Source organism: Pelobates fuscus, chromosome 1, assembly GCF_036172605.1.
Source record: "Pelobates fuscus isolate aPelFus1 chromosome 1, aPelFus1.pri, whole genome shotgun sequence".
Classification (NCBI taxonomy): domain Eukaryota; kingdom Metazoa; phylum Chordata; class Amphibia; order Anura; family Pelobatidae; genus Pelobates; species Pelobates fuscus.
In genome coordinates, this window is record NC_086317.1 from 356,882,013 (window position 1) to 356,954,101 (window position 72,089).

The window sequence follows — 72,089 nt, forward strand, 5'->3', positions numbered from 1 at the left end:
GGAGGCGGAGAGGAGGAGGAGAGCTCCCCGCCCAGCGCTGGAAAAAGGTACGTTTTTACCCCTTTCCAGAGCCGGGCGGGAGGGGGTCCCTGAGGGTGGGGGCACCCTCAGGGCACTCTAGTGCCAGGAAAACGAGTATGCTTTCCTGGCACTAGAGTGGTCCTTTAATTTATCCTCCCTTTGCATTGGCATGTCTCTGTTTGTTGTAGGAGGATGTCAGGGAAACATTTCCTTTGTTGTCTTTCTTTACACCGACATATGAGAGGAGCCTATTTCTCTGTCCATACAAAAGAGAATGGTAATGGTTAGGTTGTTTTCAACCTAAAATTTGTTTGTGAGGGTGTGTAGTAACCCATATTTTGTTCCTCTTTTTACAGATACCTGGTTTTAACGCACTAAGTGACCAAAGAAACGCAAATGGTGAACCAACTGTCAAGAAGAGTAAACTAGAAAAGTAGATGTCTTATTCAAAAGGCAACAGATCAATATGTGAACTCTTTTGTAAATGGTGTACTTTACGACAACAATTTTAATCTTATTTTATAGTTTTTTTTTTTTTTTTTTTATACATATTTTACCAAGCACACTGTGAAATATCATTTCTGTATCTGCTTCAGTGGTCTGGAGAAATCCAAATAAAGGGACAGTGTCCGAGTACACTGTTTTAATCTTCAGATAGAAGAGTTATGAATTTATTCATTCATTTAAAAAAAAAAAAAAAACAAGACACACATACCGTTTGTGTATATAATTAATACAATTACAAAAAAAATAGTTTTACTACAAACGGAAACTTTACTTCAAAAGCCTACACCAGGGATAGTCAACCTTTTAATACCTATCGCCCACTTTTGTATCTTTGATGGTAAAATGTCCTTACCGCCCACTATTGCCGCAGTAACTAATTTTATAGCGCAAGTGTGATTTTGTAATTTTTTATTATTTTTTTTTAGAAAGATTATTTTTAATATGTACTTAAATTTCTAAAAAAAATTCCTATTCTACTTTTTTTTTTCTATGTGTCTCTGTGAGATATGGTGTGTGTGAGAGAGTTGAAGTGTGTGTGAGGGAGGGGTGTAGTGTGCATGTGAGGGGGCAGTCTGTGTAAAGGGTCAGCTTGTGTGTGTGTGTGTGTGTGTGAGGGGCCAGTGTGTGTTTGTGTGTGAAGGGTACATAGGGTCTATGCTGTGTGTAGCTGAGTGAGATGTGAAAATCTATCTTAATGTCTCCCCCTCCCTTCTTCTTACCCTTTACCAGGGAGCGGGGACATAATGCTGCAAGCCATGGTGGTCCAATAGTGGCATGTTCACTTTAGCCTGCAGCTCTTTCAGAGAAACTGCTATGTTTACACTGCAGGGTTAATCCAGCCTCTAGTGGCTGTCTCATTGACAGCCGCTAGAGGCGCTTACGCGCTTCTCACTGTGATTTTCACAGTGAGAAGATGCCAGCGTCCAGAGGAAAGCATTGACAATGCTTTCCTATGGACGGACTGAATGCGCGCGGCTCTTGCCGCGCATGCACATTCAGCTGATGATGTCCAAAGGAGGAGGAGGAGGAGAGTCCCCAGCACCGAGGGAACCCGGCGCTGGAGAAAGGTAAGAGTTTAATCCCTTCCTCCAACTCCAGCCCTGAGGGTTGGAGCACCCTCAGGGCACTGTAGTGGTCCTTTAAGTATTCAAATCCTCACGTCATTCTACACGGTTTAGGATGTATTTATTTAAAGGAGTGAATTAAAAACACTCACAATTTGTAGATCTACAACGAGCGTATAATGAGAATGCTGCAGTGAGAGGCTGTTTGTAGTTGTCACGGTCCTACATTCCGGCCGGTAGATGTGAGTTAGTATAAGGTGCCGCGTGCGTTCCACTACAACTCGTTAGTTAGGCGGTTGATGCCGAAAGGAGTCCTAATGCGTTTCGTGAGTGCAATCTCACTTCATCAGAGGCTGGCATCAGTACGGAGCTTCTGAGTTTAAATAGCCGGCTGGATCTTTGCGGCTATGCATGAACTCTTTGTGATACAGATGAATATACATGTGCTTGTTGTATACGATTTTGGTACAAAATACACACCTTATACTCACTCACATCTACCGGCCAGAGTGTAGGACCGTGACAACCACAAACAGCCTCTCACCACAGCATTCTCATTATACGCTCGTTTGAGTATTTTAAATTCATTACTTTGAATACATCCTAAATAGTGAGCACTATGGTTCCTCTATCTTACGGTTTTGTAGAACGACATGAGGATTTCGATACTAAAGACCAATACAGTTCAAGGATATACTGTTAGTACTATATTAAGCAGCCTGTTCAGCAGACTAACCCCAGCTTCTCAAAGTCCAATATACTTCTGGAACCACAGACAGATCCCAAGTTGGGAAAGACAAAAGTCTTTCGGTTAGGAAAAAAAGACCAAGTCATTTGTTACAGAGGAAATATTCTATTTCAGCTGTCTAAAATAAAGACCAATGGGGCCTGATGGGATACACCCAAATTTATTAAAATACCATTAACTGATTTAACCAATCATTAACAGGAGTAGTCCCAGAAGATTGGAAATTAGTGAATGTTGTGCCAATTCACAAGAAAGGTAATAGGGAAGGGAGGAGTCGGGCAGCTATAGGCCAGTAAGCCTTACTTTCAGATAGGATTGTTAAATATCTAAAATCACATGGATTTCAAGATCAGAGACAACATGTGTTTACTTCAGGGAGCTCATGCCAAACTAATCTATTGATTTTTTTTTTTTATTGGGTAACTAAAACAATAGATCAGGATGGTACAGTAGACTTTGCTTACCTAGATATCAGTAAGGCTTTTCACACTGTTGCACATAGAAGGCTTATCAATAAACTGCAATATTTGAACTTTGATTCCAATATTGTTAAATGGGTTAGGCACTGGCTGAGTGACAGGCAACAGAGGGTTGTAGTCAATGGAGTATATTCGAAGTAAGGTCTTGTTACCAGTGGGGTATCTCAGGGATCTGTACTTGAACCCATTCTCTTCAATATTTTTATTAGTGATATTGCCGAAGGTCTTGATGGTAAGGTATGTATTTTTGGTGATGATCAGTGGCGGAACTACCGCGGGCGCAGGGGTCGCAGCTGCGACCGGGCCTGGCCACCCTGCAGACCACTGCGACCACAGGTCACGCCAGCTGAGTAATGCGGCCGCGGCCAGCGCGGTGTTACCGCCGGGGTCGCTTTGAAGGAGCCCATCACTGTTAGGGCCACCCGATGCTATATAATTCCAGGCGCCCCGGTCAGCACGACCAGGCCCCTCTCTGATGTCAGAGGCTGGGAGGAAGTGAATGCCCCGGTCACTTCCTTCCAGCAACCACTGGGAGCCCGCGCAGGAGGAAGGAAATAGAGTCAGAGTGGGCTCAGCCTGAGCCACCACTGGGGAAGGTGTCTGTGTCTTGCTGTGTGTATGTCTGTCAGTCTGTGTGTATGTATGTGTGTGTCTACATGTGTATCTGTTTGCAAGTGTGGGGTGAGGGGATAACATATGGGGTGTTGACGTACAGGGGGGGCCCCAGGACAATTTTCGCACCGGAGCCCCGTTGTTTCTAGTTATGCCTCTGCTGATGATACAAAGATTTGCAACAGGATTGATGTTCCAGGAGGGATAAGCCAAATGGCAAATTATTTAAGTAAACTATAAAAATGGTCAAAGCTTTGATAATTGACATTTAATGTGAATGAGTGCAAGATAATGTATCTTGTGTGTAAAAACCCAAGGACAGAGTGGTAGGCAGATAATGTAATAGAGCAGCAGGAAATGTTAGCAGAATGCTTGGTTTTATAGAAAGGTATTCGCAGTAGAAAGAAGGAAGTGCTCATGCCATTGTACAGAACACTGGTGAGACCTCACTTGGAGTATTGTACGCAGTGCTGGAGACCAAATCTCCAGAAGGATTTTGATACCTTAGAGAGAGTTCAGAGAAGGGCTACTAAACTGGTTCATGGATTGCAGAGTAAAACTTACCAGGAAAGGTTAAAGATGTTAACGTGTATTGCTTGGAGGAAAGACACAACAATGGGATATGATATAAATATTTAAATACATAAAAGGGAAGTAAAGGAGAGTATATTTAAAAGAAGAAAAACTACTGCAACAAGAGGACATAGTCTTAAATTAGAAGGGAGAAAGTTTCAAAATAATATCAGGAAATATTATTTTACTGAGAGTATAGTGGATGCATGGAATAACCTTCCAGCTGAAGTGGTAGAGGTCAACACAGTGGGAGTTTAAGCATGCGTGGGATAGGCATAAGACTATCCTAAAAATAAAATAAGGCCAGGGACCAATTATTATTATTTTTTAATTTATATAGCGCCAGCTGCCAGAAAATTTGGCAGACTAGATGGGCCAAATGGTTCTTAGCTGCCGTCACATTCTATGTTTCAAGCAATACTAAAGAGCTTTGGCATGAGGAGGACATTTTAAACCATAACATTCATGAATATCCTCTGAATAAGATTCCATCCTGGATCTAGGTCCAGAGGATGCTGGAACCACTAATATCTAGAAGACAGATAAGTTGACATATTGTGTAGTATTGAAATAAAGAGTCCAAAAGATAAACTTAAAGCAATAACCTGACATTTTGAGGATCTGAATCTTAAACCGATCCTCCTTTTCTATCAACTCCATTATCAAGCAAATGTCCCTAACAGACTCAGTAAGACCAATATATTATCTTAATTGTACATATCTGCAATGCTAAAGCTAAGAAATCAAGTTTCACAAAATGTAATGAACTATTTAAAAAAAAAAAAAAAAAATTTGACGGTGGTCTGTTCAGATTTCTAGACAAAACACAAAAGCAAGTGGAAGATTAGACCCCATGGTTAAATATGCCTTAAACTAGTTAGCATGAATTCCCCATAGATTTGCCTAAGGAAACATTATTGGTTGGGAGACCTGTTATTCTTTTTTTTTTTTTTTTTTTTAATTCTTTATTTTTGACAGTGCAATATGGAGTACACGAATTGTAGTGGCATATACAGATATGTTCAGTGATATACAATTAGTTAACATATAAGGTCACTTATACTGCACTGTTTTTTGTTTTTTTTTGGAAAGGCAAGGAAAACGTATAACAAATCAAATATGTCACAGCTTGCTTATCAGCCCTAGTCAGTCCCTGTCTTATATAGTAGGTGTTTGGTCATAAGGGTTGGTGAGAAAGATGTCTTGTGAGTTGTTGAGGCATGCAGAAATGTACACGTTGGGCAAGTGAGTTTAACCCCTTAAGGACAGATGACATGTCATGATTCCATTTTATTCCAGAAGTTTGGTCCTTAAGGCAGGCTGGATGGAAATTAGTTAAGTAGGGGAGGACAGGTTAAGAATAGGGTTTGACTAGTGTTATCCCCAGGGTGCATATGTGTTGTCAGTTCAGTGTGTCGTGGATGTCCCTGTCGGGAGTTACCTCCCTCCTGATACAGGCAGTAAGTCGCGAGCTGTGCCTCTCTGAGCTTTCGAGAGCAGGATGGTGGGGGAGGGGGGGGGGGGAAGAATTGCTTAGTGCACATTATGCCCCTGTCTAGAATTTCTAAGGGCCAGTGTACCAGAGGGGTTAGCCCTTTCGTGTAGGTTGGCCCCATCAGTCAGGGTATGTGAGATGTAATGGAAACAATATTAAAATGATTAACTGGGAGAAGAAGAAAAAACATCATTTTAAACGTAAGCGTCTTGGGAACAGAGGTAAAGTTAAAACCAGGTTCGTAAGTCATAAGTCCGGGGATTTACCGGTGGTGGTGTTCTAGAAAAAATGAGGGTGGTTTATCAGAGTGGAGCTCTCAGGTCAGTCTTCCTGGATCTGGGTGCCTTGCCGTGTGGGGGATGAAGTCTTCAAAGGCAGATAGGTCTATGTGTGTCAGTCCCGTGCCGGTCACTCTCTGCGGTCCCATGATGCCTATCTTGCGCATGTGGGCTTCCAGTTCCGCGTAGCTCCGTGGCTTGTAGGCGATGTTCATGTGGGTAAACAGAAGCTGCTTGGGTATGCCCCAGCGGTACGAGATTATTATTATTATTGCCATTTATATAGCGCCAACAGATTCCGTAGCGCTTTACAATATTATGAGAGGGGATTTAACTATACATAGAACAATTACAAATAAACTTACAGGAACAATAGGTTGAAGAGGACCCTGCTCAATCGAGCTTACATTCTATAGGAGGTGGGGTGTAAAACACATTAGGACAGGAATTTGCAATCAAATAAGGTGGGCTGCCCTTTAGGAGAGGGCAAGAGACAGGTATGTGAGGTAGGGGTTAGTCTTGGAGGCCATAAGCTTTCCTAAAGAGATGGGTTTTAAGGCACTTCTTAAAAGATGCAAGACTAGGGGATGTCTTTTGCTTGAAGGAGCTGCAGTAGCGGTCTCAGTGACCTGCGCCATGTAATAGTGTTGTAATAGTGTTGCGGGTGAGATCTGGAAACAGCGTCAGGGTTGAGCCCTCAAGTGTAGTGGGGTCTTCCCCCTTGTAGCCGTGAGCAGAAGGGCCATGTCGGACATCGATTGAAATCGAATGATGAGGTCAGCGGATGCGGTCGTCGTCTCTGTGGGTGGCTTTGGCAGGCGGAATAGGCCATCTAGTTTCGCTGCTTTGGCCTGCTTGGGTGGAAGCAATGTATTGAGCAACCTGCGGACATAGTGAGGTAAGTCGGTCAGATTGATCGAGTCCGGGATTCTGCGGATTTTAATGTTGTAGTGCCTTTTCTGGTCCTCTATGGCATACTCTGTCGGTGATAATTGACTGCATCTTTTGAATTTCTGCAATTTGGTTTTCCACCACGTTTAGCCTAGAGTCTTGGGTACTCATTGCGGCCTCTAGGAGCGTGATCCGTGAGGTGGCACTTTCAACAGCCGTTTTGAAGTGGGCCATGTCTGCTGCTATATTCGCCCTGAGTTCAGCAAGCATGTCTTTTAGCTGGGCGGCTGTTACCGGTTCGGCTAGGGTAGGATGTTTGGCTATGGGTTCTTTGAATGCATCATGGGGTAGCTCCTCTCCCATGTCGAGTGGGTTATCTCCCGAGGAGTAAGAGGATTCATCTCCCTCCAGCGCCATTTTGTCCCATGCGGCTCTTTGGGCACCCCGCAGGAGTTCGCCGATATCACGGCTTGTCGGGGTTCGATCGCTCTTGGGTTTTTTGTTTTTGCGTCCCATTCTCCTTTCCCCACCACTGATGAAGGGTATTGAGTTCGGAAATGTCAGTTTTCACGGTATTATTAGGCATTTAAGCGAGCTAGGCTCGGAGCTCGGGGAAAACGTGTCCGCTCTGTTCCGCAGTTGGCTCCGCCCCCCCCACCCCTGTTATTCTTTTTAAATTAAGTATATTGAAATTTCACTTCATCACTGCTCAGCTGGATTTTGAATCAGGCTCTGATTAAGGTTAGGTTGAGCAGCAGCAGTTGGTCAGATAATCAAGTCTGACCCAACATGGCTGCAGATTAGGGGAAATGTTAAATTCTCAAAACAATAAATAAGTCAATAAGACATTTAAAAATATAAAAATGTTCCAACAGTTGGTGGTTTATTTCATAGAATGTTATGCAGCGTGATGTCAGTTAGCTTACTTAGAATGCATATTAATATATTTAGTACTTGACACACATTCCTCTCTTCTAATTTAGAATATAAAAAAGTGCATTTTACACTAATCCATAATCTTAACAAAATGTCATTATCATCATGTATGTTAACCTCAGCACTGCAAAAATAAAGAATTGAAAAAAAATATATATCAAACTTTCATTAAATGTAAAACTATAAATAAAAAGTGGACATTTGATGACAATTGTCCTTTAAAAGCATGGTTAATAATTTGGTGAAAACAAAACAACAGTAAGTGGATGGGTGGAGTGAGTAATAAGTAAGTGCAGGCAAGCCTCTGTCTAAAGGCCACTCCTAACCTTTTTAAAGGATCACTATAGGGTCAGGAACACAAACATGTATTCATGACCATAAAGGGTTAAAACCACCATCTAGCCACCCTCATCCCCTCACTAAATATAGTAACATGTTACTTGTATTCAAGTCTGGAGCTGCTGGCTCTGTCCCAGTTTCCTTTTGACCTGCCCCCTGCCTGCTGACATCAGCAAAAGTGGTAGCCTGATCCAGTCACATTGCTTCCCCATAGGATTGGCAGAGACTGACAAAGAGGCAGATTAGGGGCAGAGCCAGCAGGATTCAAACACAGCCCTGGTCAATCAGAATCTCCTCAAAGAAATGAATTGAATCAATGAATCTCTATGAGGAAAGTTCAGTGTCTGCATGCAGACGGAGGAGACACTAAATGCTTGGATGCATTTTATGCAGCCATGACCCAGGAAGGATCTCTAACAGCCATCTGAGGAGTGGCCAGTGAAGTAATCACTAGGCTGTAATAACACTGCATTTTCTCTGAAAAGACAGTGTTTACAGCAAAAAGCCTGAAGGTAATGATTCTACTCACCAGAACAAATTCAATAAGCTGTAGTTGTTCTGGTGACTATAGTGTCCCTTTAAACATAAAGACACAATGTAGAGATAAAACCCTATACCAAATAACAGGGCGCCACAGTCACTATATTTGCCAGTTTTGTAGTCAGTATTCTCAACAAACGAGAGGGAGAAAAAACCAATTCGTAAAATAATGCACAGTTTATTATAATACATAGTATAAAAACATATTAAGCAATGTCACAAGAATGTGCAACAAATCGCAATAGAAAGCCTACATAGGCATAAAACCCTTTGGATAGCAGCTCACAGTAGCAAGAAATGTAGACCACCAGTCTGCATGAATGCAGAAAAAGGTTCCATCACCTATGCTTTCATAAAATGCAATATCAGTGCAATGCTGATTTAACCAGTCCCTGTTTAACTCCAGAACCTCTTCCAAGACAATTTAAAAGGTATGTAGACATCAGTGTGTTCAGGTGTACCACTCAGTGTGGGCCATATACCAAACTGAAGTGTTTTGTTTTTCCTAGAAAAGGTTATATTTAACATCCAGATAACTCATTTGAAGAAGTTTCCCAGCAAACCACTTCTAGAAAGTGTCAATATAGACATATCAGCAAAATAAAAAGTATGATGTTCCTTTTCACCTGATTTCCTTGTTCCAGATACCTCAAATAGCAATGAATCCTTACATCATCTTTTTATTTTGAACAGTTTTATCTAGCATTCATGTGTTTGCACCTAGGAGTTGGTACTGTCAGAAGATTGAAATGCATTAGGCTACTGACTGTTTAATTCCCCTTTATGTGTGAGCGTATATTTCTGAATGTTTGAAATTTGTACACGGATGCAGGAGTAATCAATGTAAATTTTGGTCAGCTTAGGGTTAGCCCAGCACTCTAAGCCAAATGTTGTTCGACTGTGTAAATAGTTTGGGCAGATGATGAAGAAATTAAACTTCCTAATCATGGCTCAAAATTTCCCTTTGCCATTGGTGAGTGGAAATGCAAGACCTTCCCAGTGCGTGCATGGATTCTCGATGGGATTTGTGAAGCCACTATTACTATACGCTTCTTCCAGTTATACATGTAGTCATGATCAGGTGATGAAGTGGTTTGTAGAATAGGCAACTCTGAAATCAAAATTCTTGCTTCCTTTGAAGTTAACTTTATTTGTAGATTTTCCCCCGGGCTGTTTAGGCATCATAATGAAGAGCAGATAGAGAGACAATACACATTTTACAATTCCTTGCCTGTAGCCACATGCTAGGAATTCTCATTTTCTAAAGAAGTAATATGGGGCAGGGTAGCTGCACATGCTTTTCCAATGGTCACATTGCAGTAAGCATTTAGTGTACAGCTCATGTCTGAGCTCTGTCCCAATGAAGACTACTCTGTGTGGCCTTTGGTGCTACATAAAACAATTTTTCAGACAAAATGTTTGCGATAAATCTGTAGCCTCCTTGCACCATTGTCAGAATAAGCTGGAGAGGTTAATGGACTTGGTACTCCCTTAATAAAAATTAAAAAATTCTGTAATCTATAATTTAAGAACGTATAAACTGTTCAGCGTTTCACAGGAATACAGTGTCCTGAAATTTTATTAAGTGTACAAAACTTACATTTTCACATTTTAAAAATTGTATTGCAGAAATTTGTACAATATCTAAAAAATATTTTCAAGTATGAATGAAAGATACAGACAGGGCTAATTACTAAAGCGGGAATTGTCAGGAATTAAATGTGAATTTCAAGTTTAAGGTCAAAGTAGCCAATCTGGAAGAATTATCCCAGTGAACTATGCTTCCAGTCCAGTGACTTTGATCTGAAATTTTACATTCACTGCTTTGAATTCCTGAATAATTCTCACTTTAGAAAATAACCCTGTGAATCTGTGGGATATGCAGAAATACATCTAGATAACAGTCACCAGGAGATAAAGCAGCATTTACAAAAGTAGTCTTGATAATTACTTTCAAAAGGGAGCATTATGGTTCCCAGTTACACACAGGTTTCAGTTTAGCATCTAACCCAGATTTTAAGAAATTGCACAAAACCTTAATAAAAATAGGCTGGGTATTGTGATTGTTCCTAGACACAGTCGTTTATGAACATTTCAAAATGTTTGGATATTCATTGCACAATGTGCAGGGTATATGTAATATAGTGGTAGCAGGGACTTACAGAGTGAGAGCAACATTGTTAACATTAAAAATAAAAATAAAAAACTTATTCCAATAGCCAGAGAACTAAAGGGTGGCCATCTGCTATCCCACATATATATTCAAGTATAGAAAACGGAACGTTTACCATTCCACCACAAAAAGAAAAAAAAATTCCCAAAAGCTTTGCCCTCCCCCAGAGTAAAACCAGAAGGCTACAACCCTTTAATAGTACCATATGACTCAAGATGTAAAGCAAATCTAGATTTCACTGGGATATTTCTTTATGTTGCCATAAGGCTCCATAATTTTTACATACCTGGTACAATTATTATTATAACCAAATCAACATTTTAAACCGCTTCCTGCATAGTACTATTAACATCGATAAATAAGGCACCGTTGTATTATGTTGGCTGGGCCGTACTACATTCTGCAGATCTGTTCTACCACTGAACAAGGTAAAGCTCTATTATAGAAAAGTAATTTTTTTTACACGTCATTTATTCTACATAAAACACAGTCCTTTTAGAGAAGATTAACAAAAACATTGTATTCTTTAGTCAGTAATGTACATTATAGAGATTGTCAATAAGCAGCCATGCTAATGCCAGGCTCTTGGCCAATCCATAGGTTTATTTTGATAACTTTAGAAAAGAGGGTAATTAAAAAAATAAATAAAATAAAAATAAAAAAAGAATAAGAAACTGCAGAGCGTGGGAGTCCAGCCATGATATTTCTCCTGAACATTTAGTTTGCTATATCAAATTCAGCAAATTTGATCAGGTTTATTCAAGATGAAACACTGATTCCTATTGAAAAGTCATCGTGAAGATCCATTCTACAACACTCCGAAAGGTTTCGACCACTTCAAATTGTATGTGTCACCACTATTCACATTTTTTTTCCCTTTCACCATAAAAATGTTCTTCTTTTCCTGAGATTTTTCAATTATTGCAAGTGATGAGAGGAGTGTTTTCCAGCAAGCATTTTTGGTGGGCTTGGCAGTCTTACTAGAAAAGAAAAGAAAATTAATGGATTAGGAAGACATTCCTGCTAATATAATAAATATGCACCTTCAACATAATTCATTAGAGGTAAGAGAGGGTAACAGGAGTCCCAAGAATTATTTGTATGTCAAGCAACACTCCACATACACCTAGGATAGTCTGGTTCCATTTTTTCGAATGTCTTTCCGTATAATTCAGATCCTCAGTTTCCACTCTCGTAGAGGTTAAACGATATCACTCTAGTGACCACATCTGAATATCAGGCACCCGTTCTCATATCCTTTCTGTGATTAGTGGTATTTTCTTTGCCAGAATAGTATACACATTGTCTTTATGATATTTCATTATCACAATGTGGTGAAATGCTGAGATTATTCTTTCCTACCTCTAATGCTTAAACTGCACTTTTCATTTCATTGTAACCAAAATTGCTGTTGTGTGGGGCATCTTTTCAAACACAAGTCAGGGATAGTAATCTAATTTTAGCAGGGCCCACTTCATCCAAGTCAAGCGTGTTTTGTTACAATTAAATGTGTCTAGATTCCTATTTTACAGCACTGCTGAATATGTTGGAGCTATATAAATAATTGGAATTATGCACATTTAACGTTGCCTGGACTATTCTTTAATATTAATGCAATGCTTTTCTAGGAGAAGCATTCGAATGATCAGTCGAGATACACTCTGTGCACGTCCTCAGTGTTTCCGTTTAAAAAACATTTGGAAGATGCACAGGAATAAATAGGAAGCTCGTACTAGGTGAAAAAAGAGAAAGATCATTAGCTGCAGAAGTCAGTTTTGAGTATTACAAAAATACAACTTACATCATTTCATTTTTTACTTGTTAACTCCCATTGCTGGCTTAGTGACTAAATCCCATAACTAAAATTTGAAACAGATTTTGGGACACAAAAAAAAGTGTACCTTTCTAAACTAAACATAAAATCCAGAAATGCTTGTGGCTCCACTCTGTGGTATACAGTAATAAAAAAAGCACAGTACAACATACCATTGCTATGTAATCTGTTGAATGTGTAGTCATTGGACATTTTCCATGTGCCTGCACTGACTGAATGTGGAACAAATTTACTAGGTTTTTGAGAGTACAGTTTCCATTCTGGAGATTTAGACTCTTGGGATCCATTATAACCTTTCAAGTCAGCAGCAGAAAACTCCTAGGTTTGAAAAAATAAACACAAATAAAAGAACTTGCTAAATGCAATCCTCAGAATGATAACATTTTAAATTCTCAAAGCGAACAAAGAATAAAGGGAAGGTTAAGATGCATGCGTTCTCAGACAATGTAGAGGATTCTACAGTCATACAACAGGAATGATGGCAGAGTCACGGGATAGGCATCACCTGCACACAGTGTATAGGGCTAAAGATGGACGAATTTAATGTTTATGTACCTCTACAATTATGTATCAAACTAAAAGTCCAGGCTTAATAAGTGTTGTCTCTTTCCAGGAAGCAGTTTTAAGACAACTGACTAATCATCCTGCCTATATTATATTACTCACAGGAAAGAATTCCTATACTACTCTACAGCAAAAAAATATTGAAAGCTACCCTGTATTTCTACACCACGACAGCAATGACTGAACTGAACTACAAAAGGTGTTTCAGTTGACTCAAAAAACGGTTTACCTATAGGTTTCAAAATGACAGCCTGGGTTGCAGCCGATTTAGACCACATGCCTGCCCCATGACCTGTTCTGCAAACCCCCCCCCCCCCTTTCTAACTTCGCTCAGACTTTCTGTGGCTGTCCAATAAAAAAAAAAAGTCTTTGCAAGGTAGGTGTCCTGAGCCATTGATGCCTCTTGAGTTTAGCTTCCCTGAGCTACACAACCAGGAAATAACAGGACCGGTTGTCTAATTGACAGTTGGGGGGTATAGCAAGGTGAGCTGATAAAGGAGTCAATTTATATTGAAAATTGCAGGTTTTGTAAAATGTAAAAAAAAAGAAAAAAAAAATTAAGTGCCTTAGGGGTCTGGAGTGTCCCTTTAATCAAGTAGCTCATCTTGGACGCTAATGTATTTTACTGGATCTCATGCAATCAAGGAGCATCATAGAAACAATCATTAAATGACAGTTCACATTCTTTAATTATCAATCAATAGCACCTACTCCATACATTGAAAGGTTACTTTTGTTACTGTATACCTATATGTAGTTGTAATGGGAATTTTATAACATGACAGGAGGCTTCGTATTTGCTTAAGTCTCTCTTTACTAGAACTCCACAGCAGCACAGAAAAAACAACCAATCAGAAAAAAGTTAGGTACTATAAAACTCTCTTCCCCATGCATCATTTCCTTTCTTTGCTGCTCCGCATCAGTACAGGTCAGAGTACCACTGCCTCCTGCTAATATTAGTTGGTGGCTTTGGGTTTTATTAGATTTTCAGTATTTTATATATTAATTATCTGGGGACTTGTTTGTGTGCCCCTTTGCCTATTGCTCTGGGGTTTGTGGGGAGTTTGTGTTCTCTGGTTTTCTATATACCTCCTCTGGGGATTCTTCCCCCTTTCTATCTCCTTTTGCACTTATCCCGTTTGGCTTTGCGGGTACTTTATTTCTCCGGTCGCGGGGTGCGGGGTTTTTGCTCTCCCGCCGACCAGAGCCTTTACACGTGTCCGCCAACCGCGACCGCCTCTATCCGCGAACTGTGTGTCCGCCGGGGGTGGAAGGAGCATTACCGATACCCCACCTGTGGTTTCTTCCCCTCCGGCCGCGGATACCACTCGCACCCGCCGACCGGAGCCTCGGCACGTGACTGCTTTCCGCGGCCGGTTCAATCTGCGGACCGCATGTCTCCGCCGGGGGAGGAGAGAGTAATTACGCTCCCCTCCTCCTCTCACCTCACCTCTGTGACAGAGGTACACCGGGAAGCCTTTAGAGGCGGAGGCAGGCTTCCTCTCCAGGGTGCTGGAAAGTATTTTTGCAGTATTTTATATGTTATAGATTTTAGAGATAAGTTCTTATGGGTTGACTTATAAGTATTAATATTTCTGTGTGTATTAAAGGGCTAGCACCAGCTTTATTGTATTTTATTTTTTCTTCAATTGACACAGACCTTACAATTAACAATTGCATATTTCTTTTATGATTTATTTTAAGATGGTAATCACTTGTTTGCTGGGGTATCCATGCTGATACTGGTTTAAATGGCATATTGTCATACGTTATGCACTTTAAGTCACAGGGGGTGAAGGCATATGCATAAGTAATTCTCTGGGGTGGATGCATACTTCTAGATCACCCAGTTTGTCAACCTCCTGCTCTGTACCCTGCGCGGTATAAAGTAGAGATATCCATACTCTTAAAGGACATATACTGCGTATAAATATTATTCCTGCCTTCAGATTAACTCTATGTTTATTGGATTCTGCATATGGTTATTCATTGGTGAACAGTTGTAGGTGTCCCACACACTGTATTACTCCATACTACATACGCCTGCTGCTAAGGGGTGCCTGTACCCTGCATGCACCATAACTACTGTATCACAGGCCTACATCAGGCCCATTATTGCACGGTGCCCCAAGAACTGTTCTGAAGCTGATTGGGAGCGCTTCCTTAACAAGGACCCTTGCCACTGAATGATACACCACCGATAGGTGACTTGGCCAGCTCGGTCTGCGCCATATTTGGCTGGCCTGCTATGTCTGTGCCCATTAACACGGCCGGCTATGTCTGTGCGAAAATAAATATATGGGGAAATATCACCAAGGCAATCCCAGTACCCACCAGTGACATGGAGATAGGCAGGTGTCCAGGCGAGCACCATTGCCATAATATCCAAGAGGACACCAGTATATGGCCATCTGAATATGGTGGGAAGGGTGAAGGCCCTAAACCTCATGCCTGAAGGACAAGGTTTCTATGAAGACCCCGGGCACACATCCACAGTTTACACCAGACCGGCGACGGCACATCTCCTAGGTGAAATTCGCACAGGCCAAGACCGTTACTCAGACACCTACAGGAGGACGCGTTTTTCCTGGTCTTTAGCAACTAATTCTCTATCTGCCTCCCGGCGTCCTTATAGATATTGGTAGCTGTTCCTACGTAAGGTTAGCTCCTGACACTGTTCAGTGGGGCTTACTTGTCTTGCCTTCCGACCTGCTATTGGCCTTCTATCTGAGATAGAATTTACGTATTTACTCTTATCTAAGTTTATTATTGTTTTTGTTTCGCGACTTCCTTTCGCTCGGGTCGTCGAGAGGCCTGACTTGACCTCCTCCGACCTCCTGGGCGCTCGTGGATTGCGGAGAACGTCTCTAGCTTTCCTCAGGCTACCAATGGTCATCCTGCACCGCGCGCGCACACCGGATCCGGGCGGTCAGTTGGTAGTTTTCCATCATTGTTTCCGGAGATTGCCCTCAGCCTTAGGCTGATATTAGTAATTGGTGTACCCCTGCAGTTGGTCACCCTGTGTCTCTGGTTTGGATCGCAAGAGGGTGCGGCCCTCCATCACCTCGATCCGAGAGTATTTTATTTTCAGGAACAGAGAGCGAACCCCTCTCATATACAGAACCGGACACTGATTTGTTATTAGAGGGCGCAGCCCTCCCTCAACCTCAGCCAGATACTGAGATGATTACAGAGGACATGTTTGGAGTGACACATTCTCATCGAGAGAACCGGTCACGGATGTAGACTCTACTGTTTGGTTATTAACGGGTGCGGCCCGCTCAGGCTATCAGCTGGATGCGATCACGGAATTCGATCACATTATTAGAGAAGGGGCTCTCTCATACACTCCCCGCTCTTCGGTGCCGTCCATTTGTTTATCACACAGGCTTGTACCTGTGCAAGACATCGATGACTGCATAGAGGGGCGTCCCTTCTGCATTCAATTAGATCTGACGACCGTGCTACTGGTTTCGTTATAGAGGACTGCCTGGTCATGCAAGATATACGTATTTAGACTGGATCCCTCTATTTTATCGCCTGTATGAATCAACTGGACCCGGACCACTGTACCACACGCGAGAAATACTCAGAGGTTTCACGGGGGGAGACTCCCACTTACTTACTTACACACACTCCTGAAGATGGGGCGGCTAACGGATGAACCTCGGGTATTACAAGAGTGCAGGTTTGGTTTATTCTACACCATATATAACAGGGAATTGCATTCTGTTTTGGATATCCAGTCCATTGCGAACAAACTGCGCAGACAGTTTCTCCCATATCAAGATGACATGAGATACGGGGACCTTCATGGAGCTAACGGGCACTGCCTTGCTCGGGTAACAAGACTAGGGAAGACCTACAACATGGTCTGAAGGTAAACCGTACGCATGGATCGCATGGTAGGACCGGATACCCCGATTGTCTTGAGTTCCCCGGTCATTACGATCTTGGGATAAGATGGCAGGACTGCCCCATCTCCTCGGAGCACATACCTGGTGAACAAGGTTCGGAGATGGTGGGCCCTCCGTCTATACTCGATACATCCCTCGCGGGAGCCGTTTTGTTTTGGATTCGCGCTAACCCACTTTTTCAACTACCGTCAAGGAGACCTACGAGACTCTATGGGGGTACCTGGTGTGTCCCGACTCCTACACAGACAGGGGTCACATCCTGCCGCTGGAGTACGGCTCGGGATGGTAGCAGACTCGGATAGGGATGCCGACATTCTCTAACAGGACACCACATGTTTCGGACGGCTGAAGCTAGACCCTTCTTTTTCGCTATATCTGCTCTCTGGAGTCACCTGTCATGAGCGAAGGAACTTCACGCCTTGCCTGCACATTGGAGAACACTAGGTGTTCGCGGGACTCCAGGCTAAGAAGGAAGGTATAGCTCTATAGGGGGACCTTGACTTTGATTATCAAACTCACATTCCTGGGTCCCTTGACCTAGGGTCTACCCTGGGAGTTACATGCCTGGACAGTCAGGGGTGCAGGGACCTAAGGGTCTCACTATATTATACCCTATCTTGTAGGTGACGTGTATACCAGGACCCCCTACGCAAATTTTGACAGGTCAGGCATGGAACAGGATCGTACTATGGGTGATCGTATTATCTCACTCTCTCACTACAGCACGTGAGGACTCTTTGTGGTTTACGGGCCCCAATCACCATTGGTTCCGTACATTTTCACTCTTAGGAGGACATATCTGGATGGACATCTCCACTCCGGTTTACGCTTCCCATCCCTTTGAATGTTTCTGGGATTCTCTATTCCCAGAATAGTCGACCACCGTTCCTCCACACAAGTTCAGTTTGGAACCCTGAATGGACGTCCTTTTGGGGTCTTTTCTCTACCGCAACCGAGGATTGCACAGTCCATTTGGAATATTGGAATCACTTAGGATACGGCTAGTTTGACCACACTCTTGTCTGCATGATAAATTTGTTCTCGATGAGACATCTCACCGGGTAAGCCAGGAGGTAACGAAAGATCCTACTCTGTTCTATTGCGATATTGGTAGTGGACTTAGGCGCATTCCTTGAGATTGGAGATCTACCTGCAAGACCGCATTGCCGGATGACCCGCCTTACAGATCAAGAGTTGAGACATGGTGGCAGTTTCTTCTTGCGGCCCTAAGTCCGCAAATGATGTTCGATATTTTACAACTTCAGGAATATGGCTGTTAGGTCAGCTTGTCAGCTCATGGCCCGACTGCTAAGAAACGGGTCGCACCACCACGTACAATGGATCCATCAGCGGATGGTGTTTTTTTTCCGTGTTTGAGATGCTTCGCCGGCTGGCATCTTCATTGATCCGTCTACTGTCGTTTATCGCAGTTGGAAAGTCCTATTGGGATTACTCTGATATCTCCTGGAATAGGTACCAGCGACACAAACAGCGTTGGATTGGTGAAATGAGCGTTAAAACAGCAAATATGAAGCCTCCTGTCATGTTATAAAATTGTAGATTATGCTAGCTTTAGTGTACCTATAATCTTAATTTTATTAATGACAGGAGGTGAGTATTTCCCACCCATTCTTATCCCTCCCTTGTTTTATGTTAATAGTTTAGATTAATCAGGTACGTATGCAACTCTGCTTGTTGTCTCTGCTACCTGTCACTTATTTCTTATGTCTGTTTTTTCATAAGTAGGGTTGGGATATCTACATATTAAGGGGATTTTTTGGTTGTTACACTGGGTGCCTACATGTTTTTTTCAGGGTACATTTCATTGGCTAACCATCCTTTTCAATTCTGTTTTTTTTCTCTTGTTTCAGTTTACAGTTCATCAGCGCTATCTGGTTTGGCAGTTCTTCCCGGATGGTGGACATTGTTGTATTGATTGCATCTAGGACTTAGTTTCTTCCCCTTTATATTTTCTGCCTTTTGTTCTGTTTTGAAAGAGGAAATGATGCATGGGGAAGAGAGTTTTATAGTACCTAACTTTTTTCTGATTGGTTGTTTTTCTGTGCTGCTGTGGAGTTCTAGTAAAGAGAGACTTAAGCAAATACTCGCCTCCTGTCATTAATAAAATTAAGATTATAGGTACACTAAAGCTAGCATAATCTCCAATTTCAAGAAAGGCTATGAAGGAGATGCTACCCTCTCTGGTATCAGCTTCTAGCATAGATAGGAAAAGCTTCTCATATACCAAGCAATGCTAAATTAAAATTAGCACATTATTATTCCATTAATTTAGGCCACTCACAAATATGAATCAATGTACATTTCATCACCAACAACTATTGCAAAATTAAACCATGAAGTTTTAATAAAACACTGTATTTGAATAGAGTTATGAACTCCTTACTTTACATGCTTCACTATGCTTGCTGACAAGATACGCTTTTCTTATCCGGGACTGTAATTAATGCGGACTTAAACTAGCAGTAAAGTGTTTCTTACAGCACATACAAGACTTCATATTGCCTGGAGTAACCCTTTAATAATAATAATAATAATAATAATAATAATAATAATAATAATAATAAAAAAATGACCAATTTAAAAGGGACACTATAGTCACCATAACAACTTTAGCTTACTGAAGCAGTAATGGTATATAGAACATGTCCCTGCAATGTCGCTGCTCAATTTTCTGCCAATTAGAAGCTTAATTGCTTTGTTTATGCAATCCCAGTCACACTTCTTAAACCACTTCATGTAAAGTGAAACCTTTATTGCAAATTTTGTTTAATTTAGAATTTCTCATCTCCTGCACTGTTAATAGCTTTCTAGACCCTGCAGGAGCCTACTGTATGTGATTACAGTTCACCTTGCAGAGAAGGAGATAAAATTAAGAACAATTAAGTTAACATCTGATTGAACATATAACCATTGTTTTCATGCAGGCTGTATGAGTCAAAGACAGTGGAGGTGTGTCTAGAGGTGTATAAACAGAAACAAGTGATTTAACTCCTAAACGGCAGAGAATTGAGAAGCAAGACTGCAGGGGCATTATCTAAACACATAAATTGCTTCATTATGCTAAAGTTGTTTTGACACCTATAAAATTCCTTTAAGGTCACATTACACAAACGTTCCAATGCTGGACACATTACATACCTTAACTTTACAATGTTGGGGTTGATGATGTTCATGAAAAGGAGTAGAGTTTTCTTTGGAGGTACTTTCAATTCCATCGATAATACTGGACCCATAGGTTTGTGTTGTGTAACCGCTGTCCACCTGTTCAAACAGTGCAAGTTTTAGAAAAACAGATATAAAGCAGAAAAACAAATAGACGAGACTACAGTTGGACAGATTTGCCTTTAATTCAATCATTGCAAACCCCAGATTCCCAAAACTTTGTAAGTGTTTCAGTGGTGCTCGCCATTTTGAAACAAACTAGAAAGTTAATTTGTATGTCTTTACTTTACATAAAAGAATACAGTTATAGAAGAGCTTTCTTTTCTGAAAATTTGGTTAATCACAGATTTAATCACCAAGTACAACTGAGCTTAACCTTCAAAACGGTCTACCCGCAACCCAATAGCCATTTATCGATTACTACCATCTTCTGGTGTAGGACTCTAAAACAGGATGGAAGTCATAGTCCCAGAGACTACAGTAAACGTAGATTTTATAAACTCAAAATAAAGAAGCAAAACTATCATGAATCACATTGCGCACACACAATACCTGGATGCTGCTGCTCTCACTTGGAATGACACTACTTTCAGCTAGAGGTGACATGCACATATGGGAACTTTCACCACTAAAGGTTATTCCATTCGTAAAGCTTGACATAGGTGTATTGTCTGTCACTCCAATGTCCTTGTCCCACATGGGGTCTTCATTTTCCACAGGATCAACCATTTCTACAGTGTCATTGTCTTTCAGCTCTTCACATGTTTGTGGACAACTTTGCAGTTCAGGGAGAACAGGGGGCATACTGTCCTGTACTAGTTGGGCATCAAATGGATAGTTCTCCAAGGTTTGAAAATGTAAATCCACATCCCTTTCTGGTGACAAAATGCTGGAAGGTGGAGAGTTTTCTTTGTCTTCCTCTTGATTGTCAAGGGTAAATGGAATCTGAAACAGGGAAGTTCGGTATTGAGAATTTCCTCTGCATGGTCTTGACCGGATTTGGAAAGGGTTTTTGATTGGAGAACATCCTTCAATGTAAGGGCTCCTGGCACAAGAATTAACCATGGATTTTGAAGCAGAAAGTGTTTCTGGTGAAGGAAAAGAAAGTCTTTTCTCCTCTGCATAAGACAAAAACATCTCAATTAGAAGAAATAAAAAAAGTAAAACACAAACAAACCAAACTCAAAGAAACACACTAATCAACGCACACCATCGCCCGGTTTAGTATTGAACCGTTTATAGGGACACTGTTGGCACCCAGGCCATTTCATCTTATTGAAGTGGTCTTAGATCGTCAATGTAAAACATTGCAGTTTTAGAGAATACAGTGCTAATTCTGCCTCTAATGGCTTTCTACCAGAGAGCCATTAGATGTTCTTCCTGGAGTGAAACGAGCTGGACATTCTCATGGTCTGCATGAGGACATGCAGCATTAGAGAAATTTCCATAGGAAAGCATTGAGGAAATGCTTTCCTATCGGGAAGGCCTTGTGTGTGTTGTGATTGCGCATTAGGTTCCCCCATTGGCTGACATTGGAAGAAATGGAGCGCGATTCAGCGCTAGAATCTAGTAAGAGAATAAAGGGTTATTTAACCCTTTGCAATGCTGTGGGGAACGCGAGGCAGAGAAACCTGCTAGTGTTATGAATACATCTTTGGTTTCATAGAAAATCGGGGCTTAATTGATAAGAGGAATCACCCCATCCCAAATAAAGCCAGTGGTATATAGCGATAGTCAGGTATATATAGCTTTAAAGGGCACTTGTCATGTCCAAAACGCCTTATGCTCATTAGATTGAGCATACGATTTTATCAATATATTGCTGGCAATTTTGCTAGAAAATGTTTAATACCTATTTAAAAAGGTTTTTTTATATTTTTTTCACAACTGTCAGCATACACAGAGAAATACCCATGAAGTAGCACTGGAACACAGGAAAAGTGAGTAACTTTATATTGAATACACCATATATCATCATGATATATCGTGAATTCAATGTATGTGGAAGCACGTTAAAGGACCACTATAGGCACCCAGACCACTTCAGCTCAATTAAGTGATCTGGGTGTCAAGTCCCCCTAGTTTTAACCCTGCAGCTAAAAACATAGCAGTTTCAGATAAACTGCTATGTTTACACTGCAGAGTTAACCCAGCTAGTGGCGGTCTCCCTGACAACAACTAGACGCAGATTCCGCGATCTAAACGGAGTAAATCACACTTATTTGACGCTGGACGTCCTCACGGAGTCCAGTGTCAAAAAAGATCCCCATAGGAAAACATTGAGTAATGCTTTCCAGTGGACGGGTTTAAATGCGCGTGCGCCTGTGGCAGCACATGCGCATTCGGCTCCACTAGGACGCTGACGTCAATGGAGGAGGAGGAGGTCGCTAGTGCCGAAGGAGCCTGGCATTGGATTAAAGTAAGCAAAAAAATATGGTTAACCATTTATTTGCTGCGGAACGAGGCCCTAGTCACCGTGTTCCTTTAAGTCATGTTTTTCCATTACAGGTACACTTTAAACATTTTACAGAGCAAGAAATCAAATAAGTGTACAATTATGCATTAAGACAAAGAAAATATGAATCATACCTGCCGTCTGAACAGCTATAGGAGAAAATGATGGCGACATAACTCTAGATGGAGTTTGTTCAAAGAAGGTTGGGCTGGTGTTACTCCCCAAACTATATGCTCTTTTACCACCATGGATTGGACTTGAAGAAAACTGACCCTTTAATTGGATAAATTAATGGGGGGAAAAAAAATTGATTAAAAGTTAGAAACTACATGAACATGGTTATCTGAAAATGATATGACCAAGTTACTTATGTGCAATGTATGGTGCTGGCCAACTATTTCACATTTAGCCGGTTAAAACTGGTATCATTTAACATAGATCATTTTGCTAAACCACACGGACAGTCTATGGAAAAGGATCCATATTTGATTTCAGTTGTGTTCACTAATTAATCTTACCGAACTTGGTGTCTGTGTGGGACTTCTGCAACGGACAGGAGACAAGTCTAACGAGCACAAAACACCAAGTGAAGCTGCTGGAACATCACATGATGTCTGGGGAGACGGTGGATATGAACTATCTGATAAACTCCCTTGGCCATCTAAAAACAACTTTCTCCTTAGAGATGCAGAGCTTAAATTTTCCTGGGATTGATCTGCATTTTCATCAACTCTAAAATATTCACCTTGAAAGAAAAGGAAAATCCAGTAATATATCCACTAAAGCTACACAATTCAAACTGAAATGTGTCTACAGAAACCCTTTCATGGTACACTTACCCAACACTTTCTCCAAATTAAAATCAATGGGTAAGGACAATTGCGTTTGACAACCAACTATGAAAGGAAAAAAAATAAAAATAAGATATATGCAGGCATTACTTATAATCAATCAACTATTTAGCCAATAAGCAGAACCTTGAGCTTTAAAAGCTCATAATATCAAATAACGATCATAGATAAGTGTGTGCAATAAATATATAGTATATAAATATTTATAATGTAAATTTATAGTGGGGTAATAATGCAGCACTGATTGGGAGATCTCTTACCAATCACCAAATACAATTTAGACAAGAAATTGGGAATTCAAAATGTAAACATTGTAAAATAAATAAAATGCAAACATATTTTCCTAGACAGTTGAGTTAGTAATGAGTAATTAATTCAAGTTTAATTTAGCCTGACTACATATTGGTTACATATTTCGAAGTCATCCTTTGGTTTTCCATATTGTGACAATGTTTTAGTATGTGTTATAATCCAAGCAAATAAAACCTTTTATTATTGTAATGCACAGTTTAAAGTTCCAGGAAAAAAAAAATTAGAGTAAACAAAGACAAATATGTAAATATTCCAATCAAATCACCTGTGATTCTTCCTGGCTGAATGGCTTGTACTCGCCCTACAGGGGATTCACTCCTAAGATCAACACCTAAAGGAACAGAAAAGATATACCATAATTAATAAAATTCTGCAAATAAAACAGCATTTCTTCATACACTAAAGTAAGTCACTAACACACAATTACAATATATATCTATTGCATATAAATAGTTGTGCAAGAGACTAAAGCAATAGCCAAATCTACTTGCCCTGACACAAATCATTTTTATCAAAAATATTGGGACCCCTGGACATTGACAGGGCTAATTGCTAATATCTGAATTTTCACAAATCGAATCTGAATGGAAAAATGGAGGTAAAAGTAGACAACTGTGAAGAATTCTGTAACTCTGCTCTAGTCACAATGCAGCAATTTATTGCCTCACTTTTGCCATTTAAATTTATTTTGCAAACATTCTAAGTTGTTTTAATTACCCTGAGTGTTCTGCCCTCTGCTCTCCCATAGCATCTCTTTTTTTCAGTGCCTGCAGACTGTGCGCACGCATTGTCTGTATGCAATTGTGATGGACTTCCTGACTAAAGTATACATACATACACAGACCCACGCACAAACACACATCCATTAATAGACACAAACTACTCAATTACTGACACCTACACACAGCACAGTCCCATTAAATATTTCAATTACTAGCAGCTGCCTGCATGTCATGTCTCTCCTCCATACCCAGAATTCCTGCCACGGGAATAAGATATCATACTGTATCCCAGCGGCCATCAGCATTGTGCATCGCAATGAGCAACTAGCTGCCGCCGTACTTTGCATCTTTGTGTAAACCACAGGCAGGCTGCAGCCATCCACAGAAAACTTTTACCGTGGTCCAGTCTGATCCCGCATCAGCTGGAGGTACATTTCCTGCCTGCCACCAATCCAACCAAGGATGCCCTGCAGCTTGCCCATGGCAAAGCTAAGAATTAAAAATAAAAAAAACGCACACACACACACACACACACACCTTCCTGCCCAGCACTGCATGTACTGGGCATCAGGTGATATACAATTCACACCCATGAATTAACACCTGTAATAGGAATCACTCCACCAACTTCAGACAGAACACTCATATTTCCAGGAGCAGCAGAATACCAGCACTCGTCATCAATGTATCAGGACAGACATTTTCAACTGAATATTCACTTTTTATCATGGCATGGCAAAGACTGGGTGTCCAATCCAACCAGTACCTGTCCTTCTGTTGTCTTTACCAAGATTTATATGGTGCTGGTATTTTGTTACATAATATTCAACAGCATAGCTCACTACACAGTACCCAAGCATGCTCTGACACTTTAATATAAATTATACAAATTAACTTACATGCTATGTGCCAGGACAGCCGGACACAATATAAATTCTAATATTTAAAATTAAATATAGCACATAACGCATAGTTAACTGTACATAAGTATTGGATGCGATAGTCCCTTAAGAGATTTTAATACACAAAAGCTTGTGTTTATAACCAATATCTAATTTCATTTATTATAAACATTAGCTTATGATTGTCCAACAGTCGTTTGTAACATGCTTACATTTGGTTGAATTAAACTGAGCAGCTTGCTTCCCTTCATGCTGAGTCCAAGGTGAAGGAACAATTGTTCTCTTAGTGAAAAACTGAAAAAACAAATCCACATCACATGTATTAGGAGGTATTCCTCAATGCTTAGATGGAATGTTTACTTGGGATAATAGAATTGATTTACCAGGACATGCAAATTTGTTGACCATCTTTGCATTTGGAGAAAACTGCCCTACATATCTTAAAGCCGTAGAGATATTTTATGACCATGATACTACTATATGTTCACCTTTTTGTTGTTGTAATTCTTTATTTTTGACATGCAGGTGAATACAACAGTGCCTGTATTGCCACAGTAGCATCAGCAGGCTCAATTTTTATGGTAATAGCAAACAGAATTATGGCATGATGGATTTGCACAAAGTTAATACGTAACCTTTTAACGGTTCGAGATCTAGGCATTTGCTCATTAAATGTCTGGTTAAGGTGGTACATTTCAAAACAATGCTTAGCATTGTTTAGAGTGGTGACCGTAAGTGTCTAGGTGTGTCTCTAAGGGTGAGGCAGCAAGTTAGGGTGCTACTGGTGCAGCTGTGGGTAGGGTATCATTGGACATGCCAATGTGATATGTTCACTTTCATAGTAAAAATAAGTCTACATTTTTTAGCTTCCCTTACATTTATTTACTAAAGGAATATCAGGAATGAAAAGTGAATTTCACATTTTAGGCCAAAATAGCTCAACTGGAGCCAAAGCAGACTTTGATATTTTGTTTTAAATTTAGCTATTTTGGGCTTAAATGTGAAATGCTCTTTAAATTCCTGAGAATTCTCACTTTAATAAATAACCCTGAGTGTGCTTAATTTAGAATTTCTTGTCTCCTCCTCTGTATATTGTCTGCTAGAACGTACAACAGCCTCCTGCTAAAGTTTAATTAACAGAGGAGGTAAGAACTTGTAAAGTAAAGCTGGTGAAAATGAACCTTTATTCATGGAGACTGTGAGAGTCACAGCCAGGGGACATATGGTTAGGGCTGCATAAACACACTGATTTAAAGCAGCTCTGTCATGGCCTGATCCATTTTTTTCAATGTCCTTCCAACTCTTCTAGTCCTTAGTGTCCATCAATGTTTGTTTTGTTTTTCTCTGGTGCCCAGTTTCCACCTTTTGTGTCCTTGATTGCGGCGCCAGACCTATTCCCCACTTTTTGACATTTTCAGGTTTCCCTCATTGCCTCCTTTGTCTTATGTATTTTACGAGAATATCAAAAATGAACAAAAGACAAGATGGCAGAGGAGAAATCAATTTAAGAAAGGCAAGTTTACTGTAACAGAGCCACTTCTACGCCTAAATGGCAGAGGACTGAGGAGTGAAACTGCATGGGCATGACATACACACCAAACATCCAAATATGCAAAATAATGGTTTACCTCTTCAATAGCTTTTTGCCTCCTTTCTTCTATGTCTTTATCAGTCCTAAAGAACATAAATATTGCATTTTATAAATCATGCATTAACTTTAAATGGCACAACATCCATTCCAAGCTTTAAGAAAGAGAAAATAATTAAAATATCTTCATTAGTTTATAAATATAAATCATTCAGGAAAATCTAATTTTCGGTCCACAACAGGGACCTTGGTAATGAAACAGTCATACATATAACTTTATTTTAATTTATATAGCTTTATTTTACACATTAATCAAAATTCAAATACTAAACCAATGTTAAGAAAAAAAAAAAAAAAAGAATAAAAAAAATCTACCTACACATTATTCTTCACATCATTAAAAGGAACACTTTAGAGTATATTTTAGTGCCCTTACCAATAATCCACAATTGCTAGGATTTTGAAGGATTAGTTTATCAACACATATACATCGGTCATCATACCAGAAAGAAAAAAGGCCCCAAAACAGTAATACTTACATTTGTCAGAGTGAAGAGACAGCATTTAAGCAGCTGTAGTGCTTTTAGAGCTTAAAGTGTACATTTTTAAAAGGACACTGCACTACCCAAAAAAAAAAAAAAGAACACTGTTTAGTATATATAACCCAAATGAAAACGTGCATTCCTTTAATTAACCATTTTTTTCATATGGGATATATGTAAAAACAACTTGCAAATGCAAAAAATAATCCCCTTCCTCCCTAGTCCAGTACATACTCATCACACATAAAGCAATTCAACAACCTAAAGTGCTTTACAGGTCCGGAGTGTCGCTAAAACATGAATTAGCCTACATCAAATCATTAATCTATTTTTTACTATTTAGAATTTGATCAATGTGGAAAGACCCTTTGGAAGCATTTCTAAAGTATTAAATGTAGCTTACTTTGCATGGTTAAAAAATAGAGCCTGACGATGAATATCCTCTGGGTCAATCTCAACAGGGTTTATTGCAGCAAGCTGATCGATAGACCATTTAAACTGGCGTGGAGTCTAGGATACAGTAAACATTGAATATTAAAACAGATATGCAATTATTTTATAAGTAGTGCTGAATACAAAAGATACTGTGGATAAATAAAAAGTCTAAGCAAACTAGAATGAGAGTACACTGAAGAGAAACATTTCTAGAGGAAGTCTCGGATAAAAACAGTTTATAGAAATATGAAAACAACTATTCTTCAAAAAATACTTACAGCTGAAGACTTTGTAGGTTTGAACACTGTTGGACTGGAAACAAATGGTTCGTGCAAGCTGCAATAATCACTTGGGCTCTCAAACGGATTCAAGATTGCAGTACGGCCTGGAGTTTCTGGTGTCAAGTGAGTGCGAACATCACCCATGACAAATGCAAACTCCTTGATGTGTATTTCAGGAAATGGCAGAATCTGTTAAAAAGAAAATAAATCCTTAAATAAACTTATTCTACAACATTTCCATATTCCTTTTCAGCCTCATGCGGATCCCAAGGATAAGCCAAACTGACACGTAAGAGAAATACGTTACTATTTTTTCCCAACCATTCTTAAAGGGAAACTCCAGTGCCAGGAAAACGATCCGTTTTCCTGGCACTGGAGGGTCCCTCTCCCTCCCACCCACCAATCCCCAGTTGCTGAAGGGGTGAAAACCACTTCAGTGACTTACCTGAGGCAGCGACATGTCCCACGTCGCTGCCTGCTCCTCCCCCGCCGCTCCACCTTCTGCTTACGTCAGACGGTGGGCGAAACTGATCGTGTCCACTGGCCGAGGAGACCTAATGCGCATGCGCGGCAATGCCGCGCATGTGCATTAGCGCACCCCATAGGAAAGCATTGAAAATGAATTTCAATGCTTCCCTATGGGGAATAGAGCGACGCTGGAGGTCCTCACACAGCGTGAGGACGTCCAGCGACGCTCTAGCACAGAAAACCTGTGCTATAGAGCAGGAAGTTCCCTCTAGTGGCTGTCTAATAGACAGCCACTAGGGGAGGACTTAACCCTGCAAGGTAATTATTGCAGTTTAAAAAAAACTGCAATAATTACACTTGCAGGTTTAAAGGTAGTGGGAGTTGGCACCCAGACCACTACAATGAGCAGAAGTGGTCTGGGTGCCTGGAGTGTCCCTTTAAAGGAACACTATATAGTCACCTAAATTACTTTAACTAAATAAAGCAGTTTTAGTGTATAGATCATTCCCCTGCAATTTCACTGTAATTTAGGAGTTAAATCACTTTGTTTCTGTTTATGCAGCCCTAGCCACACCTCCCCTGGCTATAATTGACAGAGCCTGCATGAAATAAAAAACTGGTTTCACTTTCAAACAGATGTAATTTACCTTAAATAATGATATATCAATCTCTAAATTGAACATGAATCACATACAGGAGGCTCTTGCAGGGTCTAGCAAGCTATTAACATAGCATGGGATAAGAAAATCTTAATAAAACAGAACTTGCAATAAAGAAAGCCTAAATAGGGCTCTTTACAGGAAGTGTTTATGGAAGGCTGTGCAAGTCACATGCAGGGAGGTGTGACTAGGGTTCATAAACAAAGGGATTTAACTCCTAAATGGCAGAGGATTGAGCAGTGAGGCTGCAGGGGCATGTTCTATACACCAAAACTGCTTCATTAAGCTAAATTTGTTCAGGTGACTATAGTGTCCCTTTAAGTAAATGGCTGTACTTCTCTTTTTTAAGAGTTCAGGAAATGAAACATGTCCAGTCCTACTGTCTTTTTCATAGAAAAGAAGGAATTGCACTCATTATTGTAACTGCTTAGACAGGAACTTGACAGTGCATCTGATGTTTTTAGATGGTATTTTCTTTCAGGAAATAAGCCTGTAAGAGCTGTAAATCTTCAACAGCAAGAACAAGATATAAAAGGCAATTAGAAAATATAAATATGTAATAAAGAAAGAAGAGGCACTTGTTTAAAAGTATATTTTACATACATGCACCAGATAAGACACAGACTTAATAAGATTGATCATGGTGGTAATATTCATTGGCAATGTTTATAATAAATTTAGTTGTGCATTCCTAAAATAGTGGAGCCCATATGTATGCACGCATTTGCCATTTTCTATTCCAGTCTTTGCAGACTACTGACTAGAGCAGCGTTTCCCAACTGGTTTTCCGTGAGAACAAAATTGGGGTTCCGCGTTTAGCAGCGCCGCCAGGCTCCTGTTGTATCAGATGCAGAGAGGAAGTGACAGCCTATCACAGAGAGCGCGCCGGCTGGGGGGGGAAAGGCAGCAGCGAGGAGTGAACAGCACACCAGCCTCAGCAAGCAGCACACCAAGCAAGTCACCCTCCTGCAGAAAAAAGGTAACATAACAGGAGGGTGACAGCAAATATAAACAATATGCTGTGTGTGTGTGTGTGTGTGTGTGTGTGTGTGTGTATCTATCTCTGTGTCAAGGGGTGCATTGTCGCTGTGTGTTTGTGTCAGTGTGTATGACAATGTGTGTTTATCGGTCAGTGTGTGTATATATCTTTGTGCCAGTGTATCTAAGCATGTATATCTTTGTGCCAGTGTGTATGTATTTGTCAGTGTATGTATGTGCATCAGTGTGTATGTATGTGTATATATATGTGTAAGTGTGTATGTGCAGACATTCCAGCAATAATACACTGACACAACATGCAAACACAAACATGACATCCAAAGACACCCCTGAACTCCAACTCTAAAGTTATATACAAACACCAGTACTACACACAAATGTACATCCACAGTTAAAGGACCACTCTAGGCACCCAGACCACTTCAGCTTAATGAAGTGGTCTGGGTGCCAGGTCCTTCTAGGGTTAACCCATTTTTTCATAAACATAGCAGTTTTAGAGAAACTGCTATGTTTGTGAATGGGTTAAGCCTTCCCCTATTTCCTCTAGTGGCTGTCTCACTGACAGCCGCTAGAGGCGCTTGCGTGATTCTCACTGTGAAAATCACAGTGAGAGCATGCAAGCGTCCATAGGAAAGCATTATGAATGCTTTCCTATGTGACCGGCTGAATGCGCGCGCAGCTCTTGCCGCGCGTGCGCATTCAGCCGACGGGGAGGAGAAGAGGAGGATCGGAGGAGGAGAGCTCTCCGTCCACCGCTGGAAAAAGGTAAGTTTTTACCCCTTTCCCCTTTCCAGAGCCGGGCAGGAGGGGGACCCTGAGGGTGGGGGCACCCTCAGGGCACTCTAGTGCCAGGAAAACGAGTATGTTTTCCTGGCACTAGAGTGGTCCTTTAAATTCCAACACACTGTCAATGAAAAGATTTGTGCTATGGCGCACTTTTTTGGGGGGAGGGGGGGGGGGAGGTTCCTTGATGTTGGTACACTATGTCTAAAGGTTCCACGGGAAAATATTAATTGGGACCCCTTGGACTAGAGTATGCTTTGGTATGCAATTTTCCTTCAATCAGAGCAATTATATAGGAACATATTTTAACGAAGGAAACAGGATGGAGATACATAGTTGACTATACCACACTTGTTTATTTATAAAATATTTTACCAGGATGGATACATTCAGATTTCTCTTGTTTTCAAGTATGTCCTGGGTCTTTGTCCACAAAACATTGCATTGTTACAATAGGATACAATATAGAAATTTTTTTTTGTATATGTACACATACAAACACATATAACAGGTAACAAATATATACAACCATGACAGGTGCATTCTGTGCTGAGGTATATTGCCATAGATCTCTTAAAAGATTTTAGATTGAATGAAGATTTGACTATGTCCGTGAGGTAATTCCATAATTGCGGTGCTCTATAGGATCAAGCCATTTTATTTTTGTATTGCGGTATGCTAAATATCGTGCTAGCACTGGATCAGCGGTTATAGGAGGTGGGAACAGCATTCTACTCAGGTAGGATGGGAGCTTCCCAGAAATGCTCTTATGCACAAGGCTGGAAAGATGTAAAGTGCGTCAGGATTGCAGCGACAGCCAGTTTAGCTCTTTTAGCATGTCACAGTGGTGGCTAAAGTAACTACATTTTAGCACAAAGTGGCAGAACGAATTATATAACGTATTAAGTTTATTAAGGTGGGTTTGCTGTGCGGGTGCATACACTACATTCCCATAATCAATGACCGGCATTAGCATTTGTTGCACTGTTTCCTTACTGTAGGACTTAGGTAGAATTTGTTTCTGTACAGGGCACCTAGTTTTGGTTTAGATTTTTTCAATGTGAAGGCCACTATTTAAAATATTTCAGTAATATTGGTATTCAAAGGTGTGATGGAAGCCATTTTCCAACAGCAGACATACCAGGAACACATTAGACAAGGTCAGTAACTGGGGATATTGGCATCTCTCACTTTGCTCCAGTTGGAAATGAATTGAACTATTACTAATGCACATCCCAACAAAAATGTTATATTTCAAAAAGTGCTGTCATACTCATTCAGGTTGTGCAGAGCAAAACAGAAGACCTTAGCAAATAGTTTAAATAGAGGCTAATAGGACATGCACAGTGCTCCCATTAAAAACTATGGTAAAGCCAGGATTAGCTAAAAATATTTAATTTACTTCCTTGAAGCTCAAGTAAATGAAACTTTGTAATAAACCATGTAAATAGAGAAAACCAAAACTTTTATTTTTATTTCATTTAGATACATTATTAAACACATTAGACATGCAAATGTAAACGGTTGACCTTTATTTATAAAAGTTATATACTGTGCAACATTTTACACCACTTTACTTATGAAGACAAGGCCTTTACATCACTCGTTTTGTTAGCAGTAGATGTTGCAATAGTGCATTTGTTGTGACTTTTAATGCATTTATGACATTTACAATTTAGTTTAAAATTTGCAACGACCAAAACCTGAAATGAAACAGATAGGAATTATGTAATGTTGAGGGGGGGGGAGAAATACCAGGAAATTTATGGAACTATTTAACATATATACATTTTATTGATCTTCAAGCCTGTCCTTATTTGTAACCTATGAATGCCCTCTCAGTGCCCTGTAGTAGGCAGGGTTCCTGCAGTGCTGGTTGCATACCTCACCTGTTATCTAGGCAGTAGAAGTGCTGGCAGTTGCTCAGGGTTCTGTCTTCCGAACCATGGGATACAAACACAGCGTTCCAGAACGTCCGTTACAGATCCCGCCCCTACACAGTCTCTTCCTCCCTCTGGATGACCCGCTGCACTAGAATACACACAGTAACACCGCGCTCTACCAATACTCGCCAACCAACACGCATGCGCGCGCAGACCAGCCAATCAGCGCACGGGAAAAAAGGGCGGAGTCTGACTATTCCTGACTCTGCCCAATAGAGGTAAAGCCGCCGCTCAATTCGAAAGTAAACTCCGCCCCCTCAGCAGGAGCCGTCACCTTGGATACCAGACGCTGTGGCTACTCCGCTGGCTCAGCGAAGCTTTCCTCCAGCAACTGCCGACCTACCGGCGCAGGGCAGTGACGTCATCGCGACACGCTACCGGGACGTTAGGAGGATGGCAGGCGCTCCCGGGAGTATGAGTGCCGTGCGGGAGACCATGGACGGTGAGTTACCCGCGATGGCCGAGCGTCATGCGCTTTGTAGTTCACCTCAGCTACAGTTATAACGGTCTCAGCCATCGGTCTCCCAGATTATTATTATTATTATTATTATAACATGCCCCGGCTCCCTGGTTATTATTATTATTATTATTATAATAACATGCCCCGGCTCCCTGGTTATTATTATTATTATAACGTGCCCCGGCTCCCTGGTTATTATTATTATTATTATTATTTTAACGTGCCCCAGCTCCCTGGTTATTGATGTGCTAGCCCCACATATCAATGTCACAGGTAGCTCTGTGTAGGAGAAACAGTGTCTGTTTTGGTCCAGTTCCTTCTGTCCATGTTTTATAACACTCCCCCTCCATCCCTTCATTTACTAACTGCATATGTTGGGCTATGTGAGGGTGTCAGTTTCACAGCAATAAATGTGTGTAAAAAAATACAGCTTGTCAATCAGATAATGCGATCCTGTTCTAATATACATTTCCCACATACATAGATGGCTGTCAGTAGGTCTTGTATTTACCTAAAATGCCCCATGGCTACCCCCTGTAGAGGTTTCCTGTAGATGTCGGTGACCTGGTCTCTCGGTAACCGCAAGCACCGTATGAAGAGTTGTCCCTCGAGGGCCTCACTGACAGTTATTTAGTGCAGGCTTTAGAGTTAGTATTAAATCTAGAAAGATAAGTCCTGCGCTCACTCCCATCACTGGGGCGGCAGCAATGACTACAGTACACATCAGCCCTAATATATAGTAAAAACCAAAGAAAAACAAGTTACCTGCGCTGCTGGGCTTATCCTCTCATGGCCATTGGAGGTAACTAAAAAAAACTCAATTTGTTTAAAGATACATAGAGATTAAGGAGAGAGTGCAGGTAACTTGTTTTTCTTTGGTTTTTACTATATATTGGGGCTGATGTGTACTGTAGTCTTTGCTGCCACCCAGTAGTGATGGAAGTGAGCGCAGGACTTATCATTGTGCATTTGTATCCATTTTTTGTATAACTCAGCCTTGTTACAATGCAGCCGCCCATCCCATGTGTTCCCTATTAAGGGTTAATAATATATAGGGGTGTAAATAAAAAATACCCCTTTATGTCTCATTAGAGATCTTTGCCAGAAGCTCAAGGAAGCAAGGTGAATGGTTAGAGTTAGGACCCACCTGGGGGGGGGGGTCTGCCTTGACGTTGGCAGGTGGGCTTATCCTCTCATTGCCATTGGAGGTAAATAAAAAAAATAAAAAAAACCTCCATTTGCTTAAAAATACATACGGATTAAGAAGAGAGTGCAGGTAACTTGTTTTTCTTTTGTTTTTAGTATTAAATCTAGCCTGCCCCAAAATCATATTCCACCCTTGTCAGTAAATGTGACCGTGACACCTAAATCAGTTCTAACTGTACATGTAAAACTGGCAAGGTTATTCACTAAAGTGAGTCCAAAATATCCAAACAAAATTGACTTGGAGAATTTTTCTAATTTTACGATTTTGGGCAAAATTGTGAAATTCACTTATCAGCATTTTATTTGTATTTCCTGGTTATTTGCACTTTACTGGAAAGGCACTAAGCTGCAATTATGTTCCAGCTGAGTGTAACATATCTTTCCATATGTCTTTATTTAATTTTGCACAATAAAATAATTGTATATATCGATAGTAACAAGTAGTACAATAAGTGTAGAATGTAACAACTACAATATTAATAATACAATAAAAATGTAAAACAAAAACTAACTAAAAAAATAAACTGGTGTATAATAATCGCTTACATCCATGTAGTTACTAGTGTATATTAACAAACAAACAAAAAAAAGGGGGGGGGGTACAATTATGTCATATGTTTTGTATAATTATGTTTTTAAATTATATTATACATGGTAATTATTATAAAAAAATAAAATATTTAGTTTTGTCAGGTGGGAAACCTGGTCAAGTTTTGTACTGAAGTCTAATTTTATCTTCCCAAGCTACCCATTCTTGTTTTAGAGTAGATGTGTTTTCAGACGGAATGCAAAGCGCTAGTTCATAACGTCTGTTATCAAAAACCGTCAAGAGAACTTCATTCACCGATGGTGTAACAGGTGATTTCCAATACTTTGGAATCGTTGATGTAGCTGACACGCAGCATAATTCTTTTAAAATGCGGTAAATTAGCAGGGAGTTTTTTTTTTTTTTTAAATAGACAGAGACTTGGAGATAAAAACACGTTGAATTCTGTAATACTATAGATTAGTATATCTTGCCAATATTGGACAATCTTAGGGCTTGACCAGAAAATATGAGATAAAGTCCCTATTGGGCCACAGCCTCTCCAACATTTATTTATGGTACCAAGGTGTAATTTAGAGATTCTAGATAGTTAGGTATCACCTGTATACTAATTTATAATGAGACTCCAGATGATTAACACATTGTGAAATGCCTTTTAGAGTGAGAAGGAAGTCATGCCACTCCTCTATTGTGTATACCCCACCCAGTTCACTCTCTCATTTTAACATATAGTCCAACTTGGGGCCTATTTCACCTGCAATTACAGTGCAACAGAGAGAGATGATGTTTCCAGCCAGGATCTGACAAATAGACTTTTTTTTTAATTTTGACATTTCCAATTTCTTATCATTTGGACCCCGGTCAGAAACACCAACATGTTCTTTAATAGATCTTACCAATCTCTCATGCATGGGGGCATCAAAAATGCTTAGGACACATTTCTCTCTAAATTGATTGTTTTGTTTTTGATGTTGGTTGTATAATATTAGTAACAAGGGCCAAATTGTATAATTTTTTTTATTTTTTATAATAGTCTGTAAACATATTGCTAATTTTAACAGGGCAATTTATCTTAACTCCCTCATCAATAATTAAATGCTCAATTCTAGATTGGGAGATTCCTTTATATAATTTAGAGACGTAAAAAACTTTAACTTTCTTTACCATCAAGGCTGTGTATTCCAACAGAAGAGTTTTAGTTATTTTTAACATCGAGCATCATTGCATCTAGGGACGTGGAAGGGACAAATTTGTTTGCCAGATTTACGATATACAATTATTTTTCCAATTCTCTTAAATTTTTATCTCTAATTTTTTTCAAATATGAAGCCCTTTGTATAAAGTGTCCTCGCAAAACCGCTTTATGAGCATTCCATAATGAAGTAATAAATAAATTTGGATTTTCCCTGAAAAAGTTATTAAGCTCTTTTTTAAAGAAAAAATGGAAAACACAGAATGATACAGCCGCACAAAGACATAACCAATGCCTCAATATCAATAGGGGAGGGAATAAATATAGGGATATAAATCCCATTAAAATACCACTATGTAGATCCTCAGAGAAATATAGGTATATTGTATCAAATATATAGAGTAAATAGGAGGATATAGATATCGTGGAGCTTAGAATACCCACGGCATATCTATAGACCGGACAGGTTAGTATACATGTAATGCAGAAAGGAAGTAGCATAAAGGTTGCAAAACTAACTTTGTAGCAGTCCAAATGGCAACAAAATATAAATGTGCTTGCTACATCTACTAACCAGCTAAATAGTGGTAAATAGGACAGGTTAGTATACATGTACATGCAGAAAGGAAGTAGCATAAAGGTTGCAAAAACTAACTGTGTAACAGTCCAAATGGCAACAAAATATAAATGCACTTGCTACATCTACTAACCAGCTGAATAGTGGTGGAGCAAAAAAAGCAAAAGTAATCCTATCTATTTAAAACAAGTGTCCTCAAACCATTTCCGTGTAGTGAAAAAAGTGAGCAAACAGTGATGTCCAAAAAACTGGACAGTAAACACGGCTGACGCGTGTTTCAGTGCTGTTAATAGCACCTTCGTCAAAGGCAAATCCGAGACTGCTCGTCCCGAACTTCAAATACCCTTTACAAGAGGTCTTTTATCCAATAGGTGTCGTCCAATTCATATGGGGCGTAACTGAACATTTCCCGCGCAAAGCCGACCAGATTAACTCAGTCAACAGGAGTGGGACGGACATGACCCGTCCGTCAGGACAAAGCTCCTACCACTTTTCCTCCGTGATCGGAGAAGTTGTATTTAAACATACAACAGGTTATATGGGCTCAAAGATCGCAGTGTCCACATGAAAAATAAATATGTAAACACATAGTATAAGTATACTACTTAGCACTACTTATTAAAGCTCACTTTTGGTGTCCTATTTTTTTATACACCTTTGAGAACTACTTATTAAAGCTCATTTTTGGTGTCCTATTTTTTATACCTATATTCAATATTGGGGTTTTGAGATAGACGTTGTCTATCTATTTATTTTTCTTGATTACAAGGAGATTAAGATACACTTTATCAGTTTATGTTTGTGTGACTACTTTATCTTTTCCAGACCAATACAGTTAGATACACCCGTCTTTCTGCGGCTGTATCATTCTGTGTTTTCCATTTTTTCTTTTTATATATAACCTGGGGTTAAGCCCCTGGAGCCTGCTGGAGTCTCCATTAGGTACTGGACAAGTCTCCCTGTACCAGTAGTGTTAGCTCTGTTGGGTTCTACATGGTTTAGGTTGATTTTTCTTTGTAAGCTCTTTTTTAACAAGTGTGTCTTATTTTCAAGCTCTGTGACTAAATGGTCATTGAGTCTCCATGGCCTGCAAGACTGGAAGGACTCTTCCAAATATAACACTATAGGGGAATGATCAGACCAGTTAGTGTCTAAAATATCGGACCTTATAATGCACAGAATTGTGCTCTCACTTGCCAAGAACCTGTCAATCTGAGAGTACATATTCTACATGGTCGAGTATAAGGTATAGTCTCTCTCTCCTTCATGTAATATGTGCCAACAATTGAATAATCCTTGTGAAAAAAGAAAGTTGAGCACTGGTTAGCCAATCTTTCACTATTGTTATTTTTGTTGACACGTTTAGTTTCTCTGACAATGTCATTTGCACTGTCTAGAGTAAAATTGGTATCTCCTCCTATATATATGGTGACCAGTACTCATCGGTCCCTAGATAAGGTGTCAAACCATTAGGATACAACTTGACTTCTTACACTGTGGGAATGCAAGAGTATTCCTAACAATCTTAAATCCAGCTGTTTTCCTGATTTGGCTAAAACTTTGCCTTTATCTTTATTAAACTTCATTTGTATTATTTTTCTTTCTGCAAGGTGGTCCCATAAAACGATTCATAAAAACATTTTTATGAATGAATTAATATAATATAATATTTATTAATGAGAATGAATTAATAGTAAATTTTTTTGGTATTTTAACTTTTATTTAAAGGGATATGCCAGTCTGATGTTGACTCTGATTTTACATTAATCCTCTAGATAATGTCATACAAGGCTCGACAATTCCCAGGTCACCATGGCAACTAAGTATTTTGTCCTGACACCTGGATGTTTGGCAGCTAGAGGGTGCATGGGTGTGGCCTGTCAGGGTAGCATAGAGGGAGCAGAAATCTTCTTGCAGCTTGGTGTGATGCCGGGAGCTGAACTATAACCGCATTCCTGCATCACTAAACGGCAAGAAACATCTGAAGATTACAAAAGCCCACTGGACCCCTGGGAAAGGAACTACTCCAGCTCACCCAAAGGTCGTGAGGCTGGGTTGACATCAATTAAAATAAAAATAATCATTATTATTATTTGTGAGTTTGTCAGTATCTGTGACTGTCAGTGTCTGTCTGCCATGGCTGGGCCACTTCCATGGCTGAGACGATGAGTCTTGATGATCTCAGCCAAGCGTATGCTTTTCCATAGGAATGCATTGGGAGGCTATTGTGCAAGTGCAACAAAACCCTGCGCCTGTCCGTATTTCCTAATAGAGATGCATTGAATCATTGCATCTCTATGGGGAACATTCATTGCCTTCATGCAGAGTGTGAAGATGCTGCACACTGTGGACTAGGAATCACCTCTAGTAGCCATCTGAGTAACTCTCACTAGAGATGTTACAAGGGAACAACGTGAACACTGCATTTTCTCTGAAAAGGCATTGTTTACAATGAAAAGTCTACAGGGACAGGATATAGACACCAGAACTACTAAGTTAAGCTGTCTTGGTTCTGATGACAATAGTATCCCTTTAAGAATTGTATTATTGTCACTGAACAATTAACTTAGTTTAAAAAAAACAAAAAACTGGCTCCTAACTTTTTTTTTAGCTGGCGCCTAGATTCCAAGCAAATTTGTCCTGATATAATACAAATCAAAGCTTTTAAAAGAATTACCTCATTACAATTATAAAATGCAGTGTGTATTTTTCTTCCAGTCCTTCTAGAAATTTCAAGACTATTGAACACTGGGCTGGATATGGAAACACTGTCAATCTGTGTAAGATTGTGTGAACAAGGAATTAATCCAGAGGCCTTGTCTTCAGTAATAAAAGAGCTACGGAGGGCAACAGAAGCTCTGAAGGTAATTATTATTGCAATTTATGGTGATAGTCCCACTTTAAAAGTTACATGCATATCGTAAAATAAAAAGGAGAGACTGTACTATAGGGTTTGGGCTAGAATTGATACCACACAGACCAGGCTCGCCAAGCAACTTGTATATGGTATACAAATAAACTATAATTCCTTCAAACACCTCAATAGCAACGTTTGACCATTACATAACCTAAATATTAAAGGAACCAATTAATCATCAAGACCACTTCACCTCATTGAAGTTGGTCTTAGTACTATTTCCCCTCCCCCCTTTTAACCCTTCAAGTGAAAAAATTGCCGTTCTGCACGGTTTAAATATGGGAAAGCATTGGATTGACATCAAGCTTGATGATCTCAGTCAAGGAGGTGGAGCTGGCCACAGAAAGAGCACCATGGCAAGGAGGTAATGTTGTACTCTATGTATATGCCAAGATTCCCCTATATCACCATTCTGTCTGCTTCATTAATTCCTACATGAGTCCTGTGTGTTGAGGGGCCTGGCATATAATGCAAGTCCCTATATGTGCATCTGTCCTCTCATAGGGTTGCCACCAGAATTATTTATGGGTCTCCTTACAAAGATCCGTTGGTCACAGCTGGCCCACCACAAATGAAAAAAGATGATAGTGGGGCAGATGCAGAGATCTTCTGATCTCCCCAATAGGCTACACATGATCAGGTCTTCCCTGCACGCATGCCATAGATTGCAGATCTTCTTGTAGGCCATATCTGAACTGAAAATCTGAGTAAGTTTTGATAGTGTTTCTCAAATGGGTTATTGTGGCCTTACAAATTGATTTTTACAATCTTTATTTAATACTTTGAAAATATTACACATACTAGAAAATTAAAGAAAAGTTGGTAACTTAACATGAGGAGAATATCCTATAACTGTACAAAAGTCAATAGGAAACATCACGGGTGATACAGCATTCCTAGTGTGATTTTATACCAAATAATTGAAACAAACGAAGGGCAGTCACCACTCAAGCACAGTAAAATAACAAGGAAGGGAACCCTCCAAAAGAAAAGAGGGGAATGGCGAAAAAAAGAAAAAGGGGGAGGGTGAGAAATCTGCCTTCAAGTATATATATATATATATACCGTATATACTCGAGTATAAGCCGACCCGAATATAAGCCGAGGCCCCTAATTTTACCCCAAAAAACTGGGAAAACTTATTGACTCGAGTATAAGACTAGGGTGAGAAATGCAGCAGCTACTGGTAAATTTCTAAATAAAATTAGATCCTAAAAAAAAAATATATTAATTGAATATTTATTTACATTGTGTGTATAATGAATGCAGTGTGAGTGTATGAGTGCAGCGTGTGTGTATGAGTGCAGCGTGTGTGTATGAGTGCAGCGTGTGTGTATGAGTGCAGCGTGTGTGTATGAGTGCAGCGTGTGTATATGAGTGCAGCGTGTGTGTGTGTGTGTGTGTTGCAGAGCCTTGGTGGGTGGTGGGCAATTTTTTTTATTTTTATTATTTTAATATTTTTTTTATTATTATTTATTTTTATTTATTTAATTTAATTATTATTTTTGTATTATTTAATTATTAATTTTTTTTATTATTACTAATGATTTTTTTTTTCGTCCCCCCTCCCTGATTGATACATGGCAGGGAGGGGGGCTCTCCTTCCCTGGTAGTCCAGTGGCATTGGCAGTTCAGTGGGGGGGAAGGGGGGCTGGCAGAGCTGTAACTTACCTGTCCTGCAGCTCCTGTCAGCTCTCTCCTCCTCCGCGCTGTCCATGCAGCTCCCTCTGTCAGCTCACACTGTAAGTCTCGCGAGAGCCGTGGCTCTCGCGAGATTTACACTGGGAGCTGACCGAGGTGCTGAACGGACGGCGCGGAGGAGGAGAGAGCTGACAGGAGCTGCAGGACAGGTAAGTTACAGCTCTGCCAGCCCCCCTCTCCCCCAGTCTGTATTATGGCAATGCAAATTGCCATAATACAGACTATTGACTCGAGTATAAGCCGAGTTGGGTTTTTTTAGCACAAAAAATGTGCTAAAAAACTCTGCTTATACTCGAGTATATACGGTATATATAAAAAAAAAAAAATGTTAAGCTAGTCAGACCCAGTTAAAATATTAGTTTTTTTGTTTTTTTTTTTTAAATCATATACAGCCTCTGTTACAGTTTTATATATGAATTACATTTTTTTTTTTAAATTTACATTAATGAGCAATTTTAAAAAAAATTTTTTTTACATATGTGTAAAACCTCCAATTCTTTAAAGTATCACTAATATTCTTGCTTGCTTTCTAGGCTCCTGACAATGTGGCAAGTTAGGGTGAGGAAGTTTGCTTGGTGAGACCAAAGCAGTCAAAAGTGATATATTTTTAAATCAAGCTTGGAAAGATGATGATGGTCCAGTAACCTAACAACTCTGCACAACAATCATCTATCCAAAAACGACATGTCATGCATTATGAACTGTGGACATTTGTTTACTTTTTATAGATATTTATATTTGTTGTGCCCTTGAATCATTTCAATACACTTAATTTGATAGCAAGTTGCATGTCATTTCACTATTATTTATTGTACATGGGGAGATCTTTCTACTCTGACATGTTTTGATCAAAATTTGCCATCATTGAAATCAATTGCAAAGTGGATGACAACGGCATTTGTTTTGGTTTTACACATTTTTTTTTATTAATGGAAGTGTATGCAACAGATCAGTTTAATCATCATCAGGTTTACTGCAGTAATCATTGATATCTGTTAGAATTTAAAACACTGTTTTACGGTGGTCTGTATAGTGTGCTAATAAATGTCACCTTGTGTTTGGCCAGTCATTAGAATGCTTTATTGCATCTGACCTCTATCAGACATGTCTGTGTCAAGTATGCTTTGTGTTTTAATCTGTATGTATCCTGTATTAATCTGTATGTATCCTGCATAATTGAATAAAATAGTGCACTCTGATTTCCAGTACCTGATTCTACATGGCATGTTGTGTAAACACAAAATTATCTTGTTCTTTCTGTATACCTTCTTAAAATACCCAAATGCCAATTTTATAAAAACTTTGTAATACATTAATAAGAATATGTATCTTATGTTTTGTATTGATATTCAGTAGTTCACATTCCAGCACAATGATCAATATTCTTTTTATACGTTAACCTTGTTAACATATTTGTTTCAAAACGGCCATGATTATGTACATCTTTATACAACTCCCCCACCCCCCCATATTCTATAACAGCTTAAAGGGACACTATAGTCACCAGAACAACTACAGCTTAATGTAGTTGTTCTGTGGAGAATAATAGCTCCCGTCAGGCATTTTCATGTAAACACTGCTTTTTCAGAGAAAATGCAGTGTTTACATTGCCCTGAGGGATACCTCCAAGTGGCCACTCAGATGGCCACTGGAGGAGCTTCCTGACTCAGGGCTGTACAGTAAGCAGCCCTGCTGTTCTGCGTCCCCACGCTCTGCATGAAGATGCTGAATTTTCCTCATAGAGATGCATTGATTTAATGCATCTCCTATGAGGAGGTGCTGACTGCCCCCAAGGCTGAGGGAGCCTTGGCGCTGTAAAACAGTTAGTTAAAACCTTTTATGTTACTATTTTTATGGGGCACACGTGGCAAGTGGGGGATGACTAAATAACTATGGACCAGGAAGACAGGTTTGTAATCCTAAGTCAAATGCCAGAGCTGAAAAGGCTTGCACTGTGCATCTGCACAGCAAAAGCCTTTCAGCCAATCAGGTAATCAGGAGAGCCGTGCTGAGCGCGGGAACACTGATTACCTCGGATTTTTAAAATGGCATCATTGATGGAGGACTCTATATCTGCCACAGATTTAGTGGATGCCTCTCTTAAAGACAGCCCCATCAATGTTAGAAAGCTCCATAAGAGAGCTTTCCTTGCCAGGGATCTATCCTCTTGATCTTCTGAGGAGGATTTGGTCCCAGTTTTAAGTAAAAAGAATAAAGGAAGGCGGCTGGTCTCTTCCGCCAGTTCCTCGTCTGAGGAAAACTTCTCTGCTCCTCCTCCCCTCATACTCGTTTGAGTAAGCGTAAATTTAAGGGGACAGGACCCCAAAAAAGGAATAGCGTGTTTCCCTCATTTGAGCACCAGAAACACCTTCCAGAGAAAAAGAACAAATCTCGTTGGAGGTTAGATAGTCCCTCTCCTTCCTCTTCTAGAGCGTTCCCTCACTCTTCCTCCCAAAGCCGTTCCAGATACGGCTCTCCAGAAATAGACTGTGAATCCGAGGAAGTGGTTCATTCAGCAGCTTCCACTGAGCAAGGAAAGCTAAGCAATGTTCAGATGGCCAGAGTAAGTCTCCTAGGAAAGATTCTCCCATCAAAATTATTTCACTCTAGATGGGCTATGGAGCACTATTCCGAGGTTATAGATTTTGCTAAACTAGCTTTCAGATCCCCCTTGGTTAAAGAGGATGACCTTCTCTTCAGGAACCACATCAGTATCCTGGACATTCAGGCTTTAATGGCCCCAGAGGTAGATCCTGCTCTGTTATCCATCACAGGGAGCAGCGTATCCTCTGATCCCACAGACCAGACTTTTCGCAATATACAGTTTAAAATTGCTGATGCTGTGGACCCACTATTACTGATGCTGGATAAGGCAGAAAAAGAAGGCAATGCTCAGAAACCTTCAGCTTCATCTCTGTTGGCATCTAAGATGGCCCTTTTAAAAGCGTCTGGCAGGGCAGTGCTAATTATTCGCCAATCCTTTAATTACATATCAAACATCCGCAGATCCCGCTGGCTCCATGCAGCAGGTCTGTCCGACCTAGCACCCAAATCTCATGAATTCCCAAATTTGGAGGATTCTTACCTATTCGGTCCCTCGTTCATTCAGGAGGTTAAAGGCCGTTACAAGGCAAGGAGATCCTTTTCAGAACTCAAGAAGTCCGTCCCTGGCTACAAAAAGCCCTTTCGGACAGAGAGTCGTCACTATAGGGCTGCATGAGTGTCCCGAGAAGCCTCTCACCAGGCCCAGTACCGCCACTACAGTGGATGACACAAGCTCCCAGGTGGTGGCAGAGGAGCGCATTCCAGAGGCGGTTCAGCTTCCAAAAGAAAACCCATGCATTCAAGTAAGTGTGCCTCCTCATATGCCACTAAATTGGAAGGATATTTCCTCAGACAAATGGGTTCTAAAGATTTTTCAAAGGGGTTTACAACTCCCCATTTTAAGGTTCCCAGTCCAGAAATTTGCACCCCACAGAGAGGTGAACCCAGTGCTAGATGCATCCCTTTCCTTAGCTTTAAGTCAAGGGAAAATACAGTTGGCAGACATGTCTATTACAGGATGGGTCAGCCCATTGTTCCCAATCCCAAAATCAGATGGTTCCTGGAGACCGGTCCTAAACGTGAGGTCTCTGAACGCTTTCATCAAAAGGAAAAGGTTCAGGATGGAGGGTTTATCAGATCTTCCAGGCTTAGTACAGAAAGCTTTTTTTTTCTGCATAAAGTTAGACCTAAAAGATGCCTTCCATTCAGTCCCCATAGCCAAGAAACACAGGCGTTTTCTCAGGTTTCAGAGGAAAGGAAAAGTGTGGCAGTGGACCGTTATGGTGTTTGGCCTATCCAACGCACCATACACATTCTCCAGAATTATGAAATCAGTGATAGCTCATGTCCGACTAAAAGGTTCCATGTGTCTATACTGTCAGGGTGGCGGTCCGGTGCCCGGAACCCAGACACAGTGTCCAGGTGGCGGTGCATGGACCGGGACCCAATATGCCTGATGTTAAGTGGGAATCTTCAGCGTGGAGGTGGATTAGCAGGGTCTGGTGCAGGGTAACCGTACGCCCCCTGGTGTTGAGCACCAGCGTTTGTGCAGCCACATACCAAGACCCTGAATCAGCTTCAGCGGATACCAAGAACTAGGAGCTTGGAAATTAAGCAGACCTCCCAGGAGCTGAATAGGGAGGCTCTGCAGCAAGATTGTATCCAGTACTAGAAACAAGGCTAGACTAGAGATAGGCACCAAACATGAAAACAAGACAGAACTAGTAGAACCCAGAACCAGTGAAGGATAGTAAGCTAAACCCAGAACATATACACAAGACATGAGGAAAACATGAACATAACTGGACAGGACTGTTCATGGGCTGGGTATACAAACTAAAACAAGACAAGATAACAAAGGCAAAACAAGAGGAGAAATAACTAAGTACTACATATGAAAATCATGGGGATTTAGTCACACTATATGATCATACATTGCATAAGCCTGCCAACAACGCCAATGTACCCCATATCTGTCAGGTCCTACACTGCCTAATGTATGCTAAAACATCCTAAGTAGACACATATAGCACTTACCTGCAAGAAAGGGCAGAAGCTTTGAGCAGCTGCCTTCAGGACTCTGAAACAGAAAGGAATAATGGAAAACAAACAGGTGTGGCAACATAAAACAAACATTTAAAGGAAACCTGGAGACTGAGAAATCCAGGGACGGATTATAGGAATGAATCCAGAAATCCCAGCATAAAGAAAACCAGACATAGAATAGAAAACCAAAAACCAAGAAAAACTAAGCAAGGATAGTAAAAAGAGTACTGGATACCAGAAGCCAAGTCCAGACATCAGAACAGAGCAGAGCAGATCATGACATATACTATCTAGATGACATCCTGCTCATGCACCCAGATGGAGAAGCCCTTGCTTCTCAAAGGGATTACCTTGCTTCCCTTTTACAAGACCTAGGATTTGTAGTAAATTTACAGAAATCAGTCCTAATTCCCACTCAAAGCATCCTCTTTCCGGGTTTCATACTGAACACTAGGACTATGTCTCTAGGAATCCCTCAAGACAAATGGGACAAATTACTGGTACATCTGAACTCATCTCTCAGGCACCAGAGTTGGTCCTTGAAAGACCTAGCAAAGATTATCGGGAAATTAATAGCTTTATCACCAGCATACAACAATCCCCCCTTACTTTGCAGAAGAAGTCAGCTGTTTTTAAGGAACCGACTAAAACAGGGCGGCCGTTGGGAATCAAAATTTGTTTTCCCCAAGAAGGTCAGAGAAGAATTGAAGTCCATTCTGGAGTTAGAAATTCCACTTCCTTGTCCCCTGTTAGAGCAGCCTGTGGCAGTCACTCTGACGTCAGATGCCTCAAGTAACGGTTGGGGTGTGTTTACGGAATTTGGTCAGACCAAGAGATCACCTCCATATAAACATCTTGGAGTTACGAGCTGTAAAATTAGCTCTCCAGGGCCTAGTTCCTCTAAACCAGTCACCGATGTCGGTAAAATTCCAATCGGACAACAGGACAGCGGTGGCTTATATAAACCATAGAGGTGGCACAAGATCAAGGGGTCTTTGTTTAGAGGCTCTAGATCTTTGGTCCTGGGCTTTAGCAAGCAATGTTCAGGTTTTCGCAGAATATGTTCCGGGAGAGGCGAACAAGCTTGCAGACTCTCTCTCTCGCCAAAGTTTGTCCCTGGCAACGATTCAATTAAAGATTGCTCTTTTCCAATGGATAGAAAGCAATTTTGGCCAGAGACAGGTAGATCTGTTTGCATCCCAAACATCTGCACACACTCCCAGGTTCGTCTCCCGGACCTGGACAAAGGGAGCTTGGAAAATGGATGCAATGTCTTTCCAATGGAAGGATGTTCCAGCCCCTTATGCTTTCCCCCCTCCATCTTTACTGATGAAAGTGCTGGAGAAGATCCGCAGGGACAGGGTGCAGAGCTTAGTTCTCGTTTATCCAGTATGGACCTCCAGACCCTGGAATCCCTTGATCCATCAGTTAGTCAAGGGAACCAAGATCCCATTGGGCATGACAGTGGACTGCTCCAACAATCTTCTGCTCAAGCTCCCGCAGCTGATGTGGATCGCAGCCCTGGTAGGCTGTTAACACATCCCCGTTTATCGGATCAGGTCTTGGATATTATTAACTCATCTTTAAGACGTAGAACTAGGGTAAAATATAGAAAGATGATCGAGGAATTCAAAGAATGGGAGGTTTTTTTTCTGTCTAACACACAAGGATCTGATACCGTTCCATTGGCTTTAGAATTTCTTACCCTTAAAGGACCACTCTAGGCACCCAGACCACTTCAGCTTAATGAAGTGGTCTGGGTGCCAGGTCCAGCTAGGGTTAACCCATTTTTTTTTTATAAACATAGCAGTTTCAGAGAAACTGCTATGTTTATAAATGGGTTAATCCAGCCCTCAAATCCTCTAGTGGCTGTCTCACTGACAGCCGCTAGATGCGCTTGCGTGATTCTCACTGTGAAAATCACAGTGAGAGCACGCAAGCGTCCATAGGAAAGCATTGATAATGCTTTCCTATGAGATCGGCTGAATGCGCGCGCAGCTCTTGCCGCGCGTGCGCATTCATACGAATGGGAGGAGAGGAGGAGGATCGGAGGAGAAGAGCTCCCCACCCGGCACTGGAGAAAGGTAAGTTTTAACCCCTTTCCTCTCCCCAGAGTCTGGCGGGAGGGGGTCCCTGAGGGTGGGGGCACCCTCAGGGCACTATAGTGCCAGGAAAACGAGTTTTCCTGGCACTATAGTGGCCCTTTAAGTTCCATTCTGGTTTATCTGTAAGTTCAATCAAGACCTATAGATCTGCTTTAAACTTCCTGATCCCCAACCTTACTCAGGATGCCCTGTATTTAAGATTACTAAAAGGGTTATCCGTCTGCCGCCCATATACCCCACGCTACACATCTACTTGGGATGTAGATGTCTTATTAAATTTCCTAAAGTCTTTGGATAATGCTAAAATTGATTTAAAATGGACTGGTATTAAGTTGGCTTCTCTGCTGTCCTTGGCCCTGGCAGCTAGAGGAGCAGAGTTAACTCAAATACATATTTCAGACCCTTGGTTGTCCAGGACCCCGGGAGGTTTCCATATTATACTAAAAGGCAGACAAAAAATATCCCATTTTTCTCCTGGTCCGGTAGAATTGGACTTGGTCCAAGATCCTTCCGAACCAGGCTTATGTTTAGTCAGTTTGTTACAATCGTAGCTTCAACTTTCTGCTGTATTTAGAAATGATATCAGTCAATTATTCATTACATCAAGGAAATCCTTTCATCCAGCCAAGGTTAATACAATTAGAGGCTGGATACTTTCCGCCATGTCTTCGGCTGGAATTGACGTTTCCGTGTTCAAAAGCCATTCAATTAGGGGAGCCTCGGCTACTAAAGCAGCAGGAAAGGGCCTTCCTCTCCCTACTATCTTGAAAGCTGCGAGATGGTTGTCCAGTAAAACCTTTGTTAGATTTTACTGGAGGCCATCAGAAGTTGAATGCCTTCAGTTTCCTAGGACCACCACCAGGTGTGCTATTCTACCCACTAGCTTTGCTAGGTGGTTATGCCTCCCAGAGGACAAATCAGAGTTTGCAGGAATCTATGATCTGCAAACTTTCTTTGTCTTAGGGATGAGCATAACCACCTAGCAATAGCGCCCGTCCCACCCTCCTCCAAGTTAAGGGTTTTGTCTGCTGGTGGTAGTTTGTTTTTCTAAAACACAAGGTTATCTGGTGCCTAAATCAGCCTTTTGATAACTGTTCTCTGTTTTGTTTTTTACAGACTATAGCCGTACTCCAAGACAAGACCAACAAACCAAGGATCCACCTAAGTAGGAGGATTGCATGCTAGTAGTCTCGTCAGTTTGATATTTTCATGGACTCCCTGCATAAATAATATGTTTGTTGGGACTTGTTACAACATTTATTTTCTCTTTATTGAACTTATTTTGTTGCAATTTATGATGAATGTTTCCAGTGTTCATTTGATACTTTCCTTTGCTATACATTGTTGCCTTGTTTTTCATCTCAGCTGTGTTTTACAAAGTTTCAAGTCTATCTTGTATGTCTTCATGATTTATTAAACATTTTTCTTGTTGCCCTGTACTATTGGCAACTTGAATTGTTTTATTTTGTGTTTAGATGTTTAATTATATTCCTGTACACTGTGGGAAATATTTATCCTTAGTACTTCGTTGGATGTGCTAACCATCCGCAGTTTCCCAATTTTAAAAATCTGAGGTAATCAGGGTTCCCGTGCTCAGCACGGCTCTCCTGATTACCCGATTGGCTGAAAGGCTGTTGCTGTGCAGATGCACAGTGCAAGCCTTTTCAGCTCTGGCATTTGACTCCAGGAAGCTGCCGCATACCCACTAGCTTTGCTAGGTGGTTATGCTCATCCCTAAGACAAAGAAAGTTTGCAGATCATAGATTCCTGCAAACTCTGATGGTTTAGTGTTCCATAACTTTGAGAATTCTTGTAGATAAATAATTTTGGGGGAAAAAATTCTTACAGATTGTGATAATTTAAAAAGCTTATGCAAAATAATTCAATCGAGTTAGTAGTTATTTTTAAAGGTATTTAGACACTTGGAAAACTTTTGCACCTAGCTGAGGAAGCCGACATTGTGTTGGCGAAACGCATCCTGGGAATTGCAACAATAGTATCACCTTTATGCCCAGTGTATTTGTATATATAGTTATTTTATTGTTCTTTTTAAGTATATTGGTTCTTAGATATTGTAATTGGCCATTACAATTTTAGATCTTAATACTAAATAAATAAATATATTTTTTGAAGTCATTTGGGCTACTGGTTCCTGCTCTTAAAGGAGTGTAGTCCTTAACTACACATTGTGCATAAATTGAGCCTAATAGTTGGCTCTCGACTTGTGAGTATAATTCCTATATTCCTTTTATATTGAATACTGGTAATAGACGATATTGTACTATATATTTTTTCGCTTGAGCTCTAGCCATATCAGAAAAAAAGACTGAAGAAAGGTAAAGGAGCGTGTACTCCTGAGCTTGGCTATAAGCTCAACTAAATGTGAGTGGTTCTATATACAAGTTTATAATCTATACACTGAATCACAGAGTTGCACTATGAAGATTTAATTTCTTTTTCAGAACATTTTGTTTCAATTTTCATCCACCCTACGACCATTTGGGAAGGGAATACTCCTAAGAGTGTGGACTTAATTGAGTATTGTATGTAGCGCTACACCTTTCTTTTTTGGTATTTGTATTTAGAATATTATATTACTTTTTCCATCTGAGTACTTATTGTAGTTTTAGTTTGTTTAATAAACAAAATGAAGGGGGGGGGGCACCTTTTATCTTTCCTTTCATTAACTGTTAAATCTCATTTTTATAAAATATTATTAATATTTATTATTTAGATACAGATATCATTATACATAGATTATTCTTTATAGTCTCCAAGATTTATTTCTTGACTGTAAGTTTTTTTTTTAGCACTTATCTAGAACACAGCCCAACAGTTTAAAGGAACACAAACATGGAATCCTGACACTATAGTAGTCAAATTACTGTTTATGTCCCTGGCCCCCTTTCCCTGAGTTTGAAAAGGTGATTTTACTCGCCTTTTCTCGCGTGCAATGTCGGTCTCGCCGCAGCTGGCCTTGATTCGCTCTACCTCCGTGACTAAGATTATCAAACGTAACGATCTCAGCCAATCCACACAGGAAGCATATCAAGTGATCATCTGAGTAACTGCCATTAGAGGTCTTTTTAGGCAATAATGTAAACACTCTCTTTTTTGTTTCTGGAAAATGCAGTGTTTACATTAAAAAGCCTGCATGACAGGCTACAGACACCAGAACAACTACATTTAGCTGTAATTGTTCTGTTTACTATAGTGTTCCTTTAATACAAACCTGTATTCCTGACGTTATAGTGTTAAAATCACCATCTAGCCCCCCCATGCCTCCTTAAATATAGTAAAATCTTAATTGTATTCAAGTCTGCAGCTGCTGCCTCTGCCCCTGTCTGTTGACATCATCAGGCATGGTGGTCTGAGCCAATCACAATGCTTCCCCCATAGGATTGGCTGAGACTGTCAAGGAGGCAGATCAGGGGCAGAGCGAGCACAAGTCAAACACAGCCCTGGCCAATAAGCATCTCCTCATAGAGATGAATTGAATCCATGCATCTCTATGTGGAAAGTTCAGTGTCTGCATGCAGAGGGTGGACACTTGTGCTGCACACTAGGCAGTACTGCCCCAGGAAGCACCTCAAGTAGCCATCTGAGGAGGGCCAGTAGAGTTATCACTAGGCTGTAATGTAAACACTACATTTTCTCTGAAAAGACTGTGTATACTGCAAAAAGACTGAAAGGAATAATTCTACTCACCAGAACAAATACAATAAGCTGTAGTTGTTCTGGTAACTATAGTGTCTCTTTAAAATATTAAACGTTTCAAGGGTTACCCCAACCAAAAACAAGTGTTTTAAGAATGCCTGGTCCACCCCTCCTCAACTAGCAAAAGCTCCCCTTACTTTCCAGCACCAATGCCAAGTTCTCCCCAAGCCCAATCTTCTTCCTATGTAATCACACACCGGAGGGAAGCTAGAGCGGGCCTAGTGGAACAGTACCGCCATTGTCTGTTTGATGCTGTCAGATGCCAATTTTACTCGGAATTTAAATTTGCCAACCCAAAACAATGATGCTGATACCCAGTGATGCTGTTGGAGTGGACTTTACAAGGTAAATATTTATATGTGCAGGGTTTTACTATGAAACTCGGCACATACAGACTCCAGGCAGCATTACCACAATAAACAACTGATGTGTTTTAAAAATGTTTTAACATGTTTCACTATGTATCAGACATTTTTGTTTAATACATTTTCTTGTTCTCTAGTAAATTTACACACATTCATGCTCCATCCAATGCCTTCATTGATTGTTACACATGGTGAAAATATGGTCCACTAGATGGCAGACAAGCATTAATAATATTTACAATTATGCCATAGTAAGCACTATACCGCAAATTGTGATATATATGTATGTAAATATACTATGCAAATTTAATTAAGCCTCAGTGACCCTTTATGGAATTATTTACAGAAGAAACAAAAACTGATTATTGGAGTTAAGAGACAATAAAAACCAGCACATGGGTCAATATTTGTTATTATAAGATTGTCTTTAAACTTGGCACTTCACTTATTAATAGTTCCAAGAGGAGTTTTACTTTTTTTCTCCCCTGAAGCAGTGCTCAAAATAATTTACCAGCTATATTAACATATTATAACTTTATAGCTTCCTTTACCGCAGAACAGATTAATCAATTCATTTCCTAACATTTTTTTTAAACAAGATCTTATGTCTAGTATTAGAAATATCAGGTGTACATTACTGTACTCCACAGGAGTCCCCCTCCCCTATTTAATATATTATGTAAAATATGCATTAAATATGCAAAACCAAATTAAACAAAAAAAAAAAAAATAAACATCACAGTCGACATTTGTGTATTTTTATTACCATGTTCAATAGTTGTAACTCTTTGATACCTCAGGCTATTTACATGTAAAACAAAAAAAAATATTATCTTTAACAAAAAAATGAAAAAAATCACTTTTGAAATTCTAGCATTTCTTATAATTTTTCATCTAGAAATTAGTTACACCATCGAAAATCTGCATTCTGTTTAATGGTAGCTGAACATTACCACCCAAACCCCTAAAAGAAGAGGCGTATGAGGCATACACTTCTGCACTTGACAGCAAATAAATAAGATGAATGAAACTGCTTCCTTAGATGATAGTAGCATCTCCATTGTAATGGCAAGAAACCATTTACAGTTTTGTATAAAGGAGCTGTTAACAGGCATCCAGCAACATGCATGCATACAGCTTGCAGGTCAGTTTCCTTTACAGTAAGTGGTTAGGACAACATTTCATGTGAGCTAAACAAATGTTACTGTTCCTTAGGATGGCCAGGCTGAACACAGTGCCTATAAAAAGGTTAAACATACCTTTGAACAGTTAGATTCAAGAGTAAGCTGATGCCAAGGGTGAGAGAAGAAGAACAAAAAAAAAGGAAGCTAAAATCTAGGTCAACAGAAGTCAAGGAAATCAAGTAAGAGCCGAGTCACAACTGAAAATCAGCAGAACAAAATAAATGCACTTTCAGGTAAATAAAGGCCACAATAGGGCAATGAAGAATCCCAGCTGTGGTGAAGAAAGCTTATAGGCTGACATCATACTTGCAATGTCAGAATGTTGCATTAATGCTCTGGTGTGTATATTTTGGGAATAAAAGGACGTGGAAAGGTGTGTTGTCACATCTTTACACCATAATGACCTGGACATGTTGAGTTAATGTCCACGGATGTGTTTACTCATTCTAAAGTACTCAATCTCCTGTTACCTTTGTAGATCCAGTGTCTGCGCTGAAGGTAGAAGATAACCTACAATATTAGCAAAATCACTTTTTGACTCAGGAGAGGCTGCCCAGAGGCAATATCAGAGGATAGAGACAAACTAACTGATGTAGCCCCAGCCATTCAATCATATTGGAAAATGTTGGGATATGGCCAGAAAGCAGGCTATATCCTTTGGTGCCTGGCGGCAACATTGAGGACTTTCTTAATTCATAAATCACACACAGATGCTGCAAACTGTGGGCATAAAGGGTTATTCACTTAAGTGAGAATTGTCAGGATTTCAAAGTGAACTTTAAAATGTAAGGCCAAAGTAGCCAAACTAAAAGCAGAGATGACTTGGGGAATGTATCATGTTCAGCTATTTTTGCCTAAAATGTGAAATTAAATTTGAATTTCAGTCAGCTCCCAGTTCAGTGAGTAATACTATAGGCCACCATTAACAGACATCAGCAGTATTAAAGGATGTGTAAGGCTGGTCCACATCACTTCAATAGCAACATTTCTCCATCTGACTTCTTCATCGTGACAATGGAAGGAAAATTCAGATATGGTGGTGACCACAGCCATCATATTATGTATCATAATAAAGTTATTTCACACCAGTTAAAATGTTATTGTTCTACTTTATACCAAAATTCCTGTTAACTGTTATTTGATGTCACCATTTGTAGACGTCCCATCTCTGCAGATTCTGCACTGCTATCCGATACTATGTCAACATCACTATTTGTATTTGTACTGCAATTTTCAGTCTCACCTAAAATACTCAAAAACTTGAAATAAAGAATGTTTAAAAGGGTGTGTGCTATAATTAGAGTTCATCCTTCCCTACGTCCTTTTCTGTATCCGAAGTCTAGTCTGGTTACATTTTAAGATGGTGGGGAGGCGGACTTCTTCCCTGTAATTTGAATCCATCCCTTAACTTTGTAACCACCATTTTCTGACCTGAGGCATCTGTCAACCACTAATCGTAGTCCCTAAACAATATTCAGAGATGTATACTATACAGAGTTACCTATACAATACTCAGAGCTAGGTATAGTATAAAGATATTCATACAATACAGGTAATACCTATACAATACACAGAAATGAGTAGCTTACAGAGATACCCAGACAATACCCAGGAACCTATAGAAAAAAACACTGAGAAGAAAAAGGCGGTAACAATAAAATGCAAAGAGCTGAGCGTAATACAGAGCTACCCATACAAAACGTAGAGCGGGCAACAACAAAAAAATAACTATAAAATACACAAAAGATGGATAGACAACAGAGACACCCATACAACAGGCAGAACTGACTAAAATACAGACAGGGTTATTCACTAAATTCTAAATGGCCCTCTACTGAACAGGGCAAAATCATCCAGTGCTGTACAGGGCCCTTCGGAATGCAAATTTCAGACATTTCTAGATATTTATGAATATTCAGATTTTGCAAGCCCTGAATGAGCCTGAATTTGGTCTAGACTTCAGTCAAACCAAACGCTGAAGTGTTAAAACTGGTAACAGGACAGCCTCTCTCTGTGCTCACAGCCATTGTCAGAGGGTGGGGGCTACTAACTTAGCCCCCTTTAATATGTAGCTGGTGGGGGCTATAATTATAATATAGGTAGTACTAATGTAAACCCACACCTCACCAATGGGTGGCAGATGAGTGCTACTAATTATAATACTGGGAAGACCTAGAGTCCCTCCCCCAGCCTCCACCCATGGGTGTCAATAAAGGGGTATTAATTAAATATACAATTGGGGTTGGCCTATCATTATCCACCGTACAGTTTAGTTACTAGGGATCCCCAAGTTTAGAACAACTGCCCTTTAAAATAAAGTAACCCTACCTGCCCCCTTAACCTAACAATAGTGAAGGGGGAAGCCAATAAAACTAATAATAATAAAAAAATCATACTTACCATCAGAAATCTTCTTTTTAATTAAGCCTCAAAAAAATCCAAATTGAAAATAACCCCCCCCCCCCCACTAAAAACAATAATAAAAAAACAACAACAACGTAACAACAAATATTTCCATCTTCACCCTGCGATGACTCCACACTTTATAAAGGATCTCTAATGCTTTGATTTCTCTTTATTCTGGCCTCTAATCTCATGGCAAGTCTCGAAGGAAGTGAGACATGCCTGTGAGAGAGCTCTGACTAGTTGGCTTACTTTTTTTTATGAAAAAGGCTTTTCCTGCGTTAAAGGTCATCTGAGGGGATATTCTGCAGGTTGAAGATGGCACTATTTTTTGTTGCGTCAAGTATTTTATTTTTGTAAATTTTTTTTTGCAAATCGGGTGTCTTTAAAAAAAAAAAAAAAAGAGTTGTGTTATTATGGATTTTTAATTTGACCATTTTGGAAAGCCTCCACCCACCAAACTGCAAACTGCCGCATGCTGCCATCATTCTGGTATCATTTTGGGTGCAGATCTCTACGAACTTACATCATTTTATTATGCTGGGAGGCTTTGTGCCATTTGCCACCCACGTCTACTTGCATCCTTCATGTCACATTGGCCTTGTACCGTTTGACATTGCAGGACTGACAAACCAATCAATCCAAATTCTCCTCTGTCCATTCTGTACCCTGTCATGGTTTCCCTAGTGGTTTTCCAAGAGTACATTTTGATACTCTATTGATTCCAGGTATTTTGACTTTTGTTTGTTCCTGACTATTCTCTATTCTGTAATCTTTTATCCTGGCTAATTCATGTTACCTTCTATTGTCCTCGATCTTGGCTAATTGCTGACTTTTCTCTAGCCTGTTATACAGGTCTTTATTACTTTACTGTTAGGGTTAAGCCAGGTCAACCCTAACGACCGGTATTACACTTCTGTTCATTTATTTTTCCTATCTTACCTAGGCATGACCTAAGTTATGCGTGTTGGACCTGGTGTTACCATGACAATTGCTATATTTTACTGCTCTAATCCAGAAAATATATGATTATGAAATCTTAGCAAATTAAATATCTTACACAGTGCTTGTATTGTAGTAGTGCATCCCACTATCACATATATCCAATTTTCCTTAAATTTTTGTTTGTTTTTGTGTATATAAGCATTTGTTGCATGTAAAAAATTATTAATGTTGCTATTAAAGTCTCTGTTAACTGCATGAACTATGGTGTTCTTCAGAACTGCACCTCAACATACGGTCATACTTCAATGCATCTAAAAAATGCTGTGTTTTCACTAAGGACATTAAAATGTTTCAAATATTGTAATACAACCAAAAGAAAATTAATTAGTTAATTAAAAAGCGTTATGCACGAGCAAAGCACTTTTACTTTCCTTAGAGAATTTAAAGCTCGTGCGTAATCAGATTGTGGTCATTTTTAATCATCAGAAGATTTGATTTTTACTGTTAATAAAGAAAATTAGAGCTTCAGCCAATATTCCAGGCCAAGTTGGATAGAGATGTTAAAAATATAGAAGATTATAGCAAGATGCAACTAACACAAATTTGATTATGGTTTGAGAGGAAATCACATTATCTTGTAGAAAAACAAACAGAAAACAAGAGAACACTGAGAGTGGGCAAAAACAATTTGGATGGTACCTTGACCTTCGGTTAGTCTACAGATCTCAAAACAAGTCTATGCTCAGTCACAACTGCCATTACGAGAAATTATATGCCATTTTCAAATCAGACAGATCCCACTCAAAAGGGCAGTCTAGATACAAATTGTTGGCAAGTTGCTTAGCATCCTCATGAACTCAGTGATTTCATATTATTGAAAGACTAGAAGTGTATTTTTATGTTGATAAAGCATACACCTCCTATAGACTTCAAGCTCGTTTGAGCAGGGCCCTCTTCAACCTATTGTTCCTGTAATTTTTTTTAATTTTCTCATTTATTGTTACATCTCCCCCTTTGATAATATTGTAAAGCACTACGGAATATGCTGGAGCTATATAAATACCAGTAATAATAATAATAATAATACTTCCCAACAACTGGGAAATGTGGAATCGGGACGGGTGTGGCACGGAGGGTGGTGTCACCAGTGACACAATTCACTAGTAAAGCCCATAATGGATGGGCCTGCCCAGAGGCAGGCCAGCCTACTGATAGGCAGCCTTGCCAGCCCAAGCCCTAAGGATGATGCAGGGAGTGGTGCCGCTAAAGTGCTTCCTGTTTGGTCCTAGTGCCTGTTGCACAGCGCATGCTCATCTAATGATGTGCTCAAATTGTAGACAGTTCCCTAGTGTCCTCAAAGCAGGATACTGGAGAACGAAGAGGAATGTCACGTTCACATAGAGTTGAAGGAGCTCAACTGCAGATTTCTGATTAATTAGATGTGAATGTGAGGAGTTGAGAAAATAAAGAGATGACAGTTCACCAGGAAGTTTAACTGATAATGTGTCTTTAATAATTTTGATTGAATAAACACAGGTACTGTATCTTTAAATGGTTCAAGTTGCTGAGTGGATTCTTAGATTAATTTATACAATTGAATTGAAGCAATAATATGAAGGAAGCAATGTAGCTTTAACTTGCAGAGATTCGTTTTAGCTTAATTGATAGAAAACATCTCATATGGTGGTAGAAAGGTAAATAATTAGGAGTTACTCCTATAACGATAGGAGGGTGTGTGAGCAGGCTGTGCTTGAGCTCAGTAGTCAGGGAAAGTTCGTATAATACACAGTGGTGTATCCTGGTTTTGTGCTGCCCTAGGCAGGACAAAACTCAGGCGCCCCCCTCTCCCCCCACCCAACCTTTCCCCCCGCCCCGCATTCTAAATACACACACACACACACTCGCTAACAGAAACACACACACACTAACAGACACACTCACACTCACTAACAGACAAACACACTCACTAACAGACACACACTCACTAGCAGACACAAACTAGCAGACACACACTCACTGACATACACACACACTCACAGGCAAACACACACTAACAGACACACACAGTCACACACTAACAGACACACACACACTAACAGACACAGACACACACACACACTAACAGACACACGCACACACACTAACAGACACACACACACACACAAACACACTAACAGACACACACACTGACACACACACACTAACAGACACAAACACTAACAGACACACACACTGACACACACTAACAGACACACACACTGACACACACTAACAGACACACACACTGACACACACACACTAACAGACACACACACACACACACACAGACACACACTAACAGACACAAACACTGACACACACACACTAACAGACACAGACACACACTAACAGACACACACACTAACAGACACAGACACACACTCACCCACCCACATTAACACATTTTTTTAAATGTATTTTTAACACATTTTTTTAAATTTTTTTAACACATTTTTTTTAATTTTTTTTAACACATTTTTTTTAATTTTTTTTAACACGTTTATTTTTATTTATTTTTCACACATTTTTTTTTATTTATTTTTCACACATTTTTTTTTTTAATTTATTTTTCACACATTTTTTTAAAATTTATTTTTCACACATTTTTTTTTTATTTAACACCCCCCCCCCCCCCCCAGCCTCCTTACCTTTGGGAATGCTGGGGAGGGGGGTGTCTCTTCCTCCCTGGTGGTCCAGTGGCTGCTGGGCGATCGGGCGGCACTGCCTGGCGGGCGGCGAGGGAGCACTTCCCCTGAGCTGTCTGCTCAGCTCCCTCGCGCGCCTCAGAGTGAGGCTGGGAGCCGGAATATGACGTCATATTCCGGCTCCGCCTCCCAGCCTCACTCTGCGGCTGGCGAGGGAGCTGAGCAGACAGCTCAGGGGAAGTGCTCCCTCGCCGGCCGCCAGGCAGTGCCGCCCGATCGCCCAGCAGCCCGCCGGCATGTCTGTTAGCCGCAAGGCTAACAAGGCATTTGCCCTGGGCATTTGGGGGCGGCTTTTTTTGCCGCCCCCTGGAAAATGCCGCCCAAGGCAAATGCCTTGTTTGCCTCGCGGCTAATACACCCCTGATAATACAGCGAGGTAACTTAGCTTCCAGAGGAGTTGAAGTTGGTTCCAGAGTGCCTTCCGGAGAGGTTCCGTGGAGAGAGGTCGAGAGGAGTCAAGTGCTAGCCGTGGTCGAGGAAGGAGAAGGAGGTTAGTCGTTTACGAGTCCGGTTCGGTACACAGGTAAGGTTGAAGAGAAAAGTTGCAGCCGGTATAATTCCGCGGTACGCTGTTCATTAATCCAGCGTCTGTTGCCTGGCGCGGTCGCATTATGTAGCGCAATGAGACCGCGTCAGAGGGGGGTGTGGCTACAGTCCGTCAACCCGGAAGAGACAGGCAGTGCAAGTAACGGCCATGACAAGGAAACCACAACAGAGCAATGATAATGAGGCTAAAACTTTATTTAAACACTGATGTGGACACTGATTGGTCCCCGTCACCCCTGTGACCTTAAAATGTGCGAGAATGAGGTCTCAGCAATGACACGGCGCTGCCAAAACAGGAAATTATGCTAGGCTTCATAGAGATATAAGTCAAGGTGTGCCATGAGCGTGCAGCGTCCAGCTCTCTCTATCATGTAGCCTAAGAACATACATGTCTAGATCAGCACATTCAGTGAATTTGGAAAGTCCGAATGCAAGTGCCAATCAGGAAAGCAGAAGTTAACCTGGGGGCGGTATTTCCTGGACTACATGCACAGTGTGCTCAGACAAGTTGCAGCCGCATGTCGATCAGGTAAGTACAGCGACAGCGCCACAACAGTCGTGTTTATTAAAGAGGAAATGTTAGCTCTCTGTGACAGCTCAATTGTCACTCACTCAAGTAAAAAATTTTGAAGATATTGAGTGAGATGTGCATCAGAGTAAGTCAAAATCACACGTATTATTATAATCACCTATTTGCTTATCTACTCAATGTACTTTTGTCAACATTCTCTTGTGATGAAGTTTGTTCACATGCATGCTAGGAACTCTTTCAAAGATGCTGTGCACCACATGATTACAGAATTTATTGTACTAATTTCAGCAGCTGTAAATTATACCCACACATAGTCATAATATTGATATTCTATTGACATTTTTGGAAACTTCATAAAACCATAAAATAATGCCATCATTCTTACCAATACATTCTAGCAGATGATTTTATAACCCCATAATTGTAAACAAAAAACAAAACAAAAAAACTTTAAATTCACAAAATTCCATTTTTTTTGTTGGTAATTCTGTACATCAACATATATGTACATATCGTATCTCACAAAAGTGAGTACACCCCTCACATTTTTGTAATTTAATTTCTAAACCATGGGCAACAAAAGTGAGTACACCCCCTAAGTGGAAATGTCCAAATTTCTAGACATTAATTTGTGTTGAGTTATTTGAAGGGGACAGCAAATTTACACTGTTATACAGGCTGTACACTTACTACTTTACATTGTAGCAGAGTGTCATTTCTTCAGTGTTGTCACATGAAAAGATATAATAAAATATTTACAAAAATGTGAGGGGTGTACTCACTTTTGGGAGATACTGTATATTTGTTTCATCCACGTACCCGCTGTGCAAGCATTGCTTCAAATAAAAGTTATTATTATATATTACTGCTAAAAAACAGCATTGTAAAACACTATTTTATCTAGATGCTCATCTGTTGTGCATTGGTATTTGTTTCTCCATTATATTTGTTTGTAGGTTTCATATAACTGATATCTGGAAACGGTGATCACATTTCGTACAACTTGTCACTTTAAAGAAAGAATGAAAAACACAAGACACGTTTATTTATGTAGTGTTTTTTTTTTTTAAACATGTACATATATACATTAATATTAGTTATTATATAGAGGGTTGAATACGTATTTGTTGTTGGTTGGACAAAGTGTGCTACTACTACCTATAAATGATTTCAGGGTTGTTCCATTCTAAACAGCTTCATTTTTATAATTCACTGGTTTCATTTATTAAAATACTTTTCTTTTCACTTTAAAGATGTCGGTAATTATTCTATGCTTCGGAAGATTCCAACTTTGATGTAAAAAACATATGCATAACAAGAAATAAAAAATAAATCAAGATTTTTTTTTCAGTTTGGACATAGATTGACTACTTAATGGATGTGATAAGATGCACTTTCTTGTGGCCTATCTTGGCTGTCACATCACATTTTGCCCTGCTGGAAGGCTGGCTATTGTGACAGTCACTGTTGCAATGGGAGCAGCATATCTGCACCTTATTTTCAACCCTGGTTGTCAAAGGGAAAACATGAACATTAAAATTTAATCCAGTATGGAACTAATGAATCAAACATTACTTTGATCTGTTAGCTGAATCTCCAAGTTCCTTGCCAACATTCAAGTAAGTAATGGATTGAAATAGCAGGTGGTGTTGGATGAATTTAAAGAATTTAGATCATAAGAATAACATTATCTGAAGCATTGTTTGCAAACATCAGTCTACTGACAGGCAATTCAACAAATGCAGTATAGTATGTAACATAAAAACTACTTAAATAAGTGGATTTATTTTTAAAGTGGCAATCGACCCTTTGGTACTCTGCATTATAAATGAATTTAAAGCAGAACTAGTCTAAATAATATAACTAGTACAGCTTGGTATAGTGGTTATGCTGCTTGGAGTCTCTGGGTACCAACCTTATTATGTTAAACCATTAAGGAATGGGTTGTCAAAAAAAATGCTACTAGAGTTCTTTGACGTAGTGGTTGGCTTAAACATGGTATGATCATATAGTTTGCTCAAATCCCCAAAGTTGTTTGTTAACATAGGTGATTTTAAGTAGCCTTGTACTCCTTTATTTCACTTACCTCTTTCCAGAGCTAAAGTCCCTTGGCTCACTGTTAAAAAAACAACAAAAAACGTGTCCCCCCCTCCCAAGCCCCCACCCATGTCGCTCAAGTGGGGGCTTCTAACCTGAAGGGGGGACCTATTGCCCAATCCCCGGCCCCCACCCCTGAACGGCGGGTGGGGGCCCTAAAGTAAAATAATGGGGGGGGGGGAACCTATTGTCTTCCCCCCTGGCCCCACCCCTGAGCAGCGGGTGGGGGCCCTAAATTAGAATAAGGGGGGACCTACTGTCCTCCCCCATGGCCCCCACCCCTGAGCGGTGGGTGGGGGCCCTAAAGTAAAATAAGGGGGGATAACATATTGTCCTGCCCCCCCTGCCCCCACCCCTGAGCGGTGGGTGGGGGCCCTAAATTAGAATAAGGGGAGGATCTAAATGTAAATGCCCCCTAGGTGACTAGGGGTCCCCAAGCCCCTAGTCACCCCCCTCCCAACAAAATTAATTAACCCCTACCTACCCCCTCACCCTAAAAAGAGTGAGGGGGGACCAAAAACTAGGTACCTGTAAAAAAATTAATAAAACTTACCATTTGGGGTCTTCTTTTTTCTAAAATCTTATTTTTTCAGCCCCCAAAAAAGGCCAAATAAAAATCCATAATAACCGTCGCACTTTGAAAAAATAAATAAATAAAAACCAGAGCGCAAAAAAAGTAATGAGGGGGGGAGGTAGGTAGAGGTTAATTCATTTTGTTAGGAGGGGGGTGACTAGGGGTTTGGGGACCCCTAGTCACCTGGGGGGATTACATTTTCATTTAGGGCCCCCATCCACCGCTCAGGGGTGGGGGCCGGGGGGGGCAAAAGGTCCCCCCTTCAGTTTAACAGCCCCCACTCATGCGGCACGGGTGGGGGCTCGGGAGGGGGGGACACGTTTTTTTTTTTAGTTTTTTTTTTTTTTAACAGTGAGCAGCCATAGGCTGCTCACTGTTTAACAGACATGCCCCTACTCGTGGTATAGCGAGTATGGGCAGAATTTACTAATACTAAGTAATCTTTACTTAGCATTAGTAAATTTGGCTGAAAGACCAATTTAAGTCTTTCAGCCTTTTGGTAAATAGCTCCCTAATATCGTGGGAATTAGGGAGTTTGCTACTAAGCAGCTGCAAGAGAAGTCCCGAAGTCCCGAAATGGCGAAATGCCGAAGTTCTTTAGGTCCGAAGTTGCCGAAGTTCTGAAGTGTCGAAGTGCCGAAGCTCCGAAGTGTTGAAGTGCCGAACAGAACCGAAGTTCCGAACTAAACCGAATATTATCCCCATGCACATCCCTAACATTGTGTGCATTTATGTAATCTTCCTGTTTAAGTCTGTCTGAAAATCAAATTATACACAAAATTGCTGTTTTAATGTATGTTTGGCTGCTACCTGTGCATCCATTGTTTCTACTCAATGTCACACTAATTTTTTTTAGAACAAAAAGTGCTTAGCACTAAAGAGGTTAAACGCAGTATGTGACCATACTGTGTGAGTAAATCCCTGTATTTATTATCTCGGATAAATAATCATTTCATGTAGCCTTATAAATTTGAACCTTGTTTTTTGGGGTGTGCTCTGCTCTCTTAATCTTACCTGTTCTATGTAATCTCCAATTTGCTTTTTAATTCATTACAGTTTAGTTAATAAACCCTTTAGTAGACATGGTTACTTATAAATTCACAGTCTTCTTTATTCTTATTAAAACTTGAAGGCTAAAATCCATTTTTTAATCAAAAAGTATATCACGGAAAAGATTATAGATGCTCTAAGATTACTTTTATGTTAATTATCACAGCACTTGACCTTGTATATTAATTCTGCCATTTTGCAGCTTTGGTTTATTAAAAAAGTTAATATTGTTGATTAACTTGTGTACTGAATCTTTCTATGTGACTATTTTTGCCTTGCACCTAACATGAACTTGCTTACCTGATGCTCTGCCTTATGAGTCAAAACTTTAAAACAGTGCTTTTTATTTTTTAGTACTACCCAACAAACAAAATATCCCCATTGCTCCCAGAACCAGCAATGCGTTACAGAGCAATATGTTGCAAATTCTTCCCGTGGAGTATCATTTCATTATATATTCTTATTCACTCATATGTTAGGAGACTTTCATGAAAAATATTAATGAAAATAGAATTCATTCTCAGCATTCTTTAGAGAGGAAATCATTTGAGCATCAAAACAGTAAATAATAACAGTAATGTTTCATACAGCTGCAAAACGCTGAAATAAGTTGCGTGAAAAATAACATAATTACACATATTGTTCTTTATTTCAATTGTGGATTTTTGCAAGATTTATATTACTAACATAAAGTAATGGATTAGAGATTTAAAGAAATTTAAATTTCACATATATTATGGTGAAAATTCTAATTCAAGTACATTATATAAAGTAGTTATAAAATGTACATGCTTAGGACATAATCTTTTCTTCCTGATATGATGTACAAAAGAGACACTCTTCCCATATAAAAGTAATAATCATTGAAATTAATTAAATGGATACATGTTTGAATAAAGTTGACAAGCCTATACTAGACTGGATTTGAACTCCCTCACTGAGGTCCAGTGAGGAGCTGCATAGACCAGTCTCTGTAGTACTGATTTGTATTAATTTTATTTGTTTTTAGCTGTGAGGTCCACCCAGCCTCCCTTTACTTACCTCCGTAGGCACCCCAAACTGCAGCCACACTGACAGAGTGGGCATCCTCAAGAAGCATGCAAATAGATAGGCGCTTGTTCTGGTTGGAGAGGGAGCTCTGTGAAACACGGTGCTGTCTGTCATCTGTAGCGGAGCTCTCTGTATCCAGGGTGGGTACCTCCACCAAGGATGGCTTCCTAGCTGAAACCAGGGGAAAACCTCAGTGCTTCAGCCCCAGTCTCCATGGCTTGACTGTGGTCCTCCTGGAGCCTCTCTATCCTCCCAGGCGTTGGACGACACACATTCCTGGGAGCTGTAGTCCTTACAAGGAATTTCCCAGCTGAATCCTCCACAAGCTGGAACAAGGTGCTGAGCAGTGATTAGCCCTTTTCCCTTCCAGTAACTAGACGACACATAGCTTTGGGAGTACAACTGATTTTAATGAGCCAAACTCGGCCTTTTATGTACAGACCCCAGCAGAGGGTCTTCATTGTAGTCAACACAAGTCCCTCCCAGGGATCTCTGGGCCTGGGAGATGATTGTGTTAAAGACTGGTAAGCTAATTATCTCCCAGGAACACAAAATATAAAACACAAGAGCCCAAAACAAAATATAAAAACATAATAAAAACATTAAATAACCCCACAAATAATATATCCCCAAATAGCTCTGATTTGAGCGCCCAAGTTCTCCAAATATTGCTCAGATCCATGCAGTGTAGGCAGTGGCGTACCTACCACGGTCGCAGGGGTCTGCATTCCCCCTGTCATAGGGGGGCCCAAAAGGTGGCCTAATGGACCCTCCCAGTGGGCGGCAGAGTTCCTGTCAGAGTCCTTTGAGGGATCTGTGTTCTCTCTGCTCTGCTCCCTCGTGTGCCGTTTGCTGATGCTGGGAGCCGGAACATGACATAATATTCCGGCTCTGGGCATAAGTAGACAACCTGCGAGGGACCAGAGCAGAGAGAATACAGCCCTCGCCATGTCTCACAGGAACTCTGCTGCCTGCCGCACTGAAGCCCCACTGGACAACAGGGACAGATCCATGCCAGCTCTCCAGGTAGGGAGGCTGGATGGACATTTAATATTAATAATTTTTTGTGTCTCTAAGTGTATGTGTGTGTCTGAATGTGTATGTGTCTGTAATGTATGTGTTTCTGAGTGTGTGTGTATGTGTTTGTCTGAGAGTGTGTGTGTCTGTAAGTGTATGTGTGTCTCAGTGTGTGTATGTGTGTGTCTGTGAGTGTGTGTCTGTAAGTGTATGTTTCTGCGAGTGTGTGTGTGTTTCTGAGTGTGTGTCTTTGAGTGTATGTGGCTGTGAGTGTACATGTGTATATGTCTGAGTGTGTGTATATGAGTGTATGTGTGTGTCTCTACATGTGTCTATATGTATATCTGTTTTTATGGGTCTCTGTTTGTATGTGTGTGTCTGTATGTATGTGTCTGCATGTGTATCTGTTAGTCTGCATGTGTGATGGAGGCAGGGCCGCCATCAGGGGGTGACAACCATGACGGTTGTCACGGGCCCGGCGGCCCTGGGGGGCCCGGACTGCTCTGGCAGTCCCGGGCCCCACTTTCCCTCCCTGCACACATAGATAGCGGATATCGCTATCTATGTGTGCAGCCGCGGGCCCCCGCCCCGGCTTCCCTGTTACCGAAGAGGGGGCCCAGGCAGCACACAGCTTCTTCTCTTCTCCTCTCTGCGAATAAATCTCGCGAGACCCGGTTGCCATGGCAACGCTCCGCGGGTCTCGCGAGATTTGTTGGAGGAGAGAAGAGAAGAAGCTGTGTGCTGCCTGGGCCCCCTCTGCGGTAACAGGGAACCCAGGGGGCCCCACCATGCCACCGGACCACCAGGGATGGAATCTCCCCCCTCCCTGGACAAAGGTAAGCAGGGAGGGGGGAGAAACTATTTAATTAAATGTAATTTATTTTTTTTAAATATGTTAAAATGCCCCTTCCTCCCTCTCCCCCTCCCCCCAGATTGCACATTTACACACACACACACTACATACACTTACACAACACACACACACTACATTCACTGACACAACACACACACACTACATTCACTGACACAACACACACACTGCATACACTGACACAACACACACTACATACACTGACACAACACACACACTGCATACACTGACACAACACACACACTACATACACTGACACAACACACACACACTACATACACTAACACAACACACACACTACATACACTAACACAACACACACACTACATACACTGACACAACACACACACTGCATACACTGACACAACACACACACTACATACACTGACACAACACACACACTGCATACACTGACACAACACACACACTGCATACACTGACACAACACACACACACTACATACACTGACACAACACACACACTACATACACTGACACAACACACACACTACATACACTGACACAACACACACACTACATACACTGACACAACACACACACTGCATACACTGCCACAACACACACACACACACACTAACACAACACACACACTGCATACACTGACACAACACACACACACACACACACACTGTATACACTAACACAACACACACACTACATACTGACACAACACACACACTAACACAACACACACACTACATACACTGACACAACACACACACTGCATACACCAACACAACACACTCTGCATACACTGACACAACACACAGACACTGCATATATTAACACAACACACACTGCATACACTAACACACTCTGCATACACCAACACAACACACACTGCATACACTGACACAACACACACTGCATACACTAATACAACACACACACTGCATACACTAACACACACACTGCATACATTAACACAACACACACACTGCATACACTATACTGACACACACTCTGCATTCGCTACACATTAACACACTCTGCATTCACTACACTAACACACACTCTGCATCCGCTACACACTAACACACTCTCTGCATTCACTACACATTAACACTCTGCATTCACTACACTAACACACACTCTGCATCCACTACACACTAACACACACTCTGCATTCACTACACATTAACACTCTGCATTCACTACACTAACACACACTCTGCATCCACTACACACTAACACACTCTCTGCATTCACTACACATTAACACACTCTCTGCATTCACTACACTAACACACTCTCTGCATTCACTACACATTAACATACACTCTGCATTCACTACACACTAACACACACTCTGCATTTATTACACACTAACACACACTCTGCATTCACTAAACTATGCACACACTCTGGATTCACTATACTGACACACACTCTGCATTCACTACACTAACATACACTCTGCATCAACTGTACACACAGCATCCGCTACACAAACATCCTGTATTCACAGTACACACACTACATCCACCACAAATTGAAACACTCTGCATTCACTATACACAGACACTGTGTCTAATGCACACACTACATCCACTACAGACACTGCATCCACTAAACACATTTCATCTAGTACATACAAACACTACATCCACTACACAAACACACACTACATCACTGTACACACACTACATCCACTACTCAAACACTCTCTGCATTCACTACACATTAACACTCTGCATTCACTACACTAACACACACTCTGCATCCGCTACACACTAACACACCCTCTGCATTCACTACACATTAACACACTGCATTCACTACACTAACACACACTCTGCATCCGCTACACACTAACACACTCTCTGCATTCACTACACATTTACACACACTCTGCATTCACTACACATTTACACACACTCTGCATTCACTACACATTTACACACACTCTGCATTCACTACACATTTACACACACTCTGCATTCACTACACATTTACACACACTCTGCATTCACTGCACTAACACACACTACATTCATTACACTGACACACTCTGCGTTCACTACACACTAACACACACTCTGCATTCATTACACACTAACACACACTCTGCATTCACTAAACTATGCACACACTCTGGATTCACTATACTGACACAAACTCTGCATTAACTGTACACACAGCATCCACTACACAAACATCCTGTATTCACAGTACACACACTACATCCACCACAAATTGAAACACTCTGCATTCACTATACACAGACACTGCGTCTAATACACACACTACATCCACTACAGACACTGCATCCACTAAACACATTTCATCTAGTACATACAAACACTACATCCACTACACAAACACACACTACATCACTGTACACACACTACATCCACTACTCAAACATACTCTGTGTTCACTATACACACTGCATCCGCTACACAAACACACTCTGCATTCACTGCACAAACAGTATCTAATACACACAAACACTACATCCATTACACACATTCTAATTCACTTCCACTATACACACCACATTCAGTCCCGCATCATTGTCAGCGGACTAGGTAGGGCGTGGGCGGGCCCGGGAGGGAGGGGGCGGGGGGGGGCCCAGACCTTGTGCTTTGTCAGGGGCCCCAAAATTTCTGATGGCAGCCCTGGATGGAGGTGGGGACATGTGGGGTAGGAGGTAGATGTATGGAGGCCCCATGGTGTCTAGTTAATCCTCTGAGTGTAGGGTTAATGCCACCGTTTTAAAGTTCTGACCAGCCGCACACCTGATCTTCTGCCCAAAATGGTTCCAGGGTGTTTGGTGCTTTTGATGGTCAACTTTCAGGAGCTCCTGCGGCCGCAATAACTGGTGCTCCGCCTGGCTCTCAGGTACCATTTCTTCCCCTTAGTCTCAGGCACCTTCCCTCCAAAAAGCAGTTCAAAACCCTGGCCAAGTTGTTCGGGAACCGCATGGTCACCTCATGCTGAAAATAGTTCCATATGATTCGCGGCTCAGTCCCGCTAAGGTAACCGGGGACCCACAAAGTCCTCATACCAAAATTAGTTCCATTGCGGTCTCGGCTAAGTACTACTGAGGACCATTCATGGGTTCGCTTCATGCGGATGGCCTCCAGGGAGCTAGCGTTCAGTTCCATTCACATGAAAGGAAAGTGCCGAACCAGGGGCACACAAGAAAGCTGCTAATGGCGGCTGGCCAGGGTAACTCTCAAACGATGTCTTAGACCTGGACCATAGTCGGTGGGCAGGAGGCCGGCTTCCACACTCCTCCAGGAGTCCGTGGCAAACGTATGTGTGAAGGAGCATTTGTCACATAATTTGGGGTGGATCGCCCCCCTGTTAGTACACCTGTGAGGGACTCTAATGGCACATTTGGGACTGTTGGCAAATGAAGGACACTGGCATATTTGGCACTTTTGACATCTACGGCATTCATAGAGGGTATTGCTGTACTTGGTGGCATGAGCAAAATATAAATCTGGGTCTTTAAAAGGACAGGCCAGGACAGAAACAAGTGTATGTAAAAAAAAAAAGTGTGATATATAATTATAATTATATAAGGTGACATGGAACCAGTAAATCAATATGTCTAAGCATAATTGACCCTATTAATGACCCCTATAAGGTTACCCTTAAAAATCTTCTTTTGGAATGTGATCAATGCCAGAAATTAGGCATATTTACAAAATGTTCAATTTTTTTTTAAAAAAAGAATTATACAGGGTGGGCCAATATTCAGAGTAAGGTCTGAGGAGTCAATAACTTTTTTTAATTAATGAACCAATTTCAATGATATTACATACAATGAATGCTACTAGACTAGATATCGAAGATTACCTCTTTTAAATGAGCTCTGTTTCGACTGCATGTCCATAACATTCATAACAAATTTACTACATTTAGTCAACAATAACTGAGTAGAAAACTTCAATGCACTTATATGTATAACTTGGTCTAAAAGTTTAAAATGGAAATTAATTTATATAATCCCTACCAAATCTGTGGTTAGCAAGCAAACGTCCAAAGAAATTCATATTAATGCCTTTATTAAATTAATTCCACTGAATCTATTATTTACTTCACCCTACTTGTGAACTGATTGACTAGTCTATGAGAACAATAATAATTCTAGTATTCTACAGCTCTTGTCACTGTCATTCATTAATTATAAATATTTAACGGGAGGCCAACCATAACTTTATTTATCTATGGATTAACTCATGAGGGACTCTACCTGGGAACCGATTGACCAGTTTATAACAACAACAATAATTCTAGCATTCTACAGTTTTTGTCATATATTAATTATGAACATTTAATGGGGGGCTTAACTTAACATTATAACTTTATGGTTATAATGCCAAGCTTAACTTTACGTAGGAATTAATTATTTGGTTCTTAAGGGACTGATTTTAGTTGGTTTTATGCTCCCAGAAAAATTTGGAGTGAATACATGTTACCATTTTACATTCATTTCTATTATCACCTGCCAATTCACCTAGATATTGTGGGGTATATTTAACCAATAGCAGACAATTCTGATGAGTATTTGTTATTGGCATCATTCATCCTTTTCCCCGAACCTTTTAATTCAATATATCTACTAAGCTGT

The 72,089-nt window shown here is 40.5% G+C and overlaps 3 protein-coding genes across 4 annotated transcripts in view; 2 read left to right on the forward strand and 1 right to left on the reverse strand.

Moving 5' to 3' along the window:
• Positions 1 to 682, forward strand: part of DIS3 (DIS3 homolog, exosome endoribonuclease and 3'-5' exoribonuclease) — a 30,943-nt gene extending 30,261 nt beyond the window's left edge. For both annotated transcript variants that reach the window (XM_063444695.1, XM_063444696.1), the window contains exon 22: positions 378 to 682. In XM_063444695.1, coding sequence (XP_063300765.1) covers positions 378 to 458 — 81 coding nt within the window. In that variant the 3' untranslated portion in view covers positions 459 to 682. The remainder of the gene's footprint in view (positions 1 to 377) is intronic.
• Positions 683 to 11,327: 10,645 nt separating this feature from the next.
• Positions 11,328 to 33,130, reverse strand: BORA (BORA aurora kinase A activator). The gene is made up of 13 exons (XM_063444697.1): positions 33,041 to 33,130; positions 28,240 to 28,431; positions 27,930 to 28,036; positions 27,025 to 27,070; positions 25,609 to 25,690; positions 24,038 to 24,103; positions 23,449 to 23,505; positions 23,128 to 23,354; positions 22,744 to 22,882; positions 20,707 to 21,272; positions 20,131 to 20,253; positions 12,643 to 12,808; positions 11,328 to 11,636 (listed from the first exon to the last, which is right to left on the reverse strand). The coding sequence occupies exons 2-13, from the start codon at positions 28,384 to 28,386 to the stop codon at positions 11,575 to 11,577; spliced, it is 1,788 nt and encodes a 595-aa protein (XP_063300767.1). The 5' UTR covers positions 28,387 to 28,431; positions 33,041 to 33,130; the 3' UTR covers positions 11,328 to 11,574.
• Positions 33,131 to 33,363: 233 nt separating this feature from the next.
• Positions 33,364 to 42,763, forward strand: MZT1 (mitotic spindle organizing protein 1). The gene is made up of 3 exons (XM_063444699.1): positions 33,364 to 33,536; positions 39,795 to 39,940; positions 42,228 to 42,763. Exons 1-3 carry the CDS (start codon positions 33,488 to 33,490, stop codon positions 42,249 to 42,251), a joined length of 219 nt encoding a protein of 72 aa, XP_063300769.1. The 5' UTR covers positions 33,364 to 33,487; the 3' UTR covers positions 42,252 to 42,763.
• Positions 42,764 to 72,089: the final 29,326 nt, after the last annotated feature.

Bases quoted from the DNA above. Each gene is read 5' to 3' on its own strand.
- BORA (XM_063444697.1), bottom strand. From the start codon at position 28,386: ATGGGTGATGTTCGCACTCACTTGACACCAGAAACTCCAGGCCGTACT. The intron at 28,037-28,239 runs GTAAGTATTTTT...ACTGTATCCTAG, and splicing joins AACCTACAAAGTCTTCAGCT to ACTCCACGCCAGTTTAAATG. The intron at 23,355-23,448 runs GTAAGTGTACCA...TTTTCTTTCAAG, and splicing joins TAATTTGGAGAAAGTGTTGG to GTGAATATTTTAGAGTTGAT.
- MZT1 (XM_063444699.1), top strand. From the start codon at position 33,488: ATGGCAGGCGCTCCCGGGAGTATGAGTGCCGTGCGGGAGACCATGGAC. The intron at 33,537-39,794 runs GTGAGTTACCCG...TTTTTCTTCCAG, and splicing joins CGTGCGGGAGACCATGGACG to TCCTTCTAGAAATTTCAAGA. The intron at 39,941-42,227 runs GTAATTATTATT...CTTGCTTTCTAG, and splicing joins GGGCAACAGAAGCTCTGAAG to GCTCCTGACAATGTGGCAAG.